A 70,177-nucleotide genomic window follows, 5' to 3' on the forward strand; every position below is an offset into this window, starting at 1 on the left:
ACGTGGGAATCTTTTATTCTGCAGTGTGGGTTTATTCATGGTATTGCTGGCCCAAGACTGGAACCCACAACCCTAGGGTTGGGAATTAAACTCTCTAACCACTAGGCCACGACTTCTCCACAAGGAATCAATAGTCACCAAGATCATGATTTTCTGACAAACACTTCAAAAGTTATTTCCGTTATTTGGATCTCATGACCTGTGGGGTGCACTGTTCCTGAATTTGGCTTGTCCTCAGATAATGGAGCTGATGAACTGGACCAAGTTTTGTTCAGATAAAACAAAGTACTGCTGAGATATAGCTTCTAATCTCATTTTGGGCCAACATGGTTAAATTCACATCATCATAACTTTTGGAAAAGGATTATTAAAATGTTGTTAAAATTGGACAAGATTTCAGGAGCAACGAAAATATGGATTATCTTTAAAATGAGCAATACATTTTTTGAAAACGATTATTGGTAAATTATTCAAATCAGTATAAATGATGGAATGTAATAACAGAGAAAACTAATTCTGGACAATGTTTTCAAAAGTTATAAGTATTTTCCCTAAACTAACAAACAAACAAACAAACATATCAGGAACGCTAGATGGTGCTATGTACAAACTTGTCACGTTCCTTCATGTTCTCTATGTACCACACCAAATCTGGTGCTGATATGTCCAATTGTTTGAATTGTGGTCATTTTGGTGATGGCGCTGTGGAGTATGTAGTAGGGACAACAATATTGGTCAGGTTACTAATCTGGACCACCTGTATCAGTGTACCATGTTTCATAATTGTACTATGTTTCATAGGACTGCCATAGACTCCCAGTGGTGGGGGAAGTGTAATAAGAAAACCAACAGATACAATAGCGGCTAGCACCTTCAGCACCTGGCCCCTAAAATCAAAACAGGTCAAAAAAAGATGATGACAACACTGCCCTCCAACTACAGCTGACACTGTAAACAAACGACTAAGTGTGTTTCCATCTGTTGTTACAACATTTCACCAGGATTTTCTCAGAAAAAATATTAACTGTACTATATAATGACTATACATTTATCTGTTAAACAAATGTATCAAATAGGTATTAAACTTAGATCTATATTTAGAGTTTAATACCTAATAGATATAAAATCTTACCAACTCCAGCCTGTTTCCTGCAATAAAATCAGATCTAGGTGATGTTTTGTCATTATGAAAGAACAAACCCATCCAGTTAGCAAGATACTGGGCAATTTCCAAACAAACAATCCAATCATAAAGATGTCATGTGTGTCATAAAGAAGATGTTTGTCAGTCAAAGACAACATAGTTTTAACAGATGTTCTCCCATAGGCCTAAATGCAACCATTAGTAGAAACGGTATATTCATATTGTTTCTGATACATGTACTATTTGCAACATATAAGAAGATATTGAAAAATAAAATGTTCTATTTCATTGTGGATTGATTCTATAATGGCCATGGCTAAATTTTTTTACAAAACTCTAAATGTAGAAGCTTATGACATTTTTCTTTATTTTCAAAACCCAGATTTTTTCCTGAAGAACAAAACTATGTCCTTTTGATTATTTAGTTTTTTTTAGTCTAAATCTGTAATACTGATCTCACAGTATACTTTAAAACTCTTTCAAACAAGACAACATAAAAGAAAAAATTCATAAAAGCAATAGAAACTCGAAAGCGTTTCAGATTTATGAAACTACCCACATTTTACACAGTAGGCTACTTTGTATTTGATTTAGTTGATTTAGCCAATAAAATTACATACTCAATTATATAATCTTGAAAACGTATGGAAACCTTTATATTTTATGCAATTGTATAAAATCTCTAGAAACAGTTCAAATTTTTGTCTGTGAAAAATAATCTAGGTATATGTTGACTTTGCAAATTAAAAAAATAACATATAGGAATATAAAACACTTTCTATATTAGGCCATTTTAACGAGTTTAATACAGTTTTTTAAAATAATCATATATTTACATTAATTTATATATATTATCATATAATATTTTTCAGTATGGCTACACTTTACATTAAGGTTTATTAGTAAATATTTACTAACATTACAATGAGCAAGGCATTACGGTATTTATTAATCTTTCTTTATGTTATTTAATAAAAATTCAAATTATCATTATTAGACGTCGGTCCATTAAATAATTTTAATAAATTAAAAACGAATCAGTAAATTTAGAAATTAACATTTGAATCAATTAAGATTAATTAATGCTTTAGACGTATTTTTCATTGTTAGTTCATGTTAACTAATGTAGACTCTCTAATTTTAAGGAATGGACCCTCTGTAAAGTGTTACATAAAACATGAATCTATGTTTGGCGTTATATTTTTAAAAATAATTTTAAAGAAGTGTTTGTTTATTATACAAGCCTGTCGTATGTTATTGTATTGCTTTTATGGTTATGTTAAATAAACTAATAAGTTGTCACATAAATAGAGATTTAGAAACGCTTTTTGTCATTTTAGACAAGGTCCTAAAAGCAAGATATGAACACCTGGCCAAAATTATTAATAGAATTCACCATTAATGTTTTTCACCCTGTTTGTTGACATGTTTTGTTTAAAAAATAATAATTAGGGGAAAATGTCAACATCTTAAATCGCTGGTCTTTTACAACTAGACACAATTAGAGCCAACCGTTTCAACATCCTTCCAAGACAATGAGCTCGTTATACCGCGACGTCATCTTCTAGCGTCACATCTTTGTCAGTGAACAAAATGGCAACCTACTGCTTAACCGTCGCCCGGCTTCAGGTACATGGAAATCTACATTTGTTATTGTCTCCAAGCATAGTTTGCATTTGCTAATTCGTTTATGAATGCCATTCAGAGCTGTGCTTGTGATAGTGAGTTGCACAGATTGAGTGAACTGACCGTTTTCATGTTCCCGAGTGTTAACAGGTCACTGTGGCCAAGGATGTCACAGCAGACGCGAGGAGGGCGTACAATTTTTCATTTCTAGCTGTTTGATACAGGACAGCCAAAGCACGAAAGCATAAATACTTAAAACTTATTTATCGATTCACCTATTGTGGATTTTTCATGTCTGGCTGTTAGGATTCAGTCGCAAGGTGAACACAAGGTTAACGGCGCTGCCGAAGTAACGGTAGATTAAACGACCGCGTTAACGTTACTCACACCACAACGCGATATCTACAAAACCAAATGTTTATATTTTATTGAAGTTTTGCCGCATAATTTATATGTATTTCAGAATTAGCGTAGCCTCACATCTGAGGTTAAAAAAAATACTAAAGATAACCTTGATACTGTCATGTTTTTATCGTGAGGGACCACAGGTAACGTTGTAGCAATATATTGTGGTTAAGATTGACAACATGTATGTTTATTTGCTGTGTATAAATAATAACAATTGAAAGAACGCTAATAATATACAATTTTCTCACTGTCATGTGGAACCTTAAAATATTAGGGAATTTTTCAACTCATTTCCAGACCTGAAGAAGAGGGGGGAAAAAAATCTCCTGAAGTCTTATCTCTAGAAAATATAGATTATTATATTTATGCTTTGCGCAAAATAATGTAATCCAGTTTAATTTCCTCAATAAGAGAGCAATGCCTATAAAAAATAATTAAAAAAAGGGAAATTATGGATCAAAAGGTATTGGAATATTGTTTATAATGTTGTTGTTTACTATGTGATTTCTCAGTTTGTGTTCCAGTTGTTTGTGTATTGATGATTCCCTATTTGTTTATGTCAGCTGGTTTTGGGTCACGGTGCCCGACGCTTTCATGTGGCAGCGGCCCTCAATGCAAAGGCCAAGGTGGCCATGAGCCGCTTTGAGCCAAACTCTTCCATCAACTATGACAAGCTTCGCTCAAATATTGACATTGTGCGCAAAAGGTCAGATTGCATTGCAGTATTTAACACTTCATTTTATTTGTTTCTGCCCTCCTTATCTTTTGTAAGGGTGGCTCAGTTGCTATTTATTTATTCTTACAAAAAAAAGAAAAAAAGATTTTAACTTTTTTTTTTCTGCACTTTTTATTCGTTTTTAAAAATCTACGTTTTGTGAGTTTTTCCAAGTAGTTACATGTGAAATCGCATGCGTCCTCCAGACTCAACCGGCCGCTCACTCTGTCAGAAAAGATCGTCTACGGCCATCTGGATGACCCGGCTGGACAGGAAATAGTTCGAGGACGTACATACTTGCGTCTGCGACCCGATCGAGTTGCAATGCAAGATGCAACAGCACAAATGGCCATGCTGCAGTTCATCAGCAGTGGACTTCCGAAAGTGGCCGTGCCATCCACCATCCACTGTGACCATCTTATCGAGGCCCAGACCGGAGGAGCCCAAGATCTACAGAGGGCAAAGGTGAATAATGCTGTGGTGATGTTGTTGAAAGGCTTCCATGTGCATATGATTGTTCTGGATATGTCTCAAGACAGATTAGAATCATTACATGACATTTGTACTGTATGAATGAGTTACTTTTACTCTTCACTGTTGCATAATTTCATTCCTTTTCCCCGCTGTGAACCAGGAAATTAACCAAGAGGTGTACAACTTTCTCGCTAGTGCTGGGGCTAAATATGGTGTTGGCTTTTGGAAACCTGGCTCTGGGATCATCCATCAGGTACTGTAGAAAACACACTTTTGATTATTCGTCATCCAGTATGGGTTTTATATTATATCATAGATGATCACAGAATGCAGTGTGCATTTGTTACTGTCAAACCATATGGATTTTCTTTTTACATCTGTCTGTTTTTTTTTTTTTTTTTTTAGATTATCTTGGAGAACTACGCATACCCTGGAGTGATGTTGATTGGTACGGACTCTCACACACCTAATGGTGGTGGTCTGGGCTGCATCTGCATTGGAGTTGGTGGAGCTGATGCTGTTGATGTCATGGCAGGAATCCCCTGGGAGCTGAAATGTCCAAACGTGAGTTCCTATTTGCCACTTTCTTTGTTGTTTATATTTATTTAAACTTAACATTTGCTGTCTGAAATGGGGCAAATGGCAGTGTTTATAGGTTATATCTGCTTTTCCAGGTCATCGGTGTGAAATTGACGGGCACATTGTCTGGCTGGACCTCACCAAAGGATGTCATCCTTAAAGTGGCTGGTATTTTGACAGTGAAGGGTGGCACTGGTGCCATTGTGGAGTACCACGGCCCTGGTGTGGACTCTATCTCCTGCACAGGTGAAAACTTGCTTAAGCAATATTTGGACTGGTTTAATTTTCTAAAAGGATGTTTGAGTTCAAATGACGTCTAGTTTTTTGTATATCATTTAAAGGAAAACACCACCGTTTTTCCATATTCCACTATGTTCTTCCCTCAACTTAACTGAGTTGATGCATACCTCTCCTGTCTCAGTGCATGCAGGTGATCGCTGTAGCGCGCGATGCTACTATGCTAGCATTTAGCTTAGCACCATTCATTCCTTAGGATCCCAACAGGGATGAATTTAGAAGCCACCAAACACTTCCATGTTTTCCCTATTTAAAAACGTTACATGAGTAGTTACACAAGTAAGTATATTGATACAAAATAAAATAAAATGTGGCGATTTCCTAAGCGGATAAAAATTATCATTATAATGTATGGCGGAAGAACACTTTGCAGCACTTCGACCTTGGCGTAGTAATATCATAATTTCTGAAAACTCCCCGTCCTCCCTCCCTCTGACATCCATCAATACAACCAATGTGAGGAGTTCTTAGGAGTGATGATATTACTGCATTGAGGTTGAAGTGCTCTTCCACTATACATTAGTTATAATTTTTATCCGCTTAGGAAATCGCCACTGTTTATTTTGTGTCATTATACTTACTCGTGTATCTACTCATGTGACCATCTTTAAATAGGGAAAACATGGAAGTGTTTGGTGGCTTCTAAATTCATCCCTGTTGGGAACCTAAGGAATGAATGGTGCTAAGCTAAATGCTAGCATAGAGGTGCCATACGTATCAACTCATCTAATTTGAGGGAACAACATAGTGAAATATGGAAAAACAGTGGCATTTTCCTTTAATAAATCATCATTCATATCAGCATTGATGTAAACAAATGATGTGATTAATTATATAAATTAGTTAAGGTTTATATCTGTAGCTGCTACTCCACTTACCATTTTGAGCTGTTTTGGGATTGAACTTTCCTCCTTTATTTTGGTTAGATTAAATGCTAACAGTACTTGTGACTTTAAACTGAAAGTTTAGATCCATAATGAAAGGTCTAAATACATAATTATAGTGCACCAAGGCATGCAATGATAAATTTAGCTTTAGTTACGGTCTTAATGAATGGGAAGTGTTCAGACGTTATTGTCCAGATGGAATTATATTTCTTAGAGGATGGTAGTTTGCTGACAAACAGTACATAATTTGCTTCGTAATTTTTACAGAGGTTGAGTGAGGAGAAACAGCCATGTTGAATACAGATGGGATTGAAATCACTTGTATATCTGTGAAACACATGTACAAAGTATAATGTGACTGTTTATAGTTTCCCTAATGTTGGGATTGATTGTAATTCTTGGATTGCTGTTCTTTTAAATTTCACAACTGTTACTGTTGTCAGCAATGTCAGTTCCAGTCAAAACACATTTCACTGTACAGGACTTGGATCGTTGACAGGTTAAGATATTTAATCTACTAAATATCTCTTGGGCATTGCCACATGTCTTAGATAATGCAAACATAGCGATCGTCACTTATGTGAAAAACTCACAAATTGGGCTTCAATTTTGAATCAGCAAGTGGAAAATTCAGTGCTAAAATTTTGTGTGGGCCACATAGATGTGTTATGTCAATCATTGTAAAAAATGAAAATGTTTTGGGTTTTTCTAATCAGGAATGGCCACCATCTGTAATATGGGTGCTGAAATCGGAGCTACAACTTCTGTATTCCCTTACAACCACCGAATGAGGACCTACTTGGAGAAGACGGGTCGTGGAGGTAAGCAGCAGAGAAAGACTCATATCAATTGATAATATAGCTTATTGCCTAAAAAAAAAAATTTGGCCTGTCTTTCCATTTACCCTTTACAGAAATTGCTGCTGTAGCAAATGAGAACCAAGATCTGCTGGTACCTGACTCGGGTTGTCATTATGACCAGATCGTTGAGATTAATCTAAGTGAGGTAAGAGCAGGTCAATTAGGGTAAGTTAGCTGAAAGTATCTTACAGTTACAAAAAAACATCAATAATTAATACACTCCAGCTTGTTTTTTAATGCTTCCCTACAGCTGAAGCCTCACATCAATGGCCCATTTACTCCTGACCTGGCCCACCCTGTTTCAGACATCGGCTCTGTTGCTGAGAAGAATGGCTGGCCCCTGGACGTTAAAGTTGGTCAGTGATTTAGCGCCCACTTCATTTTAATGGTCATTTCTAGACTTTTTATAGTCAATATTCACTAAAAATGGCTTCCTTTTTTAAATACATTTCAGGTTTGATTGGAAGCTGTACCAACTCCAGTTATGAGGACATGGGCAGAGCTGCTTCCTTAGCCAAACAAGCACTTGACAAAGGACTCAAATGCAAAGCCCAGTTCACGGTCACCCCTGGGTCTGAGCAGATTCGTGCCACAATTGAGCGAGATGGCTATGTAAGTCTGAGCTGGAGAGCCCTGGGATTTTATGATTCAGGATCGTTTCATTAACCATGTGTAGATCCAAATGACTTAATTTATATAAATGCATGTTTCTTTACCTGCAGGCTAAAATGTTGAGGGATGTTGGTGGAGTTGTCCTGGCTAATGCCTGTGGACCCTGCATCGGTCAGTGGGACAGGTAAAGTATTTGTCATTGTAGAAACCATGATGCTATCATTTTTTGTTGTTGTTGTTGTCAAGATTTTGATCCTTTTGATTCTGTGCTTATACAGTTAAAAAAGAACAGCATTTATTTGAAAGTTTTTTTTTATACATTATAAATGTCACTTATTAATCAAGAATACAAGCAATTGATAAAAACTATGAATTTCTTTCAAAATATATATATATTTTTGTAAATATGAAATGGTTAACAATGTAATTTGTAAGGAAATGTGCAGTCAGAAATGTACTGAAATGTACATCTGACTATATTTTTCCAGTCAATACAGGGTAACATGCTAAAATAAATGGGTAAAAAATTGTATCATGATAAGAGAGAGATGGTGCTGAGTCACACAAGATGTGAAACTAGTCAAATTAGAGGCCTGGGACAATGGTTTATACCAAAATATTTGACCTCAATTCCATGATTGACCAATCAAAATGAAGTAGTTCAAAGAACTGTGTCATAAGGCTATATAATAAAGCAATAAAATCTTTCTTGCAGGCGTGATGTTAAGAAGGGAGAAAAGAACACCATTGTTACATCATTCAACAGAAACTTTACAGCCAGAAACGATGCTAACCCTGCCACTCATGCTTTTGTCACGTCCCCAGAGGTACTCGTTGTCAATCTGTTTTTAAATGTGCCGCACTCTTTTGAATGTTTTGCTAAATCCCTTTTGCTCTCTTGCAAATATATTTAATTATATCATTTGTTGTCTTGTAGATAGTCACAGCCCTTTCCATCGCAGGCACACTGAAGTTCAACCCTGAGACTGACTTCCTCACAGCCCCCAACGGAGAAAAGTTTAAACTACTGCCTCCCACAGGAGATGAGCTTCCTGCCCGTGATTTTGACCCAGGTCAGGACACCTACCAGCACCCACCAGCTGATGGGACTGGCCTGAGAGTAGATGTCAACCCTCAGAGCAACCGTCTGCAGCTGCTTGAGCCTTTCGACAAATGGAATGGAAAAGACCTTGAGGACCTCCAAGTGCTCATCAAGGTAAGTTTTAGTCATGGATGTTTTAAAATGGGGTTTTTTAAGTATACCTCTGAATAATGTAACTCTATTGTCAGGTGAAAGGAAAGTGCACCACCGACCACATCAGCGCTGCCGGACCTTGGCTGAAATTCCGTGGCCACCTTGATAATATTTCCAATAACCTGCTCATTGGTGCTGTTAATATTGAGAATGATGCTGTCAATAAAATTCGCAACATTTTGACTGGAGAGTTTGGTGGTGTCCCTGATGTTGCCCGCTATTACAAAGTAAGAGCTAGTTCTTTCTATTCTTTGTTTTGCGCACTGTATCATTGTTTTCTGCCTACTGAAAGCATTTGTATTCATAATGGTTTCTGGATGTCCTGTATTATTCCACTTGCAGAAGCACAATATTTCATGGGTAGTTGTGGGAGATGAGAACTATGGTGAGGGTTCCAGCAGAGAGCACGCTGCTCTGGAGCCCAGACATCTTGGAGGGAGGGCAATTATTGTGAAGAGTTTTGCTAGAATCCATGGTGAGTGTGAAATACCCACCAGCACCCCCCTCTCCCCACATAAAGCTAAGCATCATTAAGCAGATAATTTTAATTCATCTGTCACATCTGTCAACAGAAACTAACTTAAAGAAACAGGGTCTGCTGCCCCTCACCTTCTCCAACCCAGCTGATTACGACAAAATCTGCCCAGATGATAAAATCTCCATTGTAGGGCTTGAGAGCTTTGCCCCTGGAAAGGTAAGAGCTATTGTTAAATCATGATTCTAGTTTAGATTACCTCTTTCCTGGAGTAAGTCATAGGATGGCGTTTGAGTGGGCGATGTGACCAAAATCTTCTATCATGATTAGTGGCCAACTGATATATCGCAAAGACCGATATATCGGCCGATATTTGGCATTTTTTAAAATATCGACATTGGCTGATACGTTTTTCCTGCTTGGATGATGTGTTTGAGGCGGGACATTTATTTTGACGGGGACTTTTATTGATTTATTTCATGGCGCTGAGAACGCAGCACCTAAGCACAGAGTGCTTGCATTCTCCCTCTTGTTTACTGTTTTTGTTAACAGTTCTTTCTAATACGGATAGAAATCTGTCTAATAATCAGATAGAACGGTTAAATAAAGGAATTAATTTATACAAAAATTATTCTAACGATTGCTTTTGTTATTAGTAATAGGCAAACATTATAATACTTTCTCGTTTGCGTCAGCATCAAGCAAATACATTTATATAATTTAAACAAATCTTTGAATGACTAATAATATTTATTTTCACAAACCTTGCAAACTTAGTCGAATCCAGCTGTGAGATCTTGTGAAGTGTGCAATTTTATCCAGCATGATCTTATGTTCTCTGCGTGATGGTCAGTTTGTGTGAACTGAATGCTTTAAACTTTAAACTCGTTATTTCAAATTATGCTACACTTTATGCATTTGCCCACTGTCATATTCATGTCATTTTCACTGTGTGCTGTATGTAAAATTAGTGTTATCTTGGCTTTATTTGAAAAATATGATTCCCATTGCACATAAACTTCCCAGAAAACTCAGTGCCCTGTTGGTTACAGTGTTTACTTCCTTTTTAATTATATTTTTATTAATTATTTATTTATTTGTGAAAAATACTTTGTCATCTAAAGTATAAGTATGTTTATTTTACAATTTTTTTAAATCAATTGTCAAATGATTTCAAATTTGTTAAATATTAATTAAAAAAATTATATAGCCCCCTTGCTTTCCAAGATATCGTCATCGGTTGTGTAAAAAAAACCCCAAAAAAATAATATTGTTTGACCACTAAACATGATACGAGTAATTCACGGTAACAATATATATCATGATATAGTTGTTTTGCTTTGAGTACGGTCTTTACGATATAAAAAATGTTTGATACAAAAAACATTTAATAATTTTTGTGACCAGTTTCAATATCACAAAAAAAAATAATACTAGCCTTGATGTAAAAATCAAAATCAAGTGTTTAAATAAGATCATTAAACCAATTACAAGCAGTAGGACAAAACTACAGTCAAACAAATAAATAATAAATGCTACATACATAGTATAAAGTAATCAAATGTATAAAAACACTGCATATTCTTCACTTCTTAAATTTAATATATATTTCTTATTACTGTATTTTTCGGACTATAAGTCGAACCGGAGTATAAGTCTCATCAGTCCAAAAATACGTCATGACGAGGAAAAAAACATATACAAGTCGCATTTATTTAGAACCAAGAGAAAACATTACTGTCTACAGCCGGGAGACGGCGCTCTGTGTCTTCAGTGGTAGACTACAGGAGCAATGAGCAGCATAGAGCACCCTCTCGCGGCTGGAGATGGTAATGTTTTCTCTTGGTTGATTTCTCTCGGTTCATGTCAAATTAATTCTGATAAATAAGTCGCAGGACCAGCCAAACTATGAAAAAAGTGTGACTTATAGCCAAGAAAATACGGTATTAAAGTTTCAAAAGTGATTTAGTTAAGAGCAGTGAGAGATTTTTCTCTTTTGTTGTTTGATTAACATGAATGACAGACAACAGGAATATTAGACTGCTGTCAATTTAAGAGCTACCCGGGCCAAATATACTGTTACACATTTTCTTTCTCCAGTGTTTGCTTTCGCTTAAGACCTAAATTACTGTGTGAGCGTGTAACCGCGAAAGAGACTATAGTCCAAAATCTCTACCTTTTGACAAATTTCTACTGGTTAATCATGTCTACCAGTGTATCGCCTAGGATGGACTTTCTGTATTTACAGTGGTTTTTGTGGCTAATTAAGCATGATATAACCGAATGGACCTCATACTTGGGGAGGGAAAATACTTCATTATTCAAAGGCCCAAACTGAGCAAAAATAGTCTGATTTGGTGTAGTTGCTGACATTTATATGGTCAAAAAGATGAAATTTTGTAGCCTGTAATGTAAATCAATTAGATATTTATAACAGTATTTTTCTTATAAAAATATAAACTATCCATACCCTCTGTTGCCTGATTGACAGTGTATTAACATAAGTTTTGATCATGTCGATATTTTAGATGCCTTAATGTGTTTGTTTGACATGTTCATGGTCATGAGATTATGTTGGTCAATGGCCACATGAAAAGCAAGTTTATGTTCTTCATTTTTAATTTCTTAAAGTTGTGATTTTAATTAGTTTTAATCAACTCACAAACTCCCTGTAGTTCCCTTAAGAACCAGTTTGGCAAACCCTGCTGTAATTGTTTGCTTGGTTATAACCTTTCCTAATATTCTCAGTAATTTTAATAATAATAATTGTCATTTATTTTTCCATTAGCCCCTCAAGGCCATCATCAAGCACAGTGACGGAAGCTCAGAAACCATTGAGCTGAACCACACCTTTAATGAAACCCAGATCGAATGGTTCCAGGCCGGCTCCGCCCTCAACAGAATGAAGGAGCTGCAGAAATTAGCGTGATTGGCTGTAAATATACATATTTGGGAGGGGAACGGGTTATTCTTCAAACAGGAGGATTGATATATGAAAGGTTTAAATACTCATGTAATTATGAACCGAAGTATACGCAGTACATAATATACAATTTAAAACGGTGTTGCATAGACAAGTCATATCAATACTGTTCATGCTGATTGATACAATGCAGGGCATTTGACAACTGTAATGCTTATAAATTTCAAGCTGGGTCTGTGTGTATTCCAGAATGGATAATTAATGCTAGCAGCATGCTTGTTAGTGGGAGATACCAGAGTTTAATTCATAAAATCTTTCAAAATGTGTGTTCAGGCAACTGTTGATTATTCATTTCTGCTTTGTGTAATATTACACCGAACTGTAATGAGAGCTGCTTGTGAATTTTCTGTCCTGTAATCCGTTCTATTAATGGAATATCTTGCTTCATATGATTCTATTAGCAGAGATTATCATCCATTCATAATAATTGTTATTGTTCATGTAGCTTTTCTTACTGTGAATCAGAGTGATTTGTATATGCCTATTATTCAAATCTTGGCAGATCATGTCATCCTCACTACCACTATCAAATGTGTCTGGTACAGTGTGCACCACAGGTCAAGTTTATAAATGTTTTAAACAGAATGCTAATTTATAAACGTGCAAAGAATCTCCAATGTGCATTATCTCAAGTGTTTTGGATGAGTTATTGAGTAATGGATCAGTAATCAGACCTCCAACCTCTTGAGCACGTTTCCTGTATATTTGATTGCCCTTTTTTGTAGGGTTGTATTTTTACCCCCTTTGAAACAGAGCCATACCCATGTCAAAGCGGTGACATCAGTCACTCTGATCAGCAGACTATAGCAGCTGCTTTCAAGATGCCAAGCAGTAAATGATTAGCTTTGTCTAACTCAACATGTCATGCTAATGCAATGCTAGCCAGTGCAGTTAATACTGAAGAATACTGTCTGGGTGTATTTGCAACTCTGTGAAAGAAATAATGGGTTTTGTGCTGCTTTTAACACCCCACAAACACATCCTCTTGATTATAACTCCATTATTTTCATGCTCTCTTTTTTCATTCTTGAGAAAATGAATGCTGATTGGTCACAGTGGGTTATAAAATAAAAGTCATTTCAAATAATTCTTTCCTTGTTTTATTCTGTATTATATAAATTGAGTTAATTGAATTGAATTGTAAATTGAATACGAAAGCACATATGCCCCTCAGCCTGTTTATATTGAATTGTACACACTATATTGATACACCAAATATAATAAAATCTAGTTATATAAAGCAGAGGTTTTCATTTTTTTAGATGTCACAATCAGCCCCCCCACCCCGAATATAATCATTTTTCTACGAGACTCCCATCCTTCCATTTACAACCAACTATATATTTCTTAAATGTATAAAAATTCAATTTATACTGTGAAATTATATTAGGGATGTATAAAATATTATTTGGAAAATATTTATCTTTACTATGTAAGACAAATTATATTATATATGTATTGTTTATTTTAAAAAATCTAATGATCTCCGGATGCCTGGTGGTCCCCTGACCCCAGTTTGAAAACCCATTATGTAGACACACACACACACACACATACGTACTTGTGTGGTAAATTCTTCTTAATCTATTATTATCTATTTATAAAGTATTTTTCCTTAAGGACAGTTGACTAATAAATAAATATAGAAATATGACAATAAATTTTAAACATTACGAATAACTTATAAACTATATATATATATATATATATAATTTTTTTATTATTATTAACATTACGAATAACAAGCGCCACATTTTCATTGCGTCGCGTCAAAACTAGAACGCGCCTGTATTACATTATGGGTACTCTGATTGGTCGACTGAAGACTGACGTCAGGATTCTGTCGCTTGCTTTGTAGCGTCTTTGATTATAATTGGAGCGTTTTTGTTTTGTCGCGTCGCGTCTCTCGCGTTCAGTTTTGATGGGGTGTCCCTCCCTCTCCTCCCAGTCCCATAACCTCTTTTATTGTGTGCTACCGCTACGTAGGGGTCTATTGAAGCGAATATGTGGACCACGAATGATAGTATTCAGGCCTTTAATAGTTCTGGATTCTAATGTAGCTATGTAACGTTAGATATATTTAACGTTACATAGATCGAGATATCAAGCGACAGATATCAAGCAGATTGGTATCCGCTATAACGTACAGTACGGTAAGAATTTCATCGCTATCATATTATATTTTTCTGTCCATATATTACGAATACGCCTTAACTGTTGTGGTGTCGCATACTGGGGACTACGTTTGTCAACAACCTGCATTGTTGAGCGGGATGATAACATGAGAATAAAACACACGTCCTCACAGTTCAATCACAGTCATTGTCGATTAGGCTGACATTGAGTCTGCAGTACACAGATGATTGGTCTTTCTTAGAAACCCTTGGCGCATTGGAAAACAATGAAAGGGAAACGGAATGAAGGGGAAAACAGTCGCCCCGAGTAATAAGATCTGATGTGGTCCTGATGCAGCTGGAGTGCAGAGAGAACAACACAACACGTACAGCAGATCAAGTCAGGCAGGATGGATATTTCAGAGCAACTGTTTAATGTTTCATATCACATATAATAAATGTTGTTTGTTTGTTTTTCAAAACCACAGAGGCCTCATCTCATCTCCAGTGAACTTCACGCCAATGGCTGATTCAGACAGCACGTCTACATCTGATCGAAAGCCGCACTGCCCACATAAACCTGTCTCACTTTCATTACCTTTCCTGAGAGAGGGCAGTAATGTCTTGGAGAGGAAACCGCCCCAAACAGGGGAACCTCTTAGTCCACTGCCAACTAAACGCACACGCACCTATTCAGCGTGAGTACCTGTGTTAACAGTGTAAAAGCATTTCATGTACTTTGAGTGAATGTAATACAAATAGATTACTTATTTATTTATTTTTACAGAAATTGACACTTTTCTGCTTTCTTCTTCAGTATCAGCAGAGCTGGGTAGATTACTTACAAATTGTAGTCTGTTACTGATTCCAGTTGACATGACAAAAACTGAAGTTAATAACGTTATCCATCACATTACACATGTTAATGTTACACGTATAATCAGACTACTTTTAGATTACTTTTGACCTTACTCATTTATCACATTGATTTAAATAGGATAATCTTGTACCATCTAAAAATACAAAGAGTAAGAAAATGTGTTCCATTCGTTGTTATTAACCACATGAAGTGCATTAAACATTACTTGCACTGGTGTCAAAGTATTCACATTCATTACTCAAGTAGGAGTATAGATACTAGGGTTTAAAAAGACTTCTGTAGAAGTTGAAGTATCAACTCAAGCTTTTTACGCAAGTAAAAGTGTAAAAGTACTGGTTTCAAAACTACTTAAAGTATAAAAGTAAAAGTAATGTAAGAAAAAAAATGCCATTAAGAACAAAAGCTTAGGCCGTGCCACAGGGGCTTATTGTGCTCTACCCCACGTCCTCAAAAAACATTTTTCTGAAGGCCATAGGCCATAATGACTATAATGTTATATTAAAATGTTCATGTTGAAAAATTTGGGATGCACTAGGCTACCTGTTTCAGCCGCATATATATACCCATTGAAAATGAACACACTTTAGTACAATGCAAATATATTAAAGAACTAGAGATATGATGACTAGTTGCCTATAAGTATTGTAATGGTGCAAAAAGTCAAATTTCAGAGGCATGTCATCAATAACCTTTAAGCTGATTCAGTGCTGAAACACTTCTTACACCAGAAATGATTTTTGTACATGCAATGGTCAAATGCTTTATAGCTACTTGACTAGTGACTGGTCTCTTTGTGAATGGCCACAAGACTTTCTGATTTGATATAAGTGGTAGGTATTTTAGAATGGAACATTTAATAGAGATGAAAAAGAAGAATTAGGGAGGAATTTAAATTATGAATAATTTATTGCTGTGTGAATAATATGTAATCATGTAATCAATAAAAAAGTAACTGCAGTCTTATTACAAGTATTATAAAATATAATTTAATCCAATTACAAATACTTAATTTTGGAATCTGAGTATCAGGTCTTCTGATAAGTGACAAAGAGGGAAAAAAGATATCAGCCATTTATGACATCTCAGAGCAAATGAAATAAAATAAAATAAAATGAAATATGAAAATGTGACCATTGTGTAGAAGACAAAATTCTGACAAGATTAATATTATAATGTTATATAAATATGTCTGGTCTGACCTGTGCTTTTCTGAGCGCCGCATACACCCAAAGTGCGCACACTAAAGCCTGTCAAACAGCATCTGATTATTGAACTAATTTATCTTTTGCACTAATACTGTCAAAACACGAAATGTTTACATGTAGACTCAGTTGGTTATGTCTAAATTAAAAGTAAACAGTTGAGAGAAAAATGTATACGTACCTGTATATTAGGTGCGTGCAGGTCTTAAAGGGACAGTGCACCTATTAAACATGCAGCCTACTGTCATTACTGTCAAGGGATAGAACACCCTAAAATTTCAATTCTGTCATTATTTACTCACTGTCACGTTGTACCAAACCTGTATTAATTTATTTCTTGGGCTGAACACAAGAGAAGATATTTTGAAGAATGTGGGTAACCAAATAGTTGCTGGTCCACATTGAATTTGATAGTAGCAAAAGATACTATGGAAGTGACTGTGTACCAGCAACTGTTTGGTTTTCCACGTTCCTCAAAATAGCATTAAAGTTCAGAAGAAATAAACTCATTCAGATTTAAAACCACCTTTGAGTGAGTAAATAGTTATAAAACATTGACAGAATTGACACAGCTGACAGAATTTTTTATTTTTGGGTGAACTATTCCTTTAACGTTAATAAAACAACAAAACACAAAGAGAAAAATCACTCTTTGCTATTGACTGAAGAAATTTAATACAGTTGCTTTAAGAATCAGTTTATATAGTGTTTGATTTTTATATTTGTTCATTCAGTTTCTTGAATGCTTCTGCTAAATACACCTATTGTACCTGAAACAAAAGCACTGTTTGATTTATTTGTATATAATTTGTAGTTGTAATATACTGTATATCTTTGTAATTCTTTTATCTTTGTTATTAAAAAATAAGAGCAAAGATTTTTATCTTCGCCCTCTTTGGCCTAAATATCTGCCATTCTTTTTTTTGTTTTGTTATCTTGAAATACTTTGTCTTTATAATAGGGAAATTAGTTTGGCTGTAATGCTCAGACAACTTGTAAAATAGTAAAACAAACATGACTAAGAATTGTGATAAAATCGTGGTATTTTAAAAAAAACCTGTGATGTAATATTTTTCCATATTGCCCACCACAACCCCCCAATATATACACACACACACACACACACAATTTATAATGCATTTTTATTATTGTAATGATTATTTATTAATGTCAAAAGCAGAAATAAAATGATAGCAAAAAAAAGTTTGGAGGGAGTTCTGCATATTGGCTAATGGATGCTAAAATACATATAAATATAATAATAAAAATAATTGTCTATATTGTAAAATGGCATAGAAAAAATGCATTGAAAAAAATTATATTGGACAATCTTTGTTAGAAAGGATAAACCATATATTGTTGTGTTAAATTCAATGAAGCATAAGGAGATGTTTTGCTCTTATATTTATCATAGGAATCATATAAGTTGATTCTGGAGCCTCTTTACTCTGGTATTTTCTCAGGTCTGTAAGAGCCAAATCTGGACCCGTCTTCAAGGGCATTTGCAAGAACTTCTCAAGGTCACAAGGTCATGGATTCATTCGCCCCTCCCATGGAGGAGAAGACATATTTGTTCACATCTCAGAGTAAGAATGAAATATAAAACTTTTTAGTTTAGCATCTTAAAATATTATATCAATTTCTTTTTAATAATATTTTTAAATATTAGAGAAAGTTTTTAAATATTATATATATGGTGTCAAATCGATTAATCATGATTAATATTGTGTTTATATAATTTATGTAAGTGTGTACTGTGTATATTTATATATATGTGTGTGTGTGTGTGTGTGTATATATATATATATATATATATATATAATGTATTTATTTAAGAAATATATGTATAATATATTTATCTATAAAATAAATCATATATAAATATGAATATATGTACACATGCAAATATTTCTTAAATATATACATATAAACATACCCAGTACAAATCTCTTATATTATGTAAACACAAACATTTATTAACAGTGATTAATCGTTCTGACAGCATACACACATATATATTATATTTTATTATATTATTTTATATACTCTCTTTTTTTTGTAGCATTGAGGGTGAATATGTGCCGATGGAGGGGGATGAGGTGACCTACAAAGTGTGTCCTGTTCCTCCCAAGAACATAAAGTTCCAAGCCGTTGAGGTGGTCATCACCAACCTGTCTTCCGGAAGGAAGCACGAGACCTGGTCTGGGCAAGTTATCAGCTCCTAGCTCACGCATTTCAGAGCCCAACAGAAGAATAAAGGCAGAGAGGGAGAGATAAAAAGAAGGGTTTAACTGGAGGTCCTTGTGCTGGTGTAAAATGGTGTTGTGTGTAAGTAGGATAGGGATGGAATAGCAATTAGGGTTATGCAACTGTTGTTTTCTCCGGCCTGGCAAATAAGCAACAGGAAGTCAGTGAGAAATCTGTTTGGAAAATGTTTTGGGATGCAAGTCAGACGAGCTTTAATATAGCATTGGCAGAACATAACATAACTGTGAAATAAAAAGCAGCAGTGTTGCCCTATTGTCATTTTTATGTAATTAATAATGTATTTATTATTTACATTTTATGTACAGAGACATTTAAGTTCATTGTGAAGTGTATGTTCAAGTCATTTATGTAAAACTGATTTCCTCAAATCAATTAATGCACATCAGTGAAAACTTCCTTCCATTTCTTTAATTGTGATTGACAGGACGGATAATAGTTTTCTGTAAGAAAACTACAAATCCCAAAATCACAGTAGTCAATTTTGTCAAGAACAATACTTCTTATGATAATTCTAATAAAACTGAAATAACATGAATGTTTATTTGAAGTGCTTATGAAACTTCCCAAGGAAGTTATCCGGCGCTGGATGAAGGTTTCCTGTGTGTTCTGTCTTTCAGCGCGTATGACTGAAAATATTAAATATACATTTTTGGGTAACTCTTTAGAATAAGGTCTCATTTGTTAACATGAGTTAATGCATTAACTAACATAAACTAAGAATGAACAATTTATTTCACAGCGTTTATTAACCTTTGTTCATATTAATAAAATATTCATGTCAGTTCACAGTGTATTAAGTCATGTTAACAAATACAACTTAGTAGTAGTAGTTAACGCTGAGATTAACATTAAGATGAATAATTAGGTAGAAGTATTGTTCATTCTTACTCCATGCTAACTAATGAATTAACACATGAAAAGTGTTTCCCAGTTTCCTTTATACTTAAATATAAATGTTTATGTTAATTAAAGATATATATTTAATGTACTTTTCACCAGTTTTGTCAGCTAAGTGAGGTAACTATAGGTCCCATATTACTTGGTTTCTCCAGGTGATCATGCTGATCAGTAATTGTTGGGACAAGGACTTCAGAAAGATAGAAATCCCACTATGGAAGATTGTCAGGTCTCTCTTTACAGGTGCATCTAAAAAAAATAGAATATCATGGAAAAGGTCATTATTTTTTGTAATTTAATTTAAAAAGCACGTTTTCTTGTATTCTAGATTCATTGCACACAAACTGAAATATTTCAAGAGTTATTTTTGTTTTAATTCTGATGGTTACCACTTACAGCTTAGGAAAATTAAAAATTCATTATCTCAAAAAATTTGAATATTCCATTTTGAGCTTAGTTTGATTAATTTTAAGTATAAATACTTGGTACCTCTTCGGCTAGTTTAGAACATGCAACCACAATTATGGGGAAGACTACTGACTTGACAGTTGTCCAGAAGACGATCATTAACACCCTCCACAAGGAACATCATATTGTTTTTACTGAATTTCACCTCCAACAGCGTGTTTACCATTTTATGATCCTAATTCATCCTTAAAACTCGACTTTGAACTCATTACTTAGATTTCATCACTGTGAACTTTCCTTCTGGCAAGGAAAACTTACAGAATCTGCAGCAGTACCTGTCTCAAATGATAAAGACATGTCTAGAGAAGCGGCCCTCCAGCTTGTGGAAGAGAAACACCCTTTCAGCACATCGCAGGAAGCTCATAGTGGAAGTGGAAATGGATTGCACCAGAGCAGCCGGAGGATCCAGACCGGGTTTTAGCAGATACCTGTAAAGCCAACGCTAAACACTAAGAACACTCTGCCCTATAAGCATCTTGCTAACAGAACTGTCATTTCTGTTGTATTGTAATGTTGCATGCAGTGATTTTAAGCACTGTACAAACTGCAGCATATCTGCTGTTAGTCAGTGTTCATGGAGCATGTGAGTGCAACAGTGTTTCAGAGGTAAGATATTTAATTTTCATGAAAACATAACAAACGTGATAAATACTTCAGACAAGGCAGAATTTTTGTGAAAGAAAAATTCCTCTGAATTTTATTCGAATTATTCTGACAACTTTTTACACAATAATGCTGCTTGGACATCTAATTCACGAATGTTTTCTGTGCTAAAAGATATTCTCTTGGCTGAGGAGAAACATTAATCTAATTTTCTTTGGCATACATACACTACTAAGGGTCTGTGCCCGGTTGCAATTTTAAGTTTTTATTACTAAATGTTTTCTTAATTTGAGGGGTTTGTCTCGACAAGCTAATGTGCTTTCAATGCTAATCAAAAGTCATGAAATATACAGTGTGTATGAATTAAAGTACATCACATCTAAAGTACACATATAAAGAAAACACAAAATAAATACAATTCTATTAACTTTTAAACCAAGAAGAATCAAATAAGCCAATAAACATCCCAGATTTAATAAATAAGTGAAATGTGAGAGCTCAAGAGTGGAAGTATGGCATACAAACTGCCTATAAATATAAAAATAGTCGAACATGAAAGTAAGAGGGCAAACTATTACTTAATTTTGATGACACTGTAACATAACATACATGAAACAAAAGCGTAAAAAATTAAATCAGCATTACATGTGTACAAAATAAAATTCAATATAAACCAAAACATCACCTGTGCCCTGACAAGCAACATAATCTGACATTTATAAGACTAAATTAAATACAAATGATGACACAGTATGATTATAAAAAAAGGCCATATAAAATAATGCTGTCAACACTTACAAGATCAACTTTCAAATTAAAACATACTTCTAAAATTCAATGCAGTGATAAGATTGTTTCAACACACCAGTACAAACTTTAAAGAAATGACTACAGCACTGACAGGCTAATAAGATGTCTTTTGTATCAAAACTTTTGCTGCTTCTACATCAGTTGCATCTAAACAGTTGGAGTCTGGTATCTCGGTTTCAGATAGTTCACTGTTCTCTGTCTAGACACAATTATTATCCTCACAGTTCTAGAACATAGTGGCAGCTAACGGGGACAGAGTAAGAATCGATTGACCCAGTAACACACTGAGCTACAAAATTGTGTTTGCAAACACCCTTTTCCTCTGTAGAAATGCAATTATAATCGTAACAGGTCTTGTTGCGATTGCAAACAGATTAAAATATAATGTTTACAAAAAGACAATTTTAAATCAGTCTTGACTGATAATGCTGTCATCAAACATGACAACAAATTATTTTACCCATCCAAATAGTTTCTAAACACTTAAGTGACATTTAAAACGCATTTAAAAATGAATTTTACTGCATTAAATAGGAAATATCAGACCAAGTGGCATCTGCAAACAAATGAAGCATGATCTTTTCTCAGAACTAAGCATTTCTTTCAATTATTTTTAATCGACTGGTCCCAAGGAAATTTTTTTAGCATATACATGATCAATGAAACCAGTTTGCCATCAGAGTAACTACAAAAAGCTAATAAACTTCCTTCTTACAAAGTGGCTTTGGCTATCAGCCACTTGGTTTGCTATTCTGTTATTTAATGCAATTACATTCATATATGTTTAAATGCGGCTTAAGTGTTCAATGATGTTTTGGGGCCACTGTATCTTTGCAAATTTGTGCAAAACTATAGCATATTTAATAATACAAGCTTATGCATGCAAACCAGCCCACAGCACATAAAAAACCCAAAGAATGCTAGTATGCACGGCTGTAGACTAAAGGGAGCAAAAGTGCTTGATCATTTGTTGAATTGAGGCATGTCGATTTGAGCGATATTGATTGCCAGGCTTTGTTCCTTTGAAAGCAATCTAGCCTTCACACAAAACACATTAACAAGTGACACAATATCATAATCCAGCACATTATCTGAACTTCATTTTAAGTAAACTCTGCACAGGACCTTTTAAAAATCCCTAACAAACACAAGCAGAAGCACAACATCCCGAGCCCTGTAATATCATGACCTCTAACGACACTCTGACCTTCCAGCTGGCGCCAGCGACTATCAAAATGAACCGCCGCAGACTGTAAATGGGGCTAAAGTGTACAGCTGGTGGTCTGCCAGGGTGACACTGATGGCACTTTACCCACAGCTGATGCTAAATGGAACAGAACTTGACCTGTTCATGTAGCAGAGCCGCCCTTCTTCTGCTATAACAAAAGTGCAAAACCTAAACTCTAAATAACTGATTACAGTCTCAAATCCACACAGTCTTTCCATCCTTGATGACAATGTATTTCCTGACTAAACCAGACTAAAGTTCTTTAGTTTTTGTTAAATGCTTTATATTTTGTGAAGTATCCCATAACTAGGTTGCGCTCTTTGGTAACAGGCCATGTACTAAGATAGTAACTGTAAGTAACAGTGTCTTTTTTAATACCTTAAGTACTTTTTTTCTTTCAGGAACATTTCAATTTAAAACATTTTTTTTGTTTTTTTGCTGCTGGATGTGAAGTTCTTGTCTCCCGGTAATACCCGTTATTCAAAAAGTATGGCTATAAAAACAGCATCATGAGCACATGATAAAATGGATATCTAGAAAAATAAATTTCTTTGCATCCTACAGCCGGGATCCATGGATCTGGAACAGCTGCAAGAGAGTTGGAAAAGATCTTATAGACACAGAAACACACTACCGTTCAAGTGTTTGTGGTCAGTAAGATTAAAAAAAAAAAAAAAAAAATTAATTATATTATATTCAAAAATTGCATTAAATTGAGCAAATGTGACAAAGACCTTTATAATGTTGTTACAATAGATTTTAAATAAATGCTGTTCTTCTGAATCTTATTGGAATTGATTAAAAGTATCACAGTATCAACAAAAATATATAGCAAGACTACTGTTTTTCAGAATTAATAATAAGAAATGTAGTAAAGGGGTGAAATGTAGTAAAGGGGTCATAAAATGCAGTTTGTATTGTTTCAAGGTTAGATCATAAATTTTGCAAAGTTTTTTGTACCAAAAAGATCTAATATTTGTACAAATGTTCACTCTCTGTGAAAAACACTTAGCAGAAACGGAAGTAAAAGCCTACTGCTGTGATTGGATAACTTTACTGCACCATATCCAGTTATTTACTGCATGTATTAGCAACACTTACCGTGTTAAATGTTGGTTTGATGATTAAGATTCTAAATAAATGCATTTACCTGCATTGCCCCGAGGACAAAACACACTGCCATATTGTTCAATAAAAGATCATTCGAAAAACCAGCAGCATTTTTTAGAATCCCAAAACAATCTGTTTTATAATGTGTAAAACAGTCAGGCATATCATTAAAAATCAACTTTAGCTATGCATTTTTTTTTACATCCTACAGAGCCCCTAAAGGGACCTTTGCAATAAGAAGAAATACACACAGTCTGTGTCCCTTTAAGGACTCTGTAACATCCCCTGACAGAACAGTGTTACTCGACATCTTTATCTGTATTTTTGATCAAATAAATGCACCCTTGGGTGAGCATAGATGATGTCAAAAATATTACAGACCCCAAACTTTTAAATAGCAGTGTATGTCTACTGAAATATATAATTAATAATCATTTCTAATATGGGTAGTGTAGATTGTCAAATATGCCACCTTGTATATTCCATATAACACAAAGATCAGTTTTGCTGAAGATGTGGATATGGGTGGAGATGGCAGTGATTTACAATGGCAGTCCATGGAACAGACGCTGTGCTAAATATTGAGGAGTCATGGAACGACCTGTGTTAAAAATCCCTTTTTTTTTTAAAGCTATATTTATCCAAGTTGTACAATAGATTGTCCTCACACTTATGAATTGTTTTTAATAGAGTTACTTAAAAGAAAATCATGCTTGGAAGTTTCTACGAGGTGAAGGCTATTGCATTTCAATGCACTGTTCATAAAAGAGAAGTAAAACTACCACCTTACATGAGAGGACTATTTTAACAGTCAAACAATTCCATATAGATTTACTGTTGTTCATAAGAGATAGTTTAATTTGATGCACTGAAATGCAATTTACCGAAACTGTCCGACTGCTAGATTAAAGACATCTACCACTAATACAACCAACATCACAGTCGGCATTTCCTCACCAATTCCTTTGACACATGTTTCTGCTAATCTCTAATCCACTCATTGGGGGTGGCATTTCTCTCTCCCTCTTCCTCCTCCTCATCCTCCTCTTCCTCCCTCGCTCCATCCTCCACCTGTGTGTCCGAGGTCTAGTCGTGTTATGAGTGGACAACAGGGTGAACAGAAACCAGAGGGATCGCAGCACGACAGATGATGGCATAGCAAAAAAAAAAAAAAAGATTTATGAATATGTGAAGAGTAGGTGTGCAAATGGATCTCAAGGCTACTGATGTGGATTGAGATGAAAAGATGCAGATTTTGTACGCTGTAAGCATGTTTCGGAGGAATGAGTCACTGGAACTGTGCTTTAGTGTTTGTGAGATGGCACGAGTGCGTAAAATGATTTTGTGTGTCTGTAGGTCCTCGAACCTTAGTCTTGTGGCTCTGCTCTGTCCCCAAACCTCCACCTGAGGTATGCAGCTCTTTCGACACCACACAGAGAAATTCAGCCTGGTCCTCTGTTCCATAGCTGTAAGATGAGCCAATGTTCACCATCTTGTAACAGCCAAGAGAGAGAGAGAAAGAGAGAGAGAGAGAGAGGTCTTTCATCATGAGGTACTTGGGACTGAAGGAAAGGGGTTAGGAAATGAAGGAAAACATCAAGAAGGATGCAATGCCTGGTCAGCTGTGCCAAAAACATTATTAGAGATAATATAACTTGGGCAAATAGTCATTTAACAAGAAACTATTTGTGAGGTTTACCAAGTTTTCTTTTCAGTTTGTTTTAGATGTAATTTACATCCAATGTAAATGGGTGTACTTTAAAGCAAAATAATAACTTCTCAGAGGTGTTTGACATATTGATAGTGCTGAAATTGTCTTATTCTTAAGCCTGGTTTGCATAATGTTTGCATAATTTTTGTGTAAACCAGTGATGTTAATGCGTAAAAAAATATTTAATGCAATTAACACATAGGCGAAACTAGGGTTGGCCACCCCACTCACATCTGGTGCTTCTGTCTCTTGTTCTTGATATTCTTTAAGACCACGTCAAATGGGAGATTTTTCAGACATGCTCTCCAACTTTACCTCAGCGCCAGGTGTTAGTCAAATGAATGTGGTAAAGGTACAGGTGATATCATTAGAACAACAGTGAACTGATGAGAAGTCAGATGAGATGTTGTCAGGCCATTTCTCAATAAAAAACTATTTTCCGGTCTTGCATGCACAAATATGGTGGCGCATGCTGTATTATATTAAACCGTTTGATCATATTAAAGCACAAATGAAACTACGAGCATGCAATGTCATAGTTATGTTGTCAGTTAAATCATAAAGTTACAAAAAAGGTGATTAAAGCTACCTTAAAACTGTGCATGTAAGTTTTTGTTATATATGAGTCACATTTAGGAACATGTCTCTGAACTCTCCCTCATCTAACACACCCGATTCAACTCGTCAGCTCATTAGTAGAGACTTTAAGCCTGAAGCAGGCCAGAAAAGGTTTGTGAGAAAATATGATGGGTGTCAGATTTGCATCATGTTCAGCAGCGGCTGCTCTTAGTTTTTTTTCACCCAGTCCCTCCTCTTCAGACTTGATGCACACACAGGTTGCCAGATTGAAGACACCAACAGGAACGAGCGCACTTGACGATGAATGAAATGAAATATGCAATGTTTGTGCCAACTGGCAATTGGTTAAACTGGCAGTGGGTGGGTTTCACAAACCAAAACGGAGACCGACATTCCGGCCCGAAACGCACATTTTGAAAGGAGAATAACTGACTGTAGCATTGTTTTTCAAATAAACACGTATGTTAACTTAGCATGTTTCTTAAATATCTGCAAACCTATTATGGCATTTTTATGCTTTAGTTGGGTCAAAAACGTACATACAGTACCTTTAAGATTACAACAGAATAGCAACACATTTGATGGATGACCGTTTCGTGAACTTAGGAGAGGAGGTCATTCTGACTTTGCTACGACAATCTGGCCCTTCTAAATCAGCTACTGTAAGTATGTTTTGAGAGAGGGTCACATCACAGTGGAGTCAGCTGTCTTAACCGTCCGTGGCTTGTGTACTACAAACACATATGAGCTTCATCACTGTGTCTGTTACGTTTCACTTTCAGGCTTGAGTTAATGGTAAAACTAAGGACATTATTAACTATCTTTACATTTATTTTGAAAGATGAAGCTCGCTATTATGGAAAGAGGCATCATATTTCCGACGAGTGCTTCGGTGTTGGCCAATCACAATGCACTGGGTCAGTTGGCCAATCAGAGCAGACTGCACTTGTCGTAAGGAGGGACTTTGTAGAAAACTACCTGTTTGTGAGAGGCAGGGCATAGAGGACCTACAATAATGTACAGTATTTGAAAAATAATGTGTTTTTGGAACATTAAAGCATGTCAACATATTGTTACACGAAATAGACGAAATAGTTATTTTTTAAAAAGCATCATATTACCTCTTTAAATGGATAGTTCAAAAATGAACTTTCTGTCATCATTTACGACTTTCTTCTGTGCAGCACAAAAAAAGATATTTTGAGAGACATCTGTTTGTTAGTGTCTTTGTCCATACAATGGAATTCAATAGGCAGGCACCAACATTGTTTGGTTACCAATGTTCCTCAAAAATTATTTTCTGTTTCACAGAAGAAAGAAATGCATACAGGTTTGCAATAGCTTGACACGGAGTAAAATTAGAGAATTTTTATTTCTGAGTGAACTGTCCCATTAAGAAACACTTCTGATTGGTATATGGTGGGCCATGAATCAGCCTTATTACTTTGTAGTTTTGCTCATGTCTAAAGTGCACAATATCATTGGGGATACGCAAAACTACATACTGACAAAGCCAGAATAATATCACATATTTGTCATTTTGCACAACCCATCCCCCCCACCCCGCATAATATGATTAAAAGGGTTTGGTGCAACTGACCATTTAAAATCTAGTTGAATGCAAATGGGACAAAGTTTAATTTCAAACATTAGCTAAGTTTCTGGACTCTGAATCTGAGGGGAGAATTTGACACTGGGAGCATTAGGGTCAGGGGAAGGGAAATCGACTCAGTGTCAGTCCAACCCACAGTCCAGAGCAGTCCGGGGCGGGGTTTTCGGCAGGTGCGCACGCTGACCTGCTCAAACTTCCAGCCGTCCGACATGGTGGACACCATCTGGGTCAGTTCCTCTTCCTGACACTGCAACACCCGATACACATGCTTTGGTGGCACCTGCTGTAAGAGAGACGGAGAGAGAGGGTGAAGACTGGTGAAGTGTATAAAAGGAGTGTGGTGGGAAGTAAAGGATGATGCCAAAAGGCAAGTATGAAAAGAAAAGCATGAGTGGGTGGGAAACTGATGGCTGTTGCATAAGCACGTAAATATAGTCATTCATGTACAGTAGAAACTGAGATGGACAGCAATACAATTGAATAAATTGATACTAATGACAAAACTAAATGCTATTTTTGGGAGGTATGTGGAGGCATGATAAAGGCCCTGCTAATTACCTGTGTGGCCTTGGAGTCTCGCTCAAGAATCCTCTCTTTGATTAATTTAATCAGCGGTGTGATGTTGTAGAATTCTGCCTCCTCCAAGACACCTGAAGGCACAGACACACTTTGCTTTTAAAAACTGAACTTGGACTTTGTTACGGCTATGTGGTGTTTTGACTAGATATGCTCCAATACTGGAATTCCAAATAAATTCCCAATAAAACAATAAATAAATGAATTGTTGTAAATGCTACACGTAAATTTAGGCATCACTACATTATAATGTACAGTATGAAAAATGGATATTCATTTGGAGATTTGCTAAACATATTCAAGTGTTTTTCAAAGATCAAATTAGACACTAAATACAAAAAACAGGGAAAATGTACAATTAAGTATCCAAAATCAACTAATAGTGCAGTTAACAAACTATTATCAAAAGATTTTTTATAAAATAAAATGTAAATATGTAAAAAACCTTAAGCTAAATGAAAATGTGAAATATTGACAACTTTAAAAATTAATACAATTAATAATCATATGGTAACTATGCATTCCTAATTATGATGTGTTAATATTAAATATAAATTATACAGTATAATATTAAAATATGCCCATCCATTTTAAAAAGCATACACTAACAACAGTTAAGAAAGTGATTTAACAGACCTTCTTCTGCCAACTCCTTGTTATAAACCAGCTTCCCGTGTCGCAGATAGTTGAGTATGGGACCAAAATAGGTGGGGTCTCGGTCAATCACATAAGCACCACTTTCATCCTACACAAAGAGATCGTAGCTCTCTCAATAATAAGATATTTCATTATTGGCTATATAAATGTATAAATATAATTTCATCAAATATGTAGGACTAATATTATGTAACAATAAATACACATTGTTTAATCATGATGCATTTAACATTTTATTAATATTAGTTACTATTTAATAATGTGGTGACTGTCAGGAAATTCCCTATGTAAATGTACCACTGAGTCAGTGCTGAAGCTGTTTAACTGATGTACAGGATGCACTGAGCAGTACATCGCCCCAGGGGATAAAAATGTGACTTGGCACAAGAGAGAAAAGAAAGCGCAAAGGGCATGTGGAAAGTGGCAGTGAGCGCAGGTCACATTAGCATGGCCACAGTTGTTGTTCCAGAATGGCTGGAGTCTCCTCTCTGCATTGAATGAACCTTAATAACTCGGCACAGCTCTAGCAAGAGCAGGACATCATGTAGTCTACAACATGCCCAAAAGAGAACATTACACAACTGAGCCCAGGGCATGAGCACTCAAAACCCACAAACAGCAATAAGAAAAACAGAGTGTGCACAGAAGCGCACTAGAGTGAAAAAGGTAAATAGAAAGAGGAAGATGTTGGCGTAACAGACTGCATAGAGGCACTGCAATGTTATAAAAGCACTTAAGTAGAGAAAGAAGAAAGCATAAATAAGATAACTCGCTTTGCAGATTCACAGCATGAACATGAACAACATACCTCCACAAAGAAGATATTTGTCATGTATAAAGAATAAACACTCACCGTGCACAAAAACAGAGTGGCTTTGCCAAGTCAAAAATGCTAAATACTTGTCTCTTATGCTCACCAAGACTGCAGCTGTTTGATCAAAAATACAGGGAAAACAGTAATATTTGTAATATTATTCTTATAGTCTATAATCTGTAGTCTTTTATTAGTATTTTTTTATTTATTTAATATTTTTTCTGTTATAGTAAAGCTGAATTTACAGCAGCCATTACTCCAGTTTTCAGTGTCACATGACCCTTCAGAAATCATTCTAATATGCATATTTTTTGTTCCAAGAAATATTTATTGTTATTATCAATGCTGAAAACAGCTGTGCTGCTTTCTTTGTGTAAACTGGGATAATTCCAGAATTCTTCAATGAATAGAATGTTCAAAAGAGCATCATTTATTTAAAATATGATTATTTTGTACAATTATAAATGTCTTTATTGTCATATTTTATCAATATAACATGATCTTGCTTAATAAAAGTAATATTATTATTTTATTTTTTAATTAACAGTACTGTTATTATTTATTATTAACAGTAATTTATAGTTTCAAATACATAATGTAACACACAGTTGCATGGCCCATATGAAATATTTATGCCTGGTAAACTTTCTTATTTAACCTTCCATTCATTTTGGACCCTGCATGTGACTCACTCCAGATTCACAACATGGACATGAACTTCAAAATAAATATCATATAGTTGAAAAAGCATCAAGAGATATTTTCATTACATACATCAATAGTAGCACAGAACATCATTTGCAGTTTGCACACACATACAAAAATCCCATTTTCGAAACAGGAAGTGCAGCCTCACATAAGACATGACTAGACTTGACAGCAGGCATGACAACACCTGCGCATGAGTCCTGCAGTGAGTCAGAAGAGACAAGCTGGCCCCCCACTCAGCACTTCATAAGAACAAGAGGATTTAACACATAATACTACTGTATATGTCCTAAACACACAAAAATCAAACGTGTCCGCGCTCAACTCATCTTGCATTAACATTAAGCTCTGCAGTTGCTATATATAAGTATAAAAACCAGGTCCCAATGGGGAAATAGCAGCATCCCATGGGAACTACCTGGTAGGCAAACAAAGAGCTTATTCATTTCAAAACAGAACTGCATAATGACCTGTGCCATGCAAAGCCTCACAGCATGCTATTAGAAGGCCGAAAAAATCATTTAAACTTCATCAATTCTGGCTTATGCACATTTTCATTCAAATAGTTGAACTAGCTAATAATATTCACTATAACAATAGCCAAAACCTCCTCATGAAAAAAATTAAAAGGCCATGTCTTAAAAGGGTTGTGCACCCAAAAATGGAAATTCTTTCTTCATTTACTCACCCTCATGTCATTCCAAAACCGTATGACTGACTTTCTTCTGTGGAACTTTTTTGTTCCCATTGACTTCCGTTGTTCGGTCAAAAAAAACAACAGAAGTCAATGGAAACCAAAACTGTTTGGTTACCAACATTCTTCAAAATACCTTCTTTTAAAAAAATCATATGATTTTGGAACGACACAAGGGTGAGTAAATGAAGACAGAATTTTCAGTTACAATCTGTCAATGTCAAATTCTCAATTACATACAATTTTCTGTGAGCAACAATTGCTCAACACAAGGATTATACATATATATCATTTTACTATATCAACTTTTTGAAACTATTCGAAAAGGAATAATGCATGCGAACCACCAATGACGAACAGACCAGGTCAGGAATAGAACAGAGAAGCCTCCATAGATATTTTTGTGCAGAGGGCTGGAAGCCTTCAAGGTGCCATGACTCTAATCTGATTAGAAGAGTGACATGTGCAGTGAGAGAGCACACAACACCATAGACACAGCAGCCAGTAATGACTGAGCTGTGATGGGAGATCGTCTCTGCCTCATCACTTACTGTGGAGATGGAGGTGCTTTGAGTAGGGAATAAGAGGATAGCTTTTGAGGGGGTGGATACTGTGGTGGATACTGTGAAGGCAGAGTACCATCTGTTAAGTCTAATACTTTTTGTATGCCTTACTGCTGTAAGAGTAAATGGGAGTTAAAAATAAAAAAGAACATACACTAAGACACATAGACTCACTGTATATGTGTCTGTATGTGTTCCTAATTCTTTTCAAACAAAAAAATCACAACAAAAAAAAAATTACTCATTACTGTCCTCATTACTGTAATATGGAGAAAAAAATAACTAAAATATATAATTGAAACCATTGCTGATGGCACATGGGAGAACATATGGTGCCATGCCAAAAATATATCCGTTTCTATATACTGGTATGCAAAAAATACAATTCAATACAAAATCATCCATAGATTTCATATATTCTCCATCCGCTGACCTTATTTATTATCTCATTGTCATGATGTGTTTAAAATGTAAAACAATAATAAGTACCTTGCAGGTTTTAGGTATTAGAGATATTGAAAATTAATAATATTTTACATCTAACTAGAATAAAATCCTGTTTCGGGCCTTCCAAGCAGACACAAAGACATCAGCCAACAGTGTAATATATTAACCTTTGCAGCCAGAAGAAAAAAAAAATATTGCAGTGGGTCAGTGATAAGGCCCCCTTCACATAAGAGTTGGCATAAGGTGATATTTGCTCTGGTCCCAATGGAACTCCTGGCATGTGCTCTACATTCTGACAGATCAGTTCTATAAAGATATGGATGCTTTATTTGGATTATCTTATGCCTCTTTAACAAGAAGCATCCTAACTTTAAAGGGACACTACACCTAAAAATGAAAATTATGTCATTATTCACTCACCCTCATGTCATTCCAAAACTGTCTAACTTATTTCTGTGGAAGAAGATATTTCTCCAATGTGATTTGGTTCCCAACTTTCATCCAAATATCTTCTTTTGTGTTCCACACAAGAAAGAAATGCATACAGGTGCGGAATGACTTTAGGATGAATAAAAGATGACACAATTTTAATTGACAGTTCCTGATTTACATGCTTAATTGGCTGTGTGATTCACCAATGTAATAAATAATAATGTTAAAATGAAAAAAAATATAATAATATGATTACATCAATTACTGCCTGATACAAATATTGTATGAATAATATTGATATAAATAACATTAATATTGATATTGAATAACTTAAACATTAGTTTCTTTATTATTATCATTATTATTATTATTAAATCGTTGAATATTAAACAAGTGATTAGTCAATAATAATACAAAAATAATTGCTTTATTATCTGCATGCAAAATAGAGATTCATGAGATTCAACCTTATAATAAATTGATGGTGTACCAATGATCTGGCGATAAACCTATCAAGAGATCTGGACAAAATCAGCTTCAGGTGGATCACATTAATTATGGATATTTCTGGCTTAACACTGCGATGCTGCTCAAAAGCACAAACACTGGGGGTCCGCGTCATTAAGCAGCGCAGCACGTGCGCATCCATCTGACGCCCGCCGCATCATTAACACACAGTCATACACTAACATCACTCTTGGCTGTCTTACCGTGTCAGAATGTAAGTCCTGCTGCTGACACAGTCGGTACAGAAATGAAGTTTGTTCCTTTAGCAGCGTCTGTCGTGTCGTTAGAAACACCGTCCCCCCGACGTTGAGACGGACCCATTTGCCGTTATTGCCTCCGGTTGTATTAACCGTTGAACCGTTCCCTATGATATTTTCAGCGCCCCCGGGCTCAACAGTAGTGGATGTGGCTGTTGTGGCTCCTTCGCCTCCCTCGTTGTCTTTGTTGTTATTATTGTTGTTGTTGTTATTGTTCAGATTGTTGTGTGTTGCTGAAAGGGATCTCGTTTCCGGTAAAGCCTGAGGCGCCGCCGTTTTTCCTTTGTCCTCCGTTGCCATTAGGGCACTACACAGAGGCTGGTGCGCGGTATGTATGCGGACTCTCGGTGCGGCTCGATGCTGTTCTAGTGCCGTTCTGTCTCCCGCGGTGAAGCGGTGTGCTGCTGGTTTTGTTTGTTTCATGGAAGTAGAACAAGCGCGGCATTTGATTGGCTCGTATCCTGAGACGTGCTCGCCCCGCCTACATGTACGGTGATGAACTTTTGACGCAGAAATCTGCGCAGATTCTTCTTGTACTTCTACATGTTCCTGCGCATATTCTAGGATGCTGATTGCGTTTATGCATTAACAGCAATGAGTATTTAAGATCCTGTTTAGGACAGTCGACTTGCTCTCTTGCACATTCTCAAATGTTCCTGGCAAAATGATTGTCAGGTTTTACACATAAGCTAGTAGCCTACGGTAGATGAAGATCGAATGCTACTGGTAAAGCAAAAGAGGAACAACTTTAACCATATTAAAGATGATCAAAGATAAATAAATAATCAAAGAAGCTTTAAAAAGTGTCAATTGAAAACCAACCCGATTGACCACTATTCTGAATATTAAGGTGGGTTCGAAGGGTATATCCTTTTAAGCCTTTTTAATAAATGTTTCACACTTTTGACCCATATATAATTTCCAACACAAAATAAAATTGTACATCCATTTATTGTGTAGATTGATGGTGTAAATTCAATATTATTCAGCTAGAAATTATTCAGCTTGCAAAGACAGAGAATAGAGTTATATAAGTAATATATATATATATATATATATATATATATATATATATATATATATATATATATATATATATAATACTTTTAATATAATTGATACTTTTAAAGGAATGGTTCACCCACAAATTAAAATTTGCTAAAAAATGTATTCACCCACAGGGCATCCAAGATATAGATGAGTTTTTTCATCATCGGAACAGATTTGGAGAAATTTAGCATTCACTTGTTAACCAGTGAATCCTGTGCAGGGAATGGGTGCCATCAGATTGAGCAAAAATACAAACGTATTGTCCGCACACTGATGTTAATGCTCCATAAAAATAATTTAATGATGCAATGTTTCGACCATTAGGTTTTATTAATATTATTATGACCATTAGATCAGCCATCAGAATGAGAACAGACAGCTGATAAACACTTAACAATCCATCTCCATTTAAGATCTTGTGAAGTGAGGGTGAAGTCGTGGCCTAATGGTTAGGGAGTCGGACTCACAATCGAAAGGTTGTAAGTTCAAGTCCTGGGCCGGCAGGAATTGTAGGTGGGGAGTGCATGTACAGTGCTCTCTCCACCCTCAATACCACGACTTAGGTACCCTTGAGCAAGGCATTGAACCCCCAACTGCTCCCTGGGTGCTGCAGCATAAATGGCTGTCAACTGCTCTGTGTGTGTTCACTGCTCTGTGTTGTGCACTTTGGATGGGTTAAATGCCTGAGTATGGGTCACCATACTTGGTTGAGTGTCACGTCACTTTCACTTATCAAGTCCCCTATGAATGCTATTGCTTTTCTCCAGTGAAAAGGTTTGTTGACACTGCTGACGTTGTTCAGCTCAGTTTATCTTAATCTTAAATGACTGCATTGATAAAAATTTTTGTAATGTAATTTGCTTATATTTATAACCAAGAGCTTTATCATTATAACAGACATATCAGTTTGGCTGTCAAGTTAGGGCAAATATTGTTACTGTAGTCATTTATTGCATAAACACATGCCGAGCACTGACTGGAAGTATTATGCATTCAGTTGCAAAGTTTTATCGGCAAAAATGTTCCCAATGCCTGTAAATATATGATGCAAAGTTGATTAAATTTTTTCAAAGTCTTGCACCTGTATCCTCTAGACCAGTGGTTCCCAAACCTGTCCTGGCGCACCCCCAACACTGCACGTTTTCTTTGTCTCCCTAATTAAACACATCTGATTCAACTCATCAGCTCATTAACCCATGTGATAATGAGCTGATGAGTTGAATCAGATGTGTCTAATTAGGGAGACAAAGAAAACGTGCAGTGTTGGGGGTACGCCAGGACAGGTTTGGGAACCACTGCTCTAGACTGCTGTTCATAAACTGTACCAGACTACCAGCCGTAGCTTGATCTCTGGAACCAAAGAGCAGGGGCTGCATGGTGATGAATGTAACATTGTAGGTCTGAGAGAGCCCATGATGAGCTGTCAGATTGAAACAGCTCCAAGAGAAAAGTGGAAGACCCAACATTCTGAGTAGTGGATCCATTCACACTTTCAGCCAAAAACATCTGGGCCATGTGATAAACTGTAATACATTTTTGCAAGCTCCATTAGAATCGCACTGTATCTTTACTGGGTTTTATGTAATAATAACATTTAGACCAAAACGTCTTATTTCTACCTTATCATAACAGCAGATGGATTCACAAGGGTGCTTCTTTGAATATGGGTAATATCTGTAATCTAATATGACAGAGTGCTACTAATCAAGAGGGCAGATTAGTTTGAAGAAAAAGTTTTGAATAATTTCACCCCCCTTTAAAATAATCACATTTTGCTGCTTTCCAGCCTGAAATGATGACGGACACATTTTTCTGTTTTATCCAGCTGTATTTACTCGGTGCATCCTATAAGATTGGGTGGCAAGGCAATGTCAAACAATTTTTGGAATAAAGTTGTGGACAGGCACAAGTCAGGAAATGGATTAAAAAATATATATATATTAAAAGATTTATCAATGCCTAGAAGCACAGTGAAGTCTATTATTAAGAAGTGGAAGGTATTTGGTAGAACAAAGATCAGGACGTTGCTCCAAACTGCATGAAAGAACAAGAGGAAACTGGTCAGAGAGGCTTCCAAGAGGCCTACAGCAACTGCAGCTGCAGGAATTTACGACAAACAGTGGTCATTATGTGACAATAACACAAATTCTCCACAAATGTGGCTTGTATGGAAGGTTTGCTAGAAAAAAAACCTCCTCAAGAAAGGCCACGTGCAGTCACGACTGAGCTTTGCCAAAACACACCTTGATGATTCTGAGGCAGATGAGGAACAATTTTTCCTCAGCACCAAACGATATGTCTGGCGAAAATCCAATACATCTCACCATCCAAATATCAGCATTCCTGCAGTAAAAGCATGGAGGTGGTGATATCCTGTTATTGGGGTGTTTCTTTGCAGAAGGGACTGGAGCACTTGTCAGGATAGACGGAAAAATAGATGGGGCAAAATACCATCAAATTCTTGAGGGAAATCTGATGCCCTCTTCTAGCTAGTTGTCAATGGGAAGAAAGTTTACCTTCCAATGACAAAACTGACCACACAGTGGTTAAAGGAGAAAAAGGTGAACATCCTTACATGGCCTAGTCAGAGCCCAGACTTAAACCCCATAAAAAATCAGTGGAATGACTTGAAGATTGGAGTACACAAATGCTCAGCATCAATGCAGTCTAGATGTGCAAAGTTAGTAGAGGCATTTCCCAACAGACTAAAGGCTGTAATTAAAGCAAAAGGTGGTTAAACCAAATACTGACACAGTATACAGGCTGATCATTTTTTCAACTCAGTGATTCTGTTTTTTATTTTTTTCTGGTGTGTTGGTGTTATATCTTTCACTTGGATGTCATAAGTTGCACTGAGTAAATACAGCTGGATAAAACAGTTTGTCCCTTTTCTGGCAAGCTGCAAAGCAACAAAATGTTATTATTTTAAAGGGGGATCATTATTTTATATACCCACTGTATAGCTGTATTATTACATATTGCTGTGAGGTCAGTTCACCCAAAAAAATAACATTACTGTTATCTTTTACTCGTCCTCATTCAAAATTTCTGGTCGCACTTTATTTTAAGGTCCAGTTCTCAATATTAAAAAACTATTTTGCCTCAACTAACTTCTAATTTTCTGCTTATTAATAAGGTAATTGTTAAGTTTGGGTATTAGGTAGGATTAGGAATGTAGAATATGGTCCTGCTGAATACAGGTATGTACTTTATAAGTATTAATAAACGGCCAATATGTTAATAATAGGCATGCTAATAAGCAACTAGTTAATAGAGAGAATTTATATACTGAAGTGTTACCCCATTTCTTTATTCTGTGGAACACAAAAGAAGATACATTGATCCACAAAGATATAAGTCAACACTATCAATGAACAAATAAAAATATAAAAATTAACTTGAGAAACCTAGGCCTTTGCAATTGTCTATATGAGTGTTATCGAACTCGCAGAATGAGAAGTACAGTACTAAAAAAACCATGCACAATTCCATTTTCCTGACTACTTTTGGCCCAGTGTGCTGCCACGGCATGCAGTCCATCCATCTGAGCCACTAGAAGACCCACATGATGCCACAAAGGATCAGTCTTGTGTTCTTGTCCATGAGTCTTGCTCACTATTTTAAAGAATGGAAGTTTAATAAAGATACATCTAGTCGTAGTTTAGTAATATATGTGTTTAAGGAATAACAATTCTAAGATTTAGGAAAGTCTTTAAAACCTCTAAAAACATGAATACATACTACAGTGATGTATATGTAGGCTATTGTATGTTTAATATGAGTAATGTTTTTTCTGGAGTCTGTACATACACTGCAAGTAGGTGTATTTTATCATACCTGAAATTATTATTTTAATTTTGGAATAGTGGAATCAATTTAGATAATAAATGTCACTTACCTCATAAAGAGTTTGAGAGGTTTCTTAACATTATCCTTTATCATCTGAGGATACATATTTTAATAATGGTTTATCATCTGTCTGTGAATAAAAAGTTATCGGGCTGTTAATGAACTGAAATGTTGTTTACTTTGGTTATTATTATCCAAGGCAAAGTATTTTAGTATACTAATACACTCAGACTTATTTTACCTTGAGAAAAATAAGTTTGTTTAATTTTGCACTTTTTTTTTAAATTTGCAAAATTGTGTAGAATACTTAAAGTATAAATTAAAAGTATATATCTTTAAAGAATATATTTTTTAAAAATAGGTGTTTCTTAAAAAAATTAAAAGTGCACTTTATTATGATGCCAAATTAAAAGTTTCCTTTGGGTACAATTTAAATCCTGTGTTTCAATAATCTTTTGTCATGCTTTAAAAAGTACACTTATAAAAGCCAGACTAAATTACCCTAACCCACCTCAGCCCCTAATATTAACCTAATATTAGAACATACACACCCTAATTTTACAGCATTAAAAAAATCTTTGTGAATGAATTTATGCCAGCAGCATTAAACAGTATGCAGTATGTAAAGATACAGAAATGACACTTTGCCGTGTTCACTTAGCAATATTTTTAAGCATATTCTTAAGTTTTTTCCATTTTCACAAGGGTTACTCAATATATTCAACTTACGAGGATGTAAGGTATCATTCAAGGTATCCGGCCAAAAAGTATTTCATCTCATTGTTCTCCTGGGACTGTTCATAACCAGCCTGCACTTCCAGGACTCCCAATCCAGAAATAGATAAACTGTCACTGAAATAACCAAATTCATCTCCCTCCTCTTCCGTTGCATCCTCTTTCAGCACCACAGACCTCTGAACAGCATCCCCGTGGCTCTCTGACCTTCTGACAACAGAGAGCACACATCACTAAGTGTTAGGGGTTTCATATGCAAACATGTTTGATTAAGCTATATGTTTTATTCTATATGTATATCTCATGGCGCCTCGTTTGGAAACCAATTCCCAAATCTGACAACCGGTACGGGTTTGTTATATCTCCGATCCGTATTATTCAATTTATTTTACACGTTATTCTTCTAACGTTATGCAAACATGCAAAAAGGCATAAAAGACGACATATTAAAAGATAAAAAACTCTGAACCTTCACGAAGGCCGCCGTTAGGACGCCCAAAAAGAAAACCCAGTGCAATTCGATTCCTAATTTCTCGATCTGACTCACTGATATATTCGTTGTTTAGAAGCAAACTTTGTCAAATATAGGCGTATTGCAGGTGGGCCGCCAATTATTTTCTGTTCATTTCCAGTCCATTCTAGGGCTGTGCGATTAAAAGAAAACGTCCTAAAATCACGATTTGAGCGTGCGCATATGCCTAACTCCAGGTTCACACACGGTCTGTGATGCGCCTTTTTTCTGAGCCAATGTTGACGGATCAGAGCGTTCTCACTGCGGTAAAAGGCTAGAAATAAAAACGTGCGAAAATAATTCATGTCTAACACATGAGCATAGAGTGAATTTGTTAGTGAACAGGATGCAGTTTAAGTGAGAGGAGACACGTTTTAAGTGTGCACATTCTCTCCTCGCAAAGCAGCGTGTATCTGAGCAAGCACGACCGGTTTTGTGACTGAGCAAAGAAAATCTGCTGCGAACAGAGAGATTCGCACTCGTGTATTATTTTAATGTGCTTTCGCGTTATATTTATGCGCTCTCACTGCTGACCGCATACACATACTGTATACACACTGCAAACACCTGAGGCAACGCTACAATTAATGAGCTCTATGAACAATGCATGGCAAAAAAGAAAAAAAAGTACCAGTATACAGGATTTTTTTTTTTTTTTTTTTGCCACAAGTCTATACATTTTTTTACATCTTCACTATAGTGATAATTTTGACTTATGTCTGTTCAAGAGATGTTACAACTTTTTGATAAAGCTCTGATTGGTTTTCTTTTGGAAATATGTTTCAAATTAATCCTGAATGCATTTATGACTGTAAAAGCACAATTGCAAAATTGATCAAAAAAATTGCGATAGTTTTTTTTTTTTTTTTTTTTTGTCCATATCGCACAACCCTAGTTTATTCAATAAATATAGTTTAAAATCTAGCTTCTGAGTACTAAGTTATTAAACCAACAATAGCGGGGTCAGTTAATTTTTTTGAAGTGGCCGCGCAAACATATGTGTTTGGTTGTGTGGGCCGCGAGTTGAAAAAGGTTGGGAACCACTGCACTAGAAGCTAGTTATTCAGTGGCCGCTATAGCCGGTAATGACTGAATAGCTAGATAATTTCCACATGATTCAGTCTAAAAGGCTAGTTCGCACAGCATTATTATATTTATAGGCACACATTTAGCTTTTAATAGATCGCTAGAAGCGTTTTAAAAGTATCCACCCCAGATGGGACTCGAACCCACAATCCCTGGCTTAGGAGGCCAGTGCCTTATCCATTAGGCCACTGGGGCTGGCGTCACCGGCGAAGTAACTCGTGGTTTAGAAAGAGGTAATACAAATAAATATGTTACATATTTAATTTTAATATATTACTTTTAAGTTAAATATCTGAATTTAATTCATCCCATCTAAAAATTATCTAGTGTATGTAACGTTAATTGATCATTATAACTTGCTATTCAGATACACCTTTACGTATTAACTGTGTTCCAATTCACTATTTCAACAGTTGTAAAAAATCATCTTTTTATCACATAAAAATGGTATATTCAGTACGAGTAGTTATAACAGTCGAAAGTCATAACAGGACGAATGGTGCTTTTATTATGAAAGAATGCGACACCGGCACTTTCAAAGAACTGCCGCCTCACGTGCCTCCTGTTGTGATGGGTTTCCTCTAGTAAGGATAGTTATCTGCTGACTTCTGTTAATATCTGCGCCGAGGTGGAAGGTAATATTCGTAGGTTTAAAGTTCAATAAGATCTTTAGATTTCACTTATATTGGTGCGATTGAAGGACTAGTTTAAAGTACTGGATGAGAGTAAAGTTTGGTAGCTAATTCTCCGAACTAGCCTGAGCGGTGTGTAGCAATGATGCAGCGATATTAGCATGCTAACTGTGGGAGTTAACGTAAAGTCAGCAACATCTATTTTGGGTGTATCGAGCTGCAAGGTGCAACAGCCCGTTATAAATCGAGCTCTTTTCATCGTCAATCTTTTATTTCCATGTAAGGTGACAGGCTAGCATGCTGATCTAATGCAACAGTCCTGTTAATAATAAATTAAAAAGTTAGGATGGTACCCTGATCTATAATAGCGTGGGATGCAGTTATCTGTATGAGTAAATTCAAATACGTGCGAGATCTGGTTTAATGTGCTTAATGTGTAATATTTGTTAAAGTATTATTAACTTACAGAAAGCAAAGGGAAAAGCAATGGCCTCTGGAGATATCGCTCAGATTACAGAGGCGCTGGCCAAGACCCATGTTGGAGAAGTGGAGTTAAGTTATAAGGGACAAGGGCTGAAGTTGGACAATGCTGAGTCAGGTGAGTAAAACTATCTGCTAGCAAATATAAAAATTTTTCATGTGTCAATGCTTCAACCACAACACTCTTAACTTCCCCTTCTGGTCTGTGATGTTGCAGTGAAAGAGATGGTGCAGGAGATCTCACAGTGCCAGGGGCTGCAGTCTCTCAGATTGGAGGGAAACACATTGGGGGTTGAAGCAGCACAGGCTATTGCAAAGTCCCTTGAAGCGAAAAGGGAATTGGAGGTACTTTTAAATTGCCCCTGGAAATTGTTCACTCTTTTACTTTGTTTTTAATCTTAGCTTTTTTTTTTTTGCTAAGCAATGCCATTGGAGTGACATGTTCACAGGTCGCCTTCGCTCAGAAATCCCTCCTGCTCTGGTAAGACAATAGAGAGAAGACAATGCTGAATAAAGTCATCATTTTTGTTATTTATGGACCAAACTGTATTTTCGATGCTTCAACAAATTCTAACTGACCCTGTGATGTCACATGGACTACTTTGATGATGTTTTAATTAAATTTCTGGACATGAACAGTATACCTTTCATACATTTTTGGGTGAACTATCCCTTTAAATGTATTTTTTGTGAGTAAAAAAATCTTGTTTTATTTCAAACATTTTATTCACATTTTTTTAGATATCATTGGGCAATGCTTTGATGACATCAGGGGCCAGACTAACTCATCTGGACTTGAGCGACAATGCCTTCGGCCCTGACGGTGTAAAGGGAATCGAAAGCCTCCTGAAGAGCTCTGCGTGCTACACCTTACGTGAGCTTAGGCTTAATAATTGTGGCATGGGCATTGGAGGGGGAATGGTAAGTTTAGGCTGAGATCAACCTGATGTAACCAGTTTAAGAGTGGCTATGATGTCAGTTAGATGTGTTTGAAAGCTTTGAAACTGTTTTAAACATGTGAAGTGTTTTAGGGCTCATGGAACAGATGGAGTATACCATTTTATTTTTTAATTTTTTTTAAAGGTCCTCGCTTCTGCATTGACTGAATGCCATAAGCGGTCTAGTGCAGCTGGCTCCCCCCTGAGGTTAAAAGTTTTTATAGCTGGACGTAATCGGCTGGAGAATGATGGTGCCACTGCACTTGCCAAAGCATTTAAGGTAATAAGGTGTAATGTTTTATAGAAATATATGTACATTATTGTTCAAAAAGATTGGGGTCACCACCTTTTTTTATTTAGCACAAATGCATTATATTGATCAAAAGTGACAGTAGAGATATAAAAAAAAAGACTTTTTTTACTTTAATCTTGGTGATTTCTTTCAATAAATCTTAAAAAATATTACAAACTCCATTGTCATCAAAGATTCTAAGATGTGCTTTTTCTTAAAAAAACAAAACAGTTATTAGGCAGTCTTGAGGAGGTCCATATGCCACAGAATGGAATTAACCATCCCGGTATCACTGCTCTAGCCACTGCCATAAAGCACAACCCAAACCTTCAGGTCCTCAACCTCAACGACAACACGTTTACTAAGAGAGGATCAACAGCCATGGCAGAGGTATTCTGAGCAGCTCTGTGTCAGGTCACAAAATAGTTTACATGGTTAGAAGAGATGTTTAATAATGGCTGTGTGTGTGATTTTTTCTATGTTTAGGCTATCAGGCACCTCCAGTGTCTTAAGGTCGTCAATTTTGGGGACTGTTTGGTACGCTCAGAAGGTGCTATTGCTATAGCAGGGGCCCTTAGAGAGGGACTGCCATTCCTCAGGGTGAGTTGATGCATGATACCAACATTGAATCAAACACTTCCATTCAGTTTCTGTAGATATTGTGAGCATTCTGAAATATTTGTTTCGTTAAGGAGCTGAATTTGTCATTTGGAGAGATTTGCGAGGCTGCAGCTGTAGTAGTTGCGAAGGCTGTTCTGGGGAAAGATGATCTGGAGAAACTGGACCTCAATGGTAAAAAAAAGTTATACACACGCACACTGTCATTCAAACGTTTGGGATCAGTACGATTTGTAATGTTCTTTTAAAAATGTTATAAATCAAAGAATTAAAAGTATCACAGGCTCCAAAAAATATTAAGCATTCCATAATAAGATTCCAACATTGATAATAAATCATCATATTAGAGTGGTTTCTGAAGGATAATGTAACTGGGGTAATGATGATGAAAAATCAGCTTTAAATCACAGATATAAAGTATATTAAAATAGAAAATCATTATATTAAATTGTAATAATGTTTCACAATATGACAGATTTTATTGTGTAATTGTTAATCAAATAAATGCAGCCTTGGTGAGCATAACATACTTATTTAAAAAAACATTTGAACTCTATTGTATGTATATGATTTAGACAGTAACATTAATTTTCCTCCCTCTTTCTAACCCCTCTCTAATCCACTGTTGGTGCCGTCTTTAACAAAAGTTTCCTTTATAATAAACTTTACTATACTGTACTGAAATATGCTGCAAAAATGATCAAGATTATACTGAAAGATCAGGAATCATAAATGCATTCGGCTAGTGATACATTTTTTTTCTTTCTTTTTTCCCCAACCTTTTTGACTCAAAGTCCCCCTGTTGTCCGTCACAATATTTAAAGACTCCCTAGATAAGATTTTATGTCTGTTGTAATTATGACAAGATGCTTGTTTTCAAACCTTTTAACAAAAATTGGTAGCTTTGATATATTAAATGAATCATGATTGTTTTTGTGATTAATATGCTGCACACATTATCTACACACTTCATTAATCAAAAATGCTTACAAACTAATTTGCATGAGTATGTTACTTTTTAAACAAGTGAGACCTACTTTTACGTTTACTCAAATTGCATCACAGTTCCATTGCCATTAAACTTAAGACCTCCTCCTACAAGTAGACTTGGGCTCTGTACTTCTGGTTCTGCGTGGCAGTTTTTACATTACCAGATTTTCAAGCAAACTGTGCTCATTTAAACTGCAAGTATGAAAGCTCCATTAACAACTTGATCTTTCATAGTTTAAATAGTTTCTCTGTTCTGTTTAATTCAGTTTGGGATCAAACTTCTGTTATTCTGTGGGAATTTGATCTTTTGTGGTTGCTTTTTTAGGAAATTGCTTTGGAGAGGACGGCTGTGAGGCTCTCAGGGACATGATGGAGGGCATGAACATGGAAGATCTACTAGGCTCACTCAGGTATTTATCTGGGTTTTTGTTGGTTGTTTTTCGTATAAATAAATTGAAGGCAAATGCATGTTTTTCTGTATTTGAAATTATTTTACATTTAGACTAATAAAATATTTGCTTAATGCAGTGATGATGAAGGAGAGCCTGAAGAAGAAGACTATGATGAGGAGGAGGAGGAGGAGGAGAAGGACGATGAGGAAGAGAGGGAAGACGAAAAGGATGCAGAGGAAAATGGTGTCAATGGAACAAAAGATGTAATTGAAGACAAGGTGATGCTAGCAAAGATAGACTCCTAAACCTGATGTGTGCCATCAGCTGCTTTTCTGTTTTACTTCAGCAGACCACTGATTTTTAATCATCAGAAAAACTATTTTGAGTTTACCTGCATTGTCCTCTCGCCACAGGAGGAGCCTCACTGCAGCTCTGAGCTCTCGTCTTTCCTCATCTCCCCGTCAGCCGAGAAACTGATCTCGCTTGGAGCCAAAAGGATCCAGCTCTTTGAGAAACAGGTACAGTTTTGATTCATAAAGACCAGTTGTACATTAGGATGGTTTAGTTTGTTCTAAAAGCCCTGAAATCGTTTCCTCTTTTTTTTTTTTTTTGTAGGTTGACGTCTCCGATGCTAGTAAGGTGTCAGACGTTTTTCTCAAGATTTCATCAGTATACAAAGATGAACCAGAAGTAAAGCAAGCTGTTTTTGAGAGCACTGGTATGAGCAACTTACTAGCATTTAAATAAACATTTAAAGGGACAGTTCTTTTTTTTTTTTTTTTTTACTTGCCCTCATGTTGTTCCAAACCTGTATGACTTTCTTTTCTTCTGTGGAACACAAAAGGGGATATTTTGAAGAATGTTGGTAACAAAGAAAAAAAAAACCCTGAGACATTTCTCATATGTTCGACAGACCAAAGAAAGTCATGCAGGTTTGTAATGACATGTCATGAGCGCAAGTCCTTTTAACCACTGGATATGTCATTGCTATTAAAATCAGCTGTTCACCTTCTTGCACAGATGCTCTACTGAGGAAAGCCTTTTCCGACTCCTACTCTCAATCTTACGGTCTTATCTCCTCACTGATGGTGAAACTGGGACTTTTAAAGGTACTATACTTGATGTGATGATCAGTCTTGCATCCCCCCCCCCCCCATTTCATTTCAGTGATGTACATTTTTTGCTGCTGCTTGCTTTTCCAGAGTGAAGATAAGAAGATAAAGAGGGTGACCGTACTGCCTGGACACTTGCTCGCTTTGGAGCATGCAGCTGCGCTGGAGTTCTTCCCAGCAGATCAGGCTGATGTTCTGGAAACATTTCTGTCACGGTTAGTTTGTGTTTAAAATATATCGAAAATGGGCAAAAAGGCAGGAGCTAGTTGCTGAAGCCACGCCCACTTAGTGCGAAGGCACTGTCAGCAGCGGCAAACCACCTGTCACTCAAGTGGCCACGCCCTTAATTATGCAGAACTTTAAGTCTTAATATTATTTAAACAAATGAGTTATAAAAAGAATTCTCCCCTTTCACAGTTGTCATGAAGGGCAAATTAGCTATATAGACTAAAATCATGTTTTGCACCAGGCTGTAAACATGTTTTTTCCTTGTTTATCTGCTTACCCCCAGGGCATCCAAGATGCAGGTGACTTTGTTTTTTCAATAGAAACCAAACTGAGATTTTGAACTCGAACCAGTGCAGTCTGTCAGTCATATAATGGAAGTAGATGGGAATCACGGCTTTGAGAGTCATAAAACATACGCAAACAAAACCAAATTAAACTCTATGGCTCATGACGATACATTGATGTGTAAAGACAACTGTGCAAGAAACTGAACAGTATTTATATAGTTTTTTTTACCTCTGATTTTCACCGCAATGTCTGAACTGAAGGACAGTTCGGACATTGCAATGGAAATCAGAGATACACATCAATGTATCGTCAAGAGTTTAATTTGGTTTTGTGTATGTATTATGACTCTCAAAGCAGTGATTCCCATCCAGTTCCATTATATTACTGACAGACTCCCACGGTTTGAGTTAAAAATCTCAGTCTGTTTTCTACTAAAGAAAGAAAGTCATCTACATCTTGGATGCCCTGGGAGTAAGCAACTGTCACTTTAGATATTAAAGTGACAGTTCACCCAAAAATGAAAATAAAAAATGTTCATTTTTTATTTTCATTTTTGGGTGAACTGTCACTTTAATATCTAAAGTGTTCATATCAGTACCTTTCGAAAAGGTTACCATGCCAGTTACAGTATTTTCTTTGTACTATAACAATATTAAGCACATTTTATTTGTTTGTTTTCCAGAAATGGCAAAGTCTTAGAATCCTGCTGCAGTGCCAGAGATGCTCTCAAGACCACACTGATGAAAACGACCACTGCTTGATTCTTAACCCTCATTACAGAGCCACTGAAATTACTTAATACGGGTCAAAAAAAAAAAAAACACGCAGTTGACAGGGTACATGAAACTCTCTAAATTATTGATCTAGTTTATCTGAGTTCAGTCAATTCTGGATCCTTTTCGGCATGCAGATTTCAGACAATTGCAAAGTACAGTAATGACTAGTGCCTCATGACAACTAACCCAAAATGAATTTCCTCATAGATGATCTATAGACCGTTAGATTTGAATAAGAGTGTTGTGTTCTTTCATCTCTCTCCTTTTGTTTTTTAGAAATATTGCTTCTATTTTTATACGGGAAAAGGGATAATAGGAAAAAGGCACTGGATGATAATTAGGGCTTAATTATCGCTTAAACCTTACATGATTGTAATGTCATAACTGATGTTTCTGAACAGTTGTTAGTTAAACTGTCACATTGACATGGAGCCTCAAGCATGTTCACTCTCTCATGCCTTTGATTAGATGTGCCATATTGTGAAAAGATTGGTGGTGGAATTCAAACCACAATCAAGTAGAATAAACAACAAATAATCTTTGGATTTAAATGATGAAGGCAGTGACAGTGAAGTGGTACAAATGTTTGGACCTTAGTATATTTAATACTACAACTGGTAAGCACTGAATATTATGTTTGCAACATTCCATTTTGTTGATATTAAAGTTTTTTTTTTCTTGGGAGAAGTCATGTCTGTGTTTCCATGTAATCACCATTTGCAAATATAAAGCCATTTTGCATGCAGTTATAAAGTCCTGTAGGTCAGCTCTCACTCTGTTAGCTTACACGAGTGACAAATGTCCCAAGTGCACTGAACCACTTGCAGGGAACCTTCTCTCCTCCAGTGGTTTATTTATGAGAATTTTATTTTGTACGTATTTTATGATGGAGCGGTTCCTGAGGCCTCTCTGAACTTAATTTGACTTGTATTAGTGAATGAAGACCATGAGAGAATCTCATAGTTATTCCTACAAATAAGGTGGGTAACATTTCAAGATGTTTAAATTTTTGTTTATTATTGTGTGTGTTCACATTAATATACTTAATATTTTATGTCTTTTTATAATGTAAAATATTATTGTGTTAAGTGACTTAAATTATGTTTAACGGCAGAAAAAAAGTTTCTCAAATTGTAAAATAAATTGTTCATGTCTAATAGCAGGGCATGTAGTCACACAGATGACTAAACCTGTCATCAAACAGTCTATTAAAAGGCTTTGCAGGAAACGTAAAAACTAAAACAAATCCAATAATGAAGCAGACTTGAGCTCTTTCCAAAATATTTTTTAAAGTCTACTGCTCAGAAAATCAAATGGCTTCGTCTCAGTCACAATTCCCACAACTATCTGGCTACAGAGGCATTTGAGACCATGACAAGGTGAGTTTAAAGAAACATTTTATATTTTTAATTAATATTATTGCATTAGGTGTCATGAACAAACAGGCATTTTAAGTTAAACACTTGACACAATTTGTAAATGAATAATAACCTCAGTGGATCAATGGTTCTTAACCAGATGGTCAGGGCCCACTATGTGCCATCAGCAGAATTATAAAGCATGACTTAAAATAAGTTCAAAACAACTAAAAGTCAAGATATTTCTTATTTTAATTTACCCACTCAAATGTATTTTTCTTTGACGAACTTAAATTTGACTCATTTTAATAGTGTGATTTCTAAATTAAAAATTCCTCAAAAAACGTATCTCCCAGACTCTCCAAGGATCACAGCTGGAGAATTGCAGAAAATAGTTGAGTCTCGGGGGTCAGAAAACCTTAAAAAAATTGTCAAACAGCACCTACATCACCACATGTTGTTTGGGAGGGTTACAAGAAAAACTATCCTTGCTCATCCCAAAACTCCAACATATTCATTTATCAGACACGGCTGGAACTTCAAATGGGACTGGCTTCTATGGTCAGATGAAACTAAAAATGAGCTTTTTAGCAGCAAACACTCAAGATGGGTTTGGTGAACACAGAGATAAAAAGTACCCCATGTGTACAATCAAATATACTGCTGTATTTTTGATGCTGCTGGAGGTCCTGGACATCTTGTTTAGATATATCAACAGATAAAAAATCAAAAAGTGACTGTTAGAAATCTTATAATGGACCATGTTTGGATCATCCAACCGTACAATAATCCAAACACAAACCTCAAAAACAACACAGAAATGGGTTAATGGGCACAAAACCAAGCTTCTGCTATTCCAGGTCCCTGACCTGCACCCAAAATTAGTGTGGTGAACCGAAGAGAGGAAGCACCAACATGGAGATGGGAATCTAAAGGGTCTGGAGTGATTCTGGATGAAGGAATGGTCTCTGATCTCTTGTCAGGTGTTTCTCTTACCTCATCAGACATTATAGGAGAAAATTTAGACCTGTTAAACTGGCAAATGGAGGTTTAAAAAATAATTCAATAAAAGGGTGTAACTGTGGCCAACATGTATTAGAGAAAAACATTTATTTCACAATGATATTTCCCCCCATTTTAAATTCTTATTATCCAATGAAAGGTTAGAATTTTGTGATTTTTTTTTTTTTAAATAAAAGATCAAAAGGATTAACAATGCAGATTCATTTTCACAGCCTTCTTTGATCATATTTTACCAAGGGTGTCCATATTTTTGGGCATGACTATATATATATATATATATATATATATATATATATATATATATATATATATAAAATGTTTAAATAGTTAGATTAAAAGAACAGCATTATAAAGGTCTGTACTGTCACTGTTATTGTTTTGATCAGTTAAATCTGACTTGCTGAATAAAAGTATTAATTATTTCTTTCTTTCAGGGTAATTTATTTCGGGTCTTCGACCTGCTTCTCTCCCTTGCGTGCATTAAAACACATTGCTTTTCAGCACTCATTCAGTGGTGTAAGCATATAGACAAATATTTGAAGAACGTCTGAGAGCTTTGTATAAATGTTAAACTATGACATACATTGACCAAAAGTCAAAGCAACAATATGAACATTGAAGTGTGTAAAAGAAAAAACTCCACAAAAACATCTCGGTTACGTATGTAACCTTGGTTCCCTGAATAGGGAACGAGATGCTGCGGTGACGTCACCACGTATGGGAACACCTCTGGTGTGACGAATGTCTGAAGCCCTATACCATCCCGCCAATCCTATTGGCCAAATGGCGCATAGCACCACCCTGCGCATGCGCGCGCATGATATACCTGGGTGCAGCGCGCCATTTCGCTCAGATTTCATGACTGAAGATGAAGAGTTATCAAGGTACGGAACGGCCAGAACCGCAGCATCTCGTTCCCTATTCAGGGAACCAAGGTTACATACGTAACCGAGATGTTCCCTATCATAGGTCACTTCGATGCTGCGGTGACGTCACCACGTATGGGAACGATATACCAAAACGCCTGACGTACCTGATAACTGAGATCCGAGGAAGCAACTGCTCAAGCGGAGAGAACCCGGGAGCCAGGGGCCATCCTCACATCCAGACTGTAGGACGTGATAAAAGTGCTCGGTGAGGACCATCCTGCCGCAGCACAGATATCATCCATAGAAGAGCCACTGAGAAAAGCTTGAGAAGAAGCTACAGCTCGAGTGGAATGAGCCTTAACCCCTAAGGGCGAAGCGAGTCCGCGCGCCTCATAGGCCAAAGAAATTGCCTCCACCAGCCAATGGGACATGCGCTGTTTTGTAACTGCATGGCCCTTACTTTTATGTCCAAAGCAGACAAACAGCTGGTCAGAACCACGCCAAGGGGCTGTGCGATCCACATAAGTCTTTAAAGCTCTCACAGGGCAAAGACTTAGATCTCCTGACCCGGCCTCGGCAGGTGAAAAAGCTTCCAGAACCACTTGCTGGAAGCGAAAAGGGTTAGATGCGACCTTAGGAACATAGTTAGGCCTGGGCCGCAGCAGCACCTTCACAGAGCCTGGTGCAAATTCCATGCATGAGGGTGAAACAGAAAGAGCCTGTAAATCCCCAACTCTCTTGAGGGAGGATAAAGCCATGAGAAGAAGTGTCTTCAATGTCAGGATTTTATCCGATACGGTCTCCAAGGGCTCAAACGGATGCCCTGATAAACCTAACAACACAATGGATAAATCCCATGAAGGAACTCGCACAGGGCGGAAAGGCCTCAGCCGTCGCGCACCCTGTATGAAACGAGAAACTAATGGATGACGCCCCACAGAGGCACCGCCTATGCATTCGTGGTAAGCTGAAATGGCTGCCACGTAAACCTTTAAAGTGGCTGGTGTAACGCCATCCGAGAAACGCTCCTGGAGGAACTCCAGCACTGAAGCCACTGGGCAGTAAACTGGATCCACATTATGATTACCACACCAGGCTGTAAACAGTCTCCACTTGAAAGCATATAAGCGTCTCGTAGAAGCTGCTCTAGAACTCAATATAGTCTCAGTAGTTTCAGCAGAAAGACCGGGACATACTAACGCACTCCGCTCAGTGGCCACGCCCACAGTTTCCACAGATCTGGCCTCGGGTGCCAAATCAGCCCCTGTGCTTGTGATAATAAATCCTGTCTGATGGGAATCTCCCACGGAGAGCCCGCTAGCAGACTGATCAGATCCGCAAACCACGGCTGCGTGTGCCATCGCGGAGCCACCAGCAGCAGCTGTTCCACTCTGTCCCGGCGTAATCTGCATAATACCGCTGGGATCAAACGAATCGGAGGAAAAGCATACAGACTGGTCTTGGGCCAGCTGTGAGCTAACGCATCCACGCCCAGGGGCGATGGGGAGCGTAGGGAGAACCATAGCGGGCAATGCGTAGTCATGCTCGATGCGAATAAATCCACTTTCGCTTTGCCGAATATCCGCCATAAAAGATCCACCGTCTGGGGGTGTAATCGCCATTCTCCCTGTTCCAGAGCCTGTCTGGATAGCAGATCCGCTCCGAAATTCAATCGTCCGGGGACATGAATGGCCCGGATCGAGAGAAACTTGTCCCGAGACCACAGAAGAACACGCCTCGCCAGCCTGCACAGGGGGCGAGAGCGCAATCCTCCTTGATGGTTCAGATAAGACACAACCGCTGTGTTGTCTGATCTGAGCAGCACATGACGGCCGATCAGCAGATCCGCGAAATACTGGAGAGCCAGAAAAACTGCCAGTAATTCCAGTCTGTTTATATGCCAGCCGCGCTGAGCCGCTGTCCACACTCCGTGGGCTGGTCGCCCTCGACACACAGCTCCCCAACCAGTCAAAGACGCGTCCGTCGTGACAGTCTCTCGGAAAGCATAAATTCCCAATCGAACTCCTGACAGGAGAAATTCGGTTGACATCCAAATTTTCAGCGACATCACACACCGCCGTGTCACCGAAATCGTGCGATGCGGGAGACAACGGGGTGAAATATTCCGCCTTTTCGTCCACCACTGAAAGGGGCGCATTTGAAGCAATCCCAGACGAATCACGGGGGATGCTGCTGCCATTAGACCCAAGAGCCTGAGGCACAATCTCACCGTCACCGTGCGACCCGCTTTGAAGTGCCGCACGCATGACGCAATCGACTGAGCGCGCGGGAGAGAAAGCTTCGCTGTCATCGCGCGAGAGTCCAGATCTATTCCAAGAAAAGTTATCCGTTGAGAGGGAGTTAAAACACTCTTCTTGAAATTTGTTCGTAAGCCCAGGCTGTTTAAATGATTCAGCACAAGATCTCGGTGAGAGTGTGCTTGAGTCCGCGATTGCGCTAGCACCAGCCAATCGTCCAAATAGTTCAACACACGAACGCCCTGGAGCCGCAACGGGGCCAGAGCTGCGTCCATGCACTTTGAGAACGTACGGGGCGCTAAAGCCAAGCCAAAGGGAAGAACGCGGTACTGATACGCTTTGCCCTCTAAAGCGAATCTGAGGAACTTCCTGTGTCTCTTGACGATCTGAATATGGAAATACGCATCCTTCAGATCGATCGTAATAAACCAATCACTTGGTCGGATCTGAGACAGAATAGATTTCACCGTCAACATCTTGAATTTGCTCGGTCTGAGTGCAAGATTCAGACGGCGTAAATCCAGAATGGGTCGTAACCCGCCGTCTTTTTTCGGTACCACGAAATAACGGCTGTAAAAACCTGTCTCCATCTGAGAGGGGTGTACTTCTTCTATAGCCCCTTTGCTCAGCAGAGCTGACATTTCTTGTCGCAGCACCGCCATTTCCGTAGACTTCACCGTAGTGGGAAGAATTCCGCGGAAAGGAGGCGGGCCTTTCCGAAACTGAATGGTGTATCCGTGACAAACCGTGCGTAACACCCATTGAGAAATGCCGGGCAAGCGTTCCCACGCGGCCCGAAACAATATTAACGGTTTCAAAACTTCCGCTCCCAGCAACGCCGTCATACGCGTTAAAACGACCGGACACGAAAAACCCGTGGTGTTCGTGCACCGGGGAAGCGTATGCGCCGGAGTCGTTGCGTTCCGTTGAGTATAATCCTGAAACGTGTCCACGGCAGGAATTAGGCCAACAGATGGAACATCGGGCTCTGCCGCTAGCGAAAAAGCGGCGGCTGTGCGAGCCGTCATAAACGGGCCGTTTGTGTAGGGTCCTTGAGTCGTCCCTCGAACTCCGAAAGCAGGATTGCGCAGAGTGTCTGAGGGAGCGTCTGTCATTACAGCTCGATCCAATGTTGCTCGAGGCGCTGTTAGCGGCGAGACAATCAATGTTTGAGCATGGGGACTGCAATGAGAGTGTGGGATGCGCGAAAGCGGTCCGACAGCGCTCTCTAGCGGAGGGCACAGTCCCTGGCAAGCAGCAAAAAGATCAGGAGCTGCTATTCGGCACCCGAGAACGAGAGGCTTTAGCCGTCGAGGTCAGGTTCAAACGCTTACGTTGACGCTGGTGCGCCGGAGGAAAAACCCTAGGGCCCCAGTCCTTACGAGGAGGCGCCATGGGTGTAGGTTCCTCTCGAGAGGCTGCTCGCTGGCGGTGAGAGGAGGTTGAGCGAGAACGCGCGGGCGCTTGCCGGCGTTCGACCTCCCTGGGTCTGCGGGGAATCAGCTGGCGGAAAGCGGCTGATTGCTGTTTCGCTGCCCTGAACTTCTCCACTACTGACGTGACAGCCTCACCGAACAATCCATCCCTGGAGACAGGGGCATCCATAAGGAAAGATTTATCCTTCTCCTTAATATCGGTGAGATTAAGCCAGAGGTGGCGCTCAACCGAAATCAAACCGGCCATAGTACGGCCCACTGCACGAGCGGTATGTTTGGTAGCGCGTAGCGCCAAATCCGTAGCTCTACGCAGTTCTTTAACTGCCTCCGGTGTGATGCCCTCGCCTTCATCCAATTCCTTCAATAACTCCGCCTGGTAGGCCTGAAGGACCGCCATAGAGTGGAGCGACGCAGCCGCCTGACCAGCCGCCATGTAGGATTTACCCACCAAACTAGACGTGACTCGACACGCCTTCGAAGGAAGAAGGGGGCGAGACTTCCAAGCCGCGGCCGAACTAGGCGCAAGGTGTTCGGCGAGAGTCTCTTCCACCGGGGGCATCATAGTATAGCCATGGTTCGCCATATCAGAAACGGTGGCGAAATCCGCGGCCGCGGCGTTAGTAATCCGCGCCGAAAATGGCTGTTTCCAGGACCTCGAAACCTCCTGGTGGAGGTCCGGGAAAAAAGGCAAAGGCCTCCGGGGCTGTGTAGGTGTCCGACTGGTTAGAAAACGGTCGTCCAGCTTGGAAGAAGGTTGGGCCTCGGCCTTGTCAACCTCCCAGTCTAGCCCCAATTTACCCACCGCACGAGAAACCACATCCAACAGCTCACTGTAGGAGGGGGAAACACGCCTCTCCTGTCCGCTAGGAGGAAGAGGGCTAGTGTCAGTCGCGAAGTCCTCAGACCCCGAGGCCGCGGTGGATAAAACATCGTCGTCATAGCGTCCACAACCGAAGGAGATGGCGGTGCATGCCTCCGGTGTGGGAAGTAAATCCTCATTAGAGAAGACGACGGGCTCAGTATAAGTTTTATTCTGCAGCAGGGTAGGGGAGAGCGAGCGATGTGGAGAATATTCCAGCGCTGCGCTGTCCACAAAATCCATGTCGCACGTGTCACCCCAGGCCCTCGCCTCGTGCGGTGCCTCGGCAGTCGCAGAGGTGACCTGACGGGGGTTAGACTCGAGGGCGACATTAGAGAAAACTTCCACCCTGGAGCGCAGTACTCTGAGCCGCAGGCCATCACAATGGGGACAGGAAGAAAGGCCGCTAAGCGCCGCCTGTGCGTGATGTAAACCAAGACATACTACGCACCTGTCATGAGTGTCCCCCGCCGTGATGTACCTGGTACATGGCTCCTTACATTTTTGAAAACTCATCGCGTCCGCGAAGAGGAGTTAACACTGCTCGAAGAGATCGCTGGAGAACGCGAGACGATAGGGCACAGATGATTCGCTATTCCTGAAGGAATGAAATCTGAGCGAAATGGCGCGCTGCACCCAGGTATATCATGCGCGCGCATGCGCAGGGTGGTGCTATGCGCCATTTGGCCAATAGGATTGGCGGGATGGTATAGGGCTTCAGACATTCGTCACACCAGAGGTGTTCCCATACGTGGTGACGTCACCGCAGCATCGAAGTGACCTATGATAGGGAACACATTTCTCACCTGCTTGGAGTGAGTGGTCTGCTTATCGCGAACAGCGCATTCATTATCGCCATCATCCGGACTGGAGAACCAGATTACGTTACAAAATGGTTTTATACACTGGTTGTTTGTAAAACGATGTGATTAATAAAAAGCCTTAGTTTCGCAGAAAACTATTAACATGAATCTACTGTACATGATTAATCATCTACGCATAACGTAAGTCACCGTGGTTCCATGGTGTAATGGTTAGCACTCTGGACTCTGAATCCAGCGATCCGAGTTCAAATCTCGGTGGAACCTAGGTTTTGTTTTCCGTAAGGTAAAGTCAAGTACTTGTGCTTATGCTTACACTTAAATGTATAATTCTAATAATATACAAGAAAACCAAATGAGCACTTAACCAAGCATTTGCCATCAAATATTGCCAGTGTGGAAGCTGTAATGCTGAAGTCACATGACTGAACTCACGGTTGGCTCCTCCTTTCTGCAAAGCTGAACTGGATCATAAAAGTAACATGCACTACTAACACTTGCTATGATTGGAAAGATAAAAACAAACTATTCATCCTGTTAAATAAGTTGATTCACAACTACATGTACAAGTTATCTACATGGCAGGAATTTAAAATGTATTTATAAGTAACTATGTTATATTGAATTAGTAAGTTTTGTATATGTGAAGTTATTTAAACAAATATAATATGGCCTATCATTCAGTTTTTGTAGGTCCTACATGTAAAGTCAGAGGGGCCCCACTTATACCATTTTGTCCCAGGCCCCATGATGTACAACTCCAAACACATTTGAACTGGCAATTTCTAGGCATTTTTGTGTGTAGTATTCATCAGACGGCCAGTGAATGGACAGTGGGTCAGCTGTTGGTAACCATAACCTTGACAAGTAACCTTAGTGCCTTTAGTAAAGTAAAGATTCTAGCATGGCTGAGAAAAAAGAGAGAGCTTGAGGCTTATATTTTGTAATATGGGAAGACAGATATGTGAAGGGTAGATATTTGGGATTGGGATGCATAAAATTAGGTTATAAAAACAACAGATTAAATTTAAAAAACATGATTTTAATTAATACACTGATTTTATATATGAAAATATAGGCATAACATAGATGTCCAGCCTCAGAAGCACTATTGTAATTCCTTTGGAAGTCTTGATTACTGTTATCATTAATATTTATTTAAACAATTTAACAAAAAAAAAATTATCCAACAGGGACAATCACCACTATTTAAATTAACTTAATTAGAGTAGGCCTACTACAACATATAATGGCTTAATATTTTGTATATTAGCCATTTTTAATTTCTAGTGTAATGAACGAAAATGAACAATTTACTGTGAATACAGATTGAAAGTTGTATAAAATATTGTCAGACGATGGATTTTTTTCTCCATTATTCTAAATTCATATTCCACAGCATGCAATTCTTGCATACATCATTTCAAATGTAATTCTTAAATCAGTTATTAACTTTGATTTGTGTATAATATCTCATAAGTTAAAATAAAGATTAAAGTGGGTTATTGTTGGTCAAGTAGCCTACTTTTAATTAAGTGCAGCTGATGACATGGTTAAAATTCAACCATGTAAATCTAGTATAGCTGATAAGATTTCAATGACGTCTTCAATTCTGACAATTTTTCATTAAAATTCCAAAATAAAACAATGTGAATTTGTATTGTAACAATGTGTATTTTCATAACAAACTAAATTGAATAATTATGTACTAAAATTTCCATAAATGTTAATACTAACTTGACGTCTATTTAAAAAAACATAGTTAAAGAAAGAAAATAAAATTAAAATTTTGGCTCAATTTGAACTATTTTGATACCACTTGATACTAACATGAGCGTACGACACAGACTAAACACACCTATGTATGTTGCGAACAGATCCGCCAGAGGAGGAAATTTTCAAACACATCATCGCTCTATTCTGTAACTCTTGACGGGACTCGATGAGTTACAGTAGAGCCGCTGCGACCGTCTTTTTATCCTTTCTTGCCTAGCCGACTCCCCCTACCTCCTCCTCCGCTTGCAGGATTGTATAAAGAACAAAATTCGGACTTGGGAGGGGGGTTGATGCGCTGAAGCTGAAATCGAGAGGCGAACCTAGGAAAGAGGAGTATTTCTACATGGGACTTTCCCCCCCTTCGTCCCTAAAAAGGAGGGGGAAATGTCATATTTTTAAAAGCGATATTTTTAAAATCGAGGATTACGCATAGGCTCAGCCGCCTATCTCCGAGGATATATATTTTAAATCGTTAAAAAATATGGCCGAGAACGTTCTGGATTCTGGCCCGCCTTCAGCGAAGAGGCCTAAACTGTCTTCCCCGGGTCTCTCTGCCTCAGTCAGCGATGGAAACGGTAAATATTTATTTAGTTTAATTTTTACTATACTGATTGCTTATTTTCTGTATACCTATGCACATTGAAGTCTTTAAGCGGGTAATGTGGTTTTCTTTTTTAGTTTTGTGCCAGGCTAGTTTGGAAAGCTAACGACGTCGGCTCCGCACGAGACTAGCGTTAGCTTGTCATTAGCTAGGTTAGCATTAGCGCTTCTCTGTCGATGTTTGGATTCACTCACAGCGGCTGCGTGCTGCTTTCCCTCAGCGAGGGACTGTGCTTGGTGTCAAATGGTGTAAATATAAATCTAACGGGTGTAAAGAAAATAATATAATGGTTCTACAGTCGCAATAACAGTAGTGTTGTTGTTGTTTTTTCTTCTGTGAAAAGCCTGTTTCGGTTTGGTTCCCTCTTGCAAAGAGTTGGGATCACTTCTTCAGATAATAAATATGATGTATAAAGATTCATTTAAACATTACATCAGTAATTAAGTTTCTACTAGTAGATTCTGAAAGCCTAGTATTCACATTTAATTAAAGCTCCTTTATTTACATATGATCGACAACCTGCTAAATTGTGAATCAATCAACTTCAAAACTTTCTGACTTCACTTGAACACCGTTGATTTCACAAACTAACTTACCCATGAACAGCGAACACAAACAAGGAACAGCATCTGTTCCTTGTGTTTTACGCCACATATATTCATGGTCCTTTTAATGTTAATAAATGTGATCAATGTTGGATAGCTGTGTGGTCAGCTAATAACAGACTGATGCTGAAGGCCTGCACTACAACTCCCTGACATTGTTAGCTAGATGCAAATCTCATTATTTTAAGGTCCAGAGGTTTATTCACTGGTTTGAACTTATTTGCTTGTTTATAAAGCTTGAATGGAAGAGGCTTCATTTTTGTGTGATTTGGAGAATACCAATGTACTTGTGTTGTGTTTGAGTGAGTTAGCTTGCTGGCTCAAATAGCCTTTTAGTGCGTCGGTCATTTTTCGGATCTTGATTTCCATTGTTCAGCCATAACACAACTGACGAGCCTGTCGCTTAAAAACAAACCATCAAACTACTTGAAACCTTGTCGATGCGAATTATTATCACACAAGTGTCCTGGTGTTTCTTATTAAATGTTACAGGTTAGCGTTATTAAACTAAAACCTTCAAAAGCGATGTACGTTTCTTTTGTCTCAAATGTTTTCAACCTTTTGTTTCAAAGTCTAGTTTGATCCGGTTCTGATACTGAAGGGAGTTTATTAAATTGCATAAATGTTAATGCATCCGATTCTAGCCTTTTTTATTTAACTTATTATTTTTTTTTTTTATGAGCAACATGCTCAGCATCCAGTTGTTTTGTCTGTGGAGTGAATGTGTGGTCCCCATCACAGCTGCTTCTCTTCATTTGTAAGACCAGCTCAATTTCTGGAGAAAATAGACCATTTCCACCTGTTTTACCAGTAACTGATTTGTCAGATAACATTGTGTGTAGATTTGGATTATTGTAGCACTTGCAAAGTATTTTAGTGGAATATTTTTTAAATGCATTCTTTTTAAGATTTAATAAATCTTATCACAATAAAATGGCATTTTAAATGAGCAAGCATCACCATCAAGTCTCACTGTCTTCAGAGTCTAAGTAGTGAGAGTACCCCAATACATTACATCCTAATTCAACCCCATGTACTTATATCTGTGTTTTTAGCTTCCTGTTAAACCACAGCCCGCCATTTCAGATAGTCATTAATAAACATGGCTGTCAGATTTCCAGCGATGTGGAAGTGGCACATCATTTTGGATTGGATGACAACTTTAGGTAGTGATGACAGGACGTACCCATTTTATTACACTCAGTTTTAGGATGCACTTCTAAAGTACAAATGAATAAATCACAAACTGTGTTTTCATAATATGTTGATAGAAAGTGGTCACGGTGGTCTCTTCTTAGCTTAATTTAGGATGATTTATCCATTTCAGCTGCCCATGCTGTATATTCATGCATTCTTAAGAGCCGTTCACACCGAGAACATTGAACGTAATAACTATTAAGCGTCCACACCAATGCATGATCAAATTCTGTTTATAATAATTGCACGCTGCAGTTATGTTAAACTCTTTAAAGTCGCCTGGATTCTCATTGGCCTGTTAATGTTTTTATCATTAATCACCTGGAGGAAAAAAAATGTTTGTTCCTCTGTGTAATTACAGATTCAGCATAGATTCTATATAATTATAGAATTTGAATTATTATTAAAATTATAGTTTGGTCTTCCATTGTGTGAACATGCCTTAATTGTATTTTTTCCATTATTATAAAAGCACTGATTTAAGTGATGTTGCACACAGATTTAAAAGTCATTAACGCAATGCATTTGTGAGTTCTGCCATAAAACGTCCATCGTAGGTCAGTGGAATGGAGAAAACTTGAAAGGTCTAGAGAAGGCACAACAGTGTAACATGTCCATGTAGCTCATTTACATGGAAAAGCCGTGCAGTGGAATGCAAAATAATAAAACATGCATTTTGTGTGAATGGCCCCTTTTTGTTTTCTCCCAATTAACTTTTCATTTGATGTATGTTTTTGTCAGGGTGTTCAGGTATATTGCTGAATCTATCCCAAAAACGAGGATACATTATGTATTATTCTCCCGTCATTAATACTGCTTCTAAATTCTCATTTCCTGCTGTAGATTTTTGCTCACTTTTTGACCTGGAGCATGACCTTCCAGATGAGCTGATCAGTTCCTCTGAGCTGAGCCTAGCAAATGGAGGGGACCTCGGCCAGTTGCATGGCAATTTGGGTAGTGGGGGCGGAGCCATTGGAGGAGCAGTGTCCAGTGGCCAGGATGCAGCGGCCAAACACAAGCAGCTCTCTGAACTCCTCCGGCATGGATCCGCATCTGCAGCACAGCAGCAGAGTGCGATGGGTAGCCCACCAGGAGCCTCGATGGGGCTTTTCGGGAATATGAAGGCTTCACCAGGTACTCAGGGCATGGGCCCGCAAGGACAGCAACGTCTTTCCCCGCAACAGGCCACGCTTATGCAACAGCAGCAAATGGCAGGGATGGTGGGCAACATGAACAGGAATATGCTCGGACATCAGAAAGGCAACGGTCAGCAGCAAGCAGGAGGGCCTGTGCCTCAGCAGCAAAACATGCTGGGAGCGCAGATGATGAACGGATCGCCCAGGATGGGACATCACAACCCAGGCATGGGCAGCAGCAGTAGTAACCTGTTAGCAGAGGCTCTTCAGCAGCACCAGACAGTAGGAGGTCAGGGTGGACTGAGGGCACAGCAGCCTGGAGCAATGAACAAGGTAATGTCAGCATCATCAATGTTGCTCGGAGACACCTCATAGAAATGCTTTGTTTCTGTGTGTTTTATTTCTAAAAAAAAAAATTGTGTGTTAATTTTCAGAATTGTACCAATATATTTAAGATGATAAATTATAACCAAATGATGGCAACTTTTTGGGGCATTAATCCCTCCCTTCTATCAACCTATTACTCACACAAGATCGCAGCAATTAGCAAATGACAACAATCCAATCAATTCCAGATGGACAAAATTATGCATTTCACCCTGATATACATTGCGATAGAGAAGAAAAAATGATTACAACGGTTTTATGCCGACTTTAGTAGCTTTCTCGTTTGAAGCACATAGCTATCTGGACTGGAATAGTGAGTATTTTTCTCACAGAATGTAGATTAGTACTTTCTTTGTAATCCACTTTAGAATGTAAATGATTATTAGATAATCATCTTACAAAATTTGTGCTACAACCCAATTCCTCATGATCTCATATTTCATAGGGCATAAAATCATGTCTATTTTTTCCTCCCAAATTCTATATTTTTGTTTGAATTTTTCTGGATTCTATTTTAATGGTTACAATTTTAATAATCAATCAATCAGCTGAATTCATCACATTTTTACATTTGACTAAATAGTTTAATTTAATGAAAATGTATTTAATCTACCAATAGTATTAAATTCGTTTTATATTTTCCAAAAAGTTTGTTGTCGTTTTTTTTTTAATTGTCTGGATTCTTTTTTATGATTTAATAAGAATTTCTCATCAAAGTGGGTGGTAATCAAGTAAATGTAGAAAACTTAAACAATTTCATGAATCTTTTAAAATGTAATCTAATAAAAAGCCTGTTGTACAGTAAATTGTTTGCAGAAAAAAGTTCTGTACAACAGGTTTACGGTTTAAATTAAAGGGTAAAAATTGTGTGATATTCCTTAAGTAATGTTTTATTAAGTTGTATTATTAATTGTATTATTTCTTTGAGAATGAAGCTTACTGTATAATAGTAATATATGTGTCATAATTTAATTGAATTAAACCAAACGTACATTTTGGGGCTTTATAGGGAAGACCTTTGAGTTGCTATGTGTATCTGACAATTGTTTTATCAAATTTGATCATATTTTAATTGAGAATCATTCTTATTTCCCTCTGTCTGTTGCAGATGGGGATGAATGCAGGTTCAGGCCCCTATGGTGGCCCGTATGGTCAGTCTGCCAGTCAGGGTCTGGGTGTTGCAGGGCTGGCCCCTCAGCTCCAGAACAAACCAGGTCTCCCCAACAGTGCGGCCCAGTTTAACCTCGACAAGAAGCCTGTGCAGGGCATGCCTGGCATGGTTTGTATTCAGTCATATAGACTTTAGACTCATTTAACAAGAAATCAACAAGATATCCTAATATCTGTTATTTTGTGATCTTTCACAGCAGGCTTCCCAGCCTTCCCCAGTGAGTGCTGCTGGAGGCGCAGGAGTGGCCGGCATGGTGCCTAACGCCCAGGGAACTCTCGGGCCCGGATCAGCTCCATCAGCTGTGTCTGCAACAGCAGTGGGAGGAGTTCCTCCAGCTGCGGACCTGGAAAAGCGCAAACTCATACAGCAGCAGCTGGTGCTTTTGCTCCATGCCCACAAGTGTCAGCGGAGGGAGCAGGCCAACGGGGAAGTAAGGCAGTGTAGCCTGCCCCACTGTCGCACCATGAAGAACGTCCTCAACCACATGACGCACTGCCAGGCTGGCAAATCGTGCCAAGGTGAGTGTATACACTGCACAGAATTGAAACAACGTGGCACTTTTGGTTCTGTTGTTAAGCAGTTCTGCCTATTCATATAACATGGTGCTAATACTAATATTAGGTTTGTGTTTTTATTGCTTTTCAGTGGCGCACTGTGCCTCATCCAGACAGATAATCTCTCACTGGAAGAACTGCACGCGGCATGACTGTCCAGTCTGCCTCCCGCTGAAAAACGCAGGAGACAAGAGGAATCAGCAGAGTGAGTGTGTGTATTAATTCAAAACATGCAATTTCATACATCTCACCTTACTTCGTAACCTTGTAATGTTTTTACTGTTAGAATCTTATCATTGTCTTCAGTGTTGCAAAATTTGACATTTGGACAATTGTAAGACTATTTTCAGATTAACATTGTATGGAAACTGTCACTTATTTTGATTTATTTGAGTTTTTTTTTTTTTTAAATGATTTCAGCTCTTCTAAGCTCCGGTGGTGTGGGGTTAAGTTCTTCTATGGGTAATGTAACTGGTGGTCCACCCAGTGCCCCCCATCTCAGTACCCCGGGCCAGATAGACCCCAGTTCCATTGAGAGGGCATACGCAGCCCTAGGCCTCACATACCAGGGAAACCAGGCTCCCCCTCAGCCTGTCCCGCAAACACAACGGGCAATGAACACAATGGGTAATGACAAACCCAGACTTCTAATTTTATTTGAACAACACTTTCCAGTATTTTTTTCACATTTTTCCACAGCCCCTTAAAAGTTTGGCATCAGTAAAGTGTTTTGTTTTAAATACCATTATTCAGCAAGGATGTGTTAAATTGATCAAAAGATAAAGACATTTATTTTATATATACGTTTTCATTGGAAATTAAGTTTTGCAGTGGTACCTGTAAAAATTTATAGCCTGAATGCACTGTAAGTCGCTTTGGATAAAAGCGTCTGCTAAATGCATAAAAAAAAAATTACCTATTCTCATGACCTTTGTTATTACAGGAGCAAATCCCATGGGAGTAAACGGAGCAGTGGGTGGTCAGTCTCAGAATCAGCAATCTAACCTTCTCCAGGAAACCATGTTGCATCTGAATATGAGCTCGCAGAGGTAAGCAAACCCTTGGGTTCTTCTTCCGTAACTAGTCGCCGTCTACTTCTCTGCATTCAGTTGGTCTTAAAATCTCACAGTAACTAATCCACAGAAGCAAGTGTATGTCAGCTTTGGCAAGTTCATATATAAACATAGAATGGTTTTCACTCCTCTTTCCTCAGTCTGATGAATGACAATGCTGTGGGTGGTGTGGGGTCGATGCCTCTGGCCAACCCAGCAGCCAGTGGTGGCATGAGGAAGAACTGGCATGAGGACATCACCCAGGATCTACGCAACCACCTGGTGCACAAACTGTAAGTTATACACTGCTATGTGAAAATTATGCTGAACAAGGTACATTTTGTGTTAGTCACTTTTTAAAGTTTTTTTTTTTTTAAATCAGATACTGAAATTTAATAATTTAATATTTGTTATATTGATGTGGGTTGGTTGTCAGTTGTTGTTTTTCATTACTGCTGTGTTATTACAATTTATTTCTTTTAAAATAAATTGATCTTGCCATGAAAATAGCCCTAGATGCTGGTGTGGCACAAAAAATAAATAAACAAACAAATAGATAAATAAATTCTAGTGGAAGAACAAGTACTTCAATTGATTTATAATAAACAGCAATTTATTAATAAATATTACTACCGATAAATTACCAATAAAAACCAAGGCTTTTGATATTCAGTTGATATTTATTTCTTCTCCTTTGCTGCTCTTCAATTTCTTCAGAGTCCAGGCCATTTTTCCCACTCCAGATCCTGCTGCACTGAAGGACCAGCGGATGGAGAATCTAGTGGCCTATGCGCGTAAAGTTGAAGGGGATATGTATGATTCTGCTAACAGCAGGGTGAGGGTATTGTCTTGTTGCCTGTTAATGATTTGTGTTTAATTGTAATCACTGATTTGCCACCATTTATACATCACATTTTTCAGGCCGAGTATTATCACCTGCTGGCGGAGAAGATTTATAAAATCCAGAAGGAACTGGAAGAGAAGCGAAGGACACGGTTACAGAAGCAGGGCATGATGCCTACACAGCCTGGTATGTCCCCCACTGGGCTGCAGCAAGGGCCCACTGGGATTGGTCAGACAGGGTCACCCACTGGACTGCCTTCTAGTGAGTACTCCTCCACTAAACTTGTCTCTCTTTGCGACCAATTAGCAGGTACCTAAATGCCTGCCATGCTATAAAAAAAAAAGAGAAGGCCTTTCAATTTTTCCTTTCCAAACATCTGGTCCTAAAGGAAATATGCCAACAGAATAGAAAACTGGTCCAGCAATTTCACAGGGTCTTGTTTTTTTGTTTTGCCCTTCTACCTGCAGATGGCCCTCTCTCGGATCCTTCAGTGGTGCGGCCTATTGGTCAAAACCAGATGTTTAACAGGATGCAGAATGCTACTGGTCTGTATATATATCATAAACATGTATTTGTGTTTACTGAGATATTCAAAATGTTTCATTTTATATACGTGTACACTATTGATCACATTTTCTTTTTTTAAGATTATCAAAAGTGACAGAGACTTTAGCGTTGTAAAAAAAAACAAAAAACAAAAAACAATTTCCAAAAAAATGCTTTTTCTTTTGACCTTTCTGTTCACCAAAGAATACTGACAAAAATGAGAATACATCATGATTTCCACAAAAAATTAAGACTGAAGACTGGTATGATTAGCTTTGCCATCACCAGAAAATAATAACATTTATTTGATATATTAAAATAGAAGAATATTGTTTATTGTTTAACAATATTACTGTTTTTACTTTACATATGTATGTATATATGTATTTACTTTTTTTCTGTTGTGCATTGCAGGCATGAACCAATTTGGGAACCATATGGGAATGCAGTCCATGAGCCAGAGATCTACACCACCTCTTCCAAACAGCACACCTCTTAACCAGGTCATTATCAATCACCTTTATTTATATAGTGCTTTAAACAAAATACATTGCGTCAAAGCACTGAACAACATTCATTTGGAAAACAGTGTCAATAATGCAAAATGATAGTTAAAGGCAGTTCATCATTGAATTCAGTTATGTCATATCTGTTCAGTTTAAATAGTGTCTGTGCATTTATTTGCAATCAAGTCAATGATATCGCTGTAGATGAAGTTTACATTACTGTGACTGGAAGCGATACCTTTTGTAGTTTTGTGGTTTAAGTGTGTGCACAAAATATTTCTTCTAAATGTTGAATGCTTTGGCTATTTCAGGGAAGCATGGGGAGTGTGAGGATGCCTCAACCGAATGTTGCGCAGATGCAAAATCAGTACATGCAAACTGGACCATTTCAAGGTTCAAATCCTGTTCTTGGGGCTGGATCTGTTGATATGGCACACCCAGGAAATATCAGCCCTGTCACTCAAGTAAGAGGGCATAGATGTTCTCCGAATTGTATTACATTGGGCGAATATTACTTCTAATATTACACATCAATACATATTATATTTTTGGTAGACATGTGGTTCTAGGCTTAGTCATTACACATTCTAGAGCTGCAATGCATCATGTATGGTACTTGCTCAGAACTGCATCATGAATGCATTCTTAGTGTTTGCCCTATTTTATTTTGTCAGCAGGAGCAAATGCCTACTTTATCATCTTTACCAATGGGCAGTCCTTTAGCCCAGCCGGGGTCTGTTGGAGGGGCAGGCAGCGGGTCCTCAGTCGGCTCTCTGGGTCCCAACAGCATGAGTCGGGTTCCTCCATCGTCCACCACAACGCAGTCAATCAACCTCCCCCAATGCTCACCCTTCCACCGGAATTCTCCTTCCCCAGCTCATAGCCGCACACCCACACCCACACCGGGCTCCCAGACACCCCAGCCTCACACACCCAACCTACCCCAGTTAGCCACGAGCGGCAGTCAGCAGCAGTTACCTCTGTCTGCCAGTTCTGACAATGCCATGCAGCCTCAGCAGCAGTCATTAGGAGGGACTCCTCCTCCTGTGTCTCATAGTGGCCTCTCTACGCCAAATGCCAGCCAGCATCCCCGCACTCCAGTGAGTAATGTGTGTTTGGTATCATTAAGATACCTCATTTATAAAATCTAACCTAGAATTGATCCTAAATGTGAGTGTTTGACAACTTCTGAAATGTTTCTACGAATAATTAATAAAATGTCCATAAATGTTGCACAAAAATATTCCTTAATGCATTCCAATTTAAGAGGAAATTTTTTTACATTTACAGTTTTAAAGGGATAGTTCACAGACAAAAAAAAATTATCCCATGATTTACTGCCCCTTAAGCCATCCTGGGTATATATGACTTTCTTCTTTCAGACGAATACAAAAAATGTCCTGGCTTTTCCAAGCTTTATAATGGCAATGAATGGTAGTTAAGATTTTGAAGCCCCAAAAATTGCATCTACCCATCATTACTCCACATGGCTCCGGGGGTTAATAAAGACCTTCTGAAGTGAATTGATGCATTTGTGTGAGAAAGATATTCATATTTAAAAAAAACTATAAACTGTGATATCTAGCTTCCACTAACTGTTGTACGTGCTTTCTTGAGAGATCTGATAGTATTTGTCTGAAATAAGAAAAATTGGGGTAATTTTAATTTTTTGGTGAACTATCCCTTTAACAAATGCATCAACTCCACATTTCAAATGGCTACAAATTTCCCTTTATGGTTTAGAAGTATGGCATCCATAATCAAGCTTAAACCTAAAAATATAAATGTACTTAATTATTTATCAGAAAATCATAGATAATTAACTAATTCATTTAAGTGATGTTTTCACTTGTGGCCTCAGGTTTGGATCTCCATACACTTAATTTTTGACCTTTTTTTTTTTTTTTTTTTTTCTCTGTCTTAAGTTGTCTCATAAGGGTTCTGTACCAGTGGATGACCAGGCAGCTACCCCTGCCTCCGTCAGCAGTGCAGACACATCATTTCAGCAGGGTCCTTCAGACTCCACAGACACCCTTGAGCCTAAGATGGAGGTCAAGCAGAAAGTAGAAGAGGATGAGGATGAAGAAGGCATGGCCGGAGGTAAAACTGGAAAACAAGAAGATATTAAATCTGAGGAAAAGCCTGAGGTGAGAAATGGAAGTTTCATTTTTATTAAATTAAGAATTATGAAGTCTAAAGAGTATTAATCCCCCCCCATTTCTTTAAAAATGATTCCACTTGGAATAACTGCTTTCTTTGTGATTTATCAGATAAAGAAAGAGGAGCCGGGTGATGGTGTGCCAATGGAGACTAATTCCACTGCAACTGGGTTGGACAAAAAGCCAGAGATAAAGACTGAGCCTAAAGAAGAGGAGGGTTCAGGGTCTACCGCAAACCACAGTTCACCTTCTGGAGTCCCTAACAAAAAGAAAAGTATGATCAGAACCCGCCTTTGTATTTTAGCTGCTAGAGTTGTCTTCAGTATCAAACCAACCACTGGTATGCATTCTTATGCATTATGCATAAAATGGGCAACAATTAAAAAGCAATGCAACATATTTAATCTCACACATCAACAGATACATTTTACTCTTTATTTGACCACAGATATGATTGTAATTTGATGCTTTAGGTTTGCTTAAATTGAATCTCACCATTAGTAATAGGGCCTTTTGCACGCCGGAACCTTATCATATTACCAGAACTAATTGTGGAACTACCCACTTTTGGGCGTTTTCGCAGAATAAGAACTAGGTATGATTTTCATACTGGACTGCCTCTTTCAAGAACCCAATTAACTCCTACTCTGGAGTAGTGTCCAACCAGTGCAACTGGTACTAACCGTGACGAAAGTAGACATTGATTGGCCAGACGCATTCGAAAATTTCCTCACCTGCCATGATTTGAAACACAGTGTAACATACTGTAAACATTGTGTCAACTTATTTCGCAAGTATGATGAACAGTGATAAATTTACAGATGCTGAAGTGCAGGCACTTGTAGCAAATGTAGCACTGTCAGTTGTTTACATTTATAAAGTATATCTTTGCGACTTTACGGATCTTCTACATGCACAAACGGCTTTTAACACTCCAAAGACAAAGGAAAACATGAAATCCCATTATATGACTCTGTTAAATGTTTACTATTGCATGTATTTTCTTAGGATTTTGTAGTAATTCAGTTTTTTTCTTAATTGCTTTGTTGTCAGTTTTTAAGCCAGAGGAGCTGAGGCAGGCCCTGATGCCCACACTGGAGTCTCTTTACCGCCAAGACCCTGAGTCTCTGCCTTTCCGCCAGCCTGTGAACCCTTCACTTCTTGGAATACCAGTACGTCTGCCTGTCTGGTCACAACCACCTTAATATAGTTTTGTTTTTGACTTAACATAACCGTACTATTAAGGGATAATTCACAGTTTTATCAAGCAGTTTTGTATTGTTAAACTGTTAATTAGTGCTGCATGGGTCAAGTCAAGTCACCTTTATTTATATAGCGCTTTTAACAAAATACATTGCCTCAAAGCAACTGAACAACATTCATTAGGAAAACAGTGTGTCAATAATGCAATGCAATAATGCACCACAAATCAAAGTGGAATCAAAATCATGATTAGATAGAAGCTGCTATTGTCATGCGTATCTTTCAATGAAGCACGGTTCTGTGATCAGAAGTAAATCTCCATCCGAAGGCCAGAGGGCGCTCTCGTGCTGAAACTCCAAATACGCCTTCGCAGAAGAAACCCAGGAA

The 70,177-nt window shown here is 37.8% G+C and overlaps 5 protein-coding genes and 2 non-coding genes across 23 annotated transcripts in view; 5 read left to right on the plus strand and 2 right to left on the minus strand.

The window, feature by feature from the left end:
* The first annotated feature begins 2,657 nt into the window (after positions 1-2,657).
* Positions 2,658-13,402, plus strand: LOC128025185 (aconitate hydratase, mitochondrial). 2 transcript variants are annotated; one of them, XM_052611250.1, is made up of 17 exons: positions 2,658-2,773; positions 3,742-3,884; positions 4,100-4,358; positions 4,528-4,620; positions 4,773-4,931; positions 5,042-5,192; positions 6,847-6,951; positions 7,044-7,135; positions 7,241-7,346; positions 7,445-7,602; positions 7,713-7,786; positions 8,318-8,429; positions 8,540-8,818; positions 8,893-9,084; positions 9,200-9,332; positions 9,430-9,551; positions 12,121-13,402. In XM_052611250.1, exons 1-17 carry the CDS (start codon positions 2,738-2,740, stop codon positions 12,259-12,261), a joined length of 2,355 nt encoding a protein of 784 aa, XP_052467210.1. In that variant the 5' UTR covers positions 2,658-2,737; the 3' UTR covers positions 12,262-13,402. The 2 variants fall into 2 exon arrangements, with proteins under 2 accessions (XP_052467210.1, XP_052467211.1); XM_052611251.1 differs by lacking the exon at positions 2,658-2,773 and having other exon boundaries at positions 4,068-4,358.
* A 785-nt stretch (positions 13,403-14,187) lies between these two features.
* LOC128025187 (cold shock domain-containing protein C2-like) lies at positions 14,188-19,314 on the plus strand. 2 transcript variants are annotated; one of them, XM_052611258.1, is made up of 4 exons: positions 14,188-14,468; positions 14,918-15,127; positions 17,975-18,097; positions 18,574-19,314. In XM_052611258.1, the coding sequence occupies exons 2-4, from the start codon at positions 14,952-14,954 to the stop codon at positions 18,734-18,736; spliced, it is 462 nt and encodes a 153-aa protein (XP_052467218.1). In that variant the 5' UTR covers positions 14,188-14,468; positions 14,918-14,951; the 3' UTR covers positions 18,737-19,314. The 2 variants fall into 2 exon arrangements, with proteins under 2 accessions (XP_052467218.1, XP_052467219.1); XM_052611259.1 differs by lacking the exon at positions 14,188-14,468 and adding an exon at positions 14,543-14,829.
* Positions 18,590-33,930, minus strand: LOC128025186 (BTB/POZ domain-containing protein KCTD5-like). 5 transcript variants are annotated; one of them, XM_052611254.1, is made up of 7 exons: positions 33,399-33,924; positions 29,010-29,118; positions 28,356-28,447; positions 27,934-28,080; positions 25,262-25,387; positions 24,853-24,981; positions 18,590-18,732 (listed from the first exon to the last, which is right to left on the minus strand). In XM_052611254.1, the coding sequence occupies exons 1-6, from the start codon at positions 33,873-33,875 to the stop codon at positions 24,877-24,879; spliced, it is 1,056 nt and encodes a 351-aa protein (XP_052467214.1). In that variant the 5' UTR covers positions 33,876-33,924; the 3' UTR covers positions 18,590-18,732; positions 24,853-24,876. The 5 variants fall into 5 exon arrangements, with proteins under 5 accessions (XP_052467214.1, XP_052467212.1, XP_052467215.1 ...); XM_052611252.1 differs by lacking the exon at positions 18,590-18,732 and adding an exon at positions 20,813-23,373 and having other exon boundaries at positions 33,399-33,922; XM_052611255.1 differs by lacking the exon at positions 18,590-18,732 and having other exon boundaries at positions 20,813-24,981; positions 27,982-28,080; positions 33,399-33,930.
* Positions 33,931-40,805: 6,875 nt separating this feature from the next.
* On the minus strand, positions 40,806-40,878 carry trnar-ccu (transfer RNA arginine (anticodon CCU)). The gene has a single exon. It is a non-coding gene; the product is annotated as a tRNA-Arg (tRNA).
* Positions 40,879-41,210: 332 nt separating this feature from the next.
* Positions 41,211-48,116, plus strand: LOC128025188 (ran GTPase-activating protein 1). 3 transcript variants are annotated; one of them, XM_052611260.1, is made up of 16 exons: positions 41,211-41,318; positions 41,784-41,913; positions 42,013-42,140; positions 42,217-42,276; positions 42,537-42,716; positions 42,879-43,013; positions 43,257-43,415; positions 43,512-43,625; positions 43,718-43,817; positions 44,959-45,043; positions 45,162-45,303; positions 45,439-45,543; positions 45,641-45,743; positions 46,046-46,134; positions 46,228-46,352; positions 47,336-48,116. In XM_052611260.1, exons 2-16 carry the CDS (start codon positions 41,802-41,804, stop codon positions 47,412-47,414), a joined length of 1,716 nt encoding a protein of 571 aa, XP_052467220.1. In that variant the 5' UTR covers positions 41,211-41,318; positions 41,784-41,801; the 3' UTR covers positions 47,415-48,116. The 3 variants fall into 3 exon arrangements, with proteins under 3 accessions (XP_052467220.1, XP_052467222.1, XP_052467221.1); XM_052611262.1 differs by having other exon boundaries at positions 45,442-45,543; XM_052611261.1 differs by having other exon boundaries at positions 41,228-41,318; positions 41,768-41,913.
* An 8,132-nt stretch (positions 48,117-56,248) lies between these two features.
* trnaq-cug (transfer RNA glutamine (anticodon CUG)) lies at positions 56,249-56,320 on the plus strand. The gene has a single exon. It is a non-coding gene; the product is annotated as a tRNA-Gln (tRNA).
* Positions 56,321-57,912: 1,592 nt separating this feature from the next.
* LOC128025190 (histone acetyltransferase p300) overlaps positions 57,913-70,177 on the plus strand; it is a 26,516-nt gene continuing 14,251 nt past the window's right edge. For 2 of the 9 annotated variants that reach the window (XM_052611266.1, XM_052611272.1), the window contains exons 1-17: positions 57,913-58,404; positions 61,076-61,701; positions 62,864-63,034; positions 63,123-63,444; positions 63,572-63,685; positions 63,901-64,107; positions 64,424-64,529; positions 64,694-64,825; positions 65,250-65,367; positions 65,454-65,637; positions 65,844-65,921; positions 66,337-66,425; positions 66,740-66,892; positions 67,103-67,528; positions 68,354-68,575; positions 68,699-68,861; positions 69,641-69,759. In XM_052611266.1, the coding sequence (XP_052467226.1) occupies positions 58,311-58,404; positions 61,076-61,701; positions 62,864-63,034; positions 63,123-63,444; positions 63,572-63,685; positions 63,901-64,107; positions 64,424-64,529; positions 64,694-64,825; positions 65,250-65,367; positions 65,454-65,637; positions 65,844-65,921; positions 66,337-66,425; positions 66,740-66,892; positions 67,103-67,528; positions 68,354-68,575; positions 68,699-68,861; positions 69,641-69,759 (3,324 nt within the window). In that variant the 5' untranslated portion in view covers positions 57,913-58,310. Of the gene's footprint in view, positions 58,405-61,075; positions 61,702-62,863; positions 63,035-63,122; positions 63,445-63,571; positions 63,692-63,900; positions 64,108-64,423; positions 64,530-64,693; positions 64,826-65,249; positions 65,368-65,453; positions 65,638-65,843; positions 65,922-66,336; positions 66,426-66,739; positions 66,893-67,102; positions 67,529-68,353; positions 68,576-68,698; positions 68,862-69,640; positions 69,760-70,177 lie in introns of all 9 variants that reach the window. The other 7 variants (XM_052611263.1, XM_052611271.1, XM_052611270.1 and 4 more) reach the window with 5 other exon arrangements.

The sequence above is a fragment of the Carassius gibelio genome, chromosome A12 (assembly GCF_023724105.1).
Source record: "Carassius gibelio isolate Cgi1373 ecotype wild population from Czech Republic chromosome A12, carGib1.2-hapl.c, whole genome shotgun sequence".
Taxonomy (NCBI): Eukaryota; Metazoa; Chordata; class Actinopteri; order Cypriniformes; family Cyprinidae; genus Carassius; species Carassius gibelio.

What these genes read in the sequence shown, in the direction of transcription:
- LOC128025186 (XM_052611254.1), bottom strand. Translation starts at nt 33,875, where the DNA reads ATGAAACAAACAAAACCAGCAGCACACCGCTTCACCGCGGGAGACAGA. An exon ending in AGGACTTACATTCTGACACG is followed by an intron (nt 29,119 to 33,398) that starts GTAAGACAGCCA and finishes CTCTTTGTGTAG; the next exon opens with GATGAAAGTGGTGCTTATGT. An exon ending in GAGACTCCAAGGCCACACAG is followed by an intron (nt 28,081 to 28,355) that starts GTAATTAGCAGG and finishes TCTCTCTTACAG; the next exon opens with CAGGTGCCACCAAAGCATGT.
- LOC128025185 (XM_052611250.1), top strand. Translation starts at nt 2,738, where the DNA reads ATGGCAACCTACTGCTTAACCGTCGCCCGGCTTCAG. An exon ending in GCTCTGGGATCATCCATCAG is followed by an intron (nt 4,621 to 4,772) that starts GTACTGTAGAAA and finishes TTTTTTTTTTAG; the next exon opens with ATTATCTTGGAGAACTACGC. An exon ending in ATGTTGCCCGCTATTACAAA is followed by an intron (nt 9,085 to 9,199) that starts GTAAGAGCTAGT and finishes TTCCACTTGCAG; the next exon opens with AAGCACAATATTTCATGGGT.
- LOC128025188 (XM_052611260.1), top strand. Translation starts at nt 41,802, where the DNA reads ATGGCCTCTGGAGATATCGCTCAGATTACAGAGGCGCTGGCCAAGACC. An exon ending in GATCTACTAGGCTCACTCAG is followed by an intron (nt 45,044 to 45,161) that starts GTATTTATCTGG and finishes TGCTTAATGCAG; the next exon opens with TGATGATGAAGGAGAGCCTG. An exon ending in AGCTGTTTTTGAGAGCACTG is followed by an intron (nt 45,744 to 46,045) that starts GTATGAGCAACT and finishes CTTCTTGCACAG; the next exon opens with ATGCTCTACTGAGGAAAGCC.
- LOC128025187 (XM_052611258.1), top strand. Translation starts at nt 14,952, where the DNA reads ATGGCTGATTCAGACAGCACGTCTACATCTGATCGAAAGCCGCACTGC. An exon ending in CGCACACGCACCTATTCAGC is followed by an intron (nt 15,128 to 17,974) that starts GTGAGTACCTGT and finishes GTATTTTCTCAG; the next exon opens with GTCTGTAAGAGCCAAATCTG. An exon ending in ATATTTGTTCACATCTCAGA is followed by an intron (nt 18,098 to 18,573) that starts GTAAGAATGAAA and finishes TTTTTTTTGTAG; the next exon opens with CATTGAGGGTGAATATGTGC.